The 63,054-nt window shown below is 48.7% G+C and overlaps 2 protein-coding genes and 1 long non-coding RNA gene across 4 annotated transcripts; 1 reads left to right on the top strand and 2 right to left on the bottom strand.

Moving 5' to 3' along the window:
* Nucleotides 1–15,793: 15,793 nt before the first annotated feature.
* On the top strand, nt 15,794–20,349 carry LOC135314939 (uncharacterized). The gene is made up of 3 exons (XR_010374358.1): nt 15,794–15,984; nt 18,575–18,896; nt 19,804–20,349. It is a non-coding gene; the product is annotated as an uncharacterized LOC135314939 (long non-coding RNA).
* An 11,300-nt stretch (nt 20,350–31,649) lies between these two features.
* On the bottom strand, nt 31,650–46,664 carry LOC104046550 (extracellular tyrosine-protein kinase PKDCC). The gene is made up of 7 exons (XM_064460746.1): nt 39,349–46,664; nt 39,058–39,180; nt 36,648–36,919; nt 35,739–35,818; nt 35,539–35,643; nt 33,864–34,040; nt 31,650–32,476 (listed from the first exon to the last, which is right to left on the bottom strand). The coding sequence occupies exons 1-7, from the start codon at nt 39,859–39,861 to the stop codon at nt 32,373–32,375; spliced, it is 1,374 nt and encodes a 457-aa protein (XP_064316816.1). The 5' UTR covers nt 39,862–46,664; the 3' UTR covers nt 31,650–32,372.
* Nucleotides 46,665–46,763: 99 nt separating this feature from the next.
* Nucleotides 46,764–62,319, bottom strand: LOC104040180 (cholesterol 24-hydroxylase). Of its 2 annotated transcripts, XM_064460744.1 has the most exons (15): nt 62,078–62,319; nt 57,914–57,991; nt 57,549–57,630; nt 56,920–56,993; nt 56,150–56,236; nt 55,335–55,473; nt 54,639–54,749; nt 53,675–53,831; nt 53,287–53,349; nt 52,112–52,184; nt 51,580–51,664; nt 49,603–49,713; nt 49,254–49,342; nt 48,279–48,345; nt 46,764–47,389 (listed from the first exon to the last, which is right to left on the bottom strand). In XM_064460744.1, the coding sequence occupies exons 1-15, from the start codon at nt 62,203–62,205 to the stop codon at nt 47,228–47,230; spliced, it is 1,506 nt and encodes a 501-aa protein (XP_064316814.1). In that variant the 5' UTR covers nt 62,206–62,319; the 3' UTR covers nt 46,764–47,227. The 2 variants fall into 2 exon arrangements, with proteins under 2 accessions (XP_064316814.1, XP_064316815.1); XM_064460745.1 differs by lacking the exons at nt 57,549–57,630; nt 62,078–62,319.
* Nucleotides 62,320–63,054: the final 735 nt, after the last annotated feature.

The raw sequence follows: 63,054 nt of genomic DNA, 5'->3' as shown, positions 1-63,054 counted from the left end.
TAGAGAATGGTTGAAATGCACTTCTCCCTTCTAATTTATGCAAATACCCTTGGGTTTTTTCCTGCCATGTGAGGAGATTTCTGCCTGTTGGGTAAGGGAGGATTCACAGCCTGGGCAGGGGGGGGGAGGGATCAGGCTAGAGGAGAAACTGCAGGCTGATATAAGCAGGTTGGCATCAGGACATGGGTGTCCTTCCCTCAGAGAACTGAAGAGCCCAAAACACAGTCCTGCAGGCGGGGATGGTCCCGGGCACTGGGGTGGTTCTGGAGCACAACCCCCACTCAGACAAGCTGAACGTTCCTGCCAGCACAGACAGATGAGCTGAATAAATTCAGCACGTGCTTTAAGTCTTTTGCTCCTAGTTCTGTTTCCCCTGGGAGTCATGGTTAGGAATTTGTTAGCGAAGACTGGTTTTCCCCCCTTGAAAAGCCCTGTGGCTGGTGGGGAGATCATGGGCCTTTCTGTCCTCTAGTGTAAGGGGTAAAATTAACCACAGCTTTTGAATTGCACCCAGATAAAGTGCAGAGAAGCAAGAGGGGACTATGCTGGACAGCCACCACCCGCCCCACTGAGAGCCCCACATCTCCCTAGTCACTGGCAGGGCCTCAGTGCAGTCCCAGCTGCACCTATGGGACTAGCGGGCCAAATCCAGGGTCCGTGGGGCGCTGTGCCATGTGCACATGTGACACAGAAACGACTCCATAGCTGCTGGTCAGGCAGGCCTGAACCTCTGCTTGGCAATCAGCAGAAGCCTGCCCTGAGCAACCAGGCTCGGACTAGAAGTCAAGCGCCCAGCAAATCCCCATAAGTGGGATTTTATTTCATTATTGTTTTCTGAAATATTCTGTTCACATTTCAACTTGATGGACAGGGAGCATATTAATGCAATCACAAGAGAAGCTGATGCACCAACAGGATCCCATGCGGGTGCATCCAGTGAAGGGAAAGTGAAGGGAAAGTGATTGAAAAAAGGCAAGACCCAGCTGAGAGCTAAAACAGTCCTCTAGGAAACAACAAATACAAAAGTAATAGCAGCCCCACAAGATAACTAGGTATATCATCATTTTGCATTAATCTGTATTTTATTTAATTTTATTGACAAGATTTTCACTAGTCACAATTGAATCTGAGCTTTGCATTCAAGAAAGGAAACATCTCCATCATCTCCTCTGATCTCACCCTAGAGGGGAGATTAGAAGATTAACTGTCAGGTGACACCAATCCAATGGCAGGGAGAATTATTTTGCACATCCAAAGAGAAAATGGGGGAGAAATTCTGGCTATCTCCAAGAAATGTAAACCTTACCAGTGATAATTGCTGGCTCGCAGAGAAAATATTTTATGCAAATGTGCAGATATAGAGTAAATAAAATAAGAAGATCAAAGACTTGGAAGAGGATTTATCTTAAAGAAGAAACAAGTGGATAGTCTGAATCTCAGTGGCAATTTAGTCTCATCTAATTTATAAGCAGTTGCATTCTCTGGGGAGGAGTTATGGAAGGCCATTGAAATTATGTGAGGAAATAAAAAAACTACATCCGAAAGACGAAATTGGCTTCAGAGCTGCAGCAGTTGTTGCTGGCAATGTCTCCTGACACATCGGGTACCAAAATGAGCCTGCCCTAGTGTTCAAGTGAAATGCATTTGCACAGGATGGAGAGAAGGTGAGCACGACAGCGTGAGCCCAGCTTTCAGCATCTGCTGATAAATGCAAGTGTCTCTTTGCTGGCAGGCTCTGCAGGAGTCACCCAGCACAGGAGGACTGAGGCTGAAGCTGTTTGCCCATCAATACATGGCAGATTTTCATGCACAGCTGCAATTAGTGTTAATGGGAGTTTCCTCTGCAAATGTTCCAGGTGTTACTGAATAGTCTCCTTGTGAACATAAAAAGGCAAGAAAAATTATACGATTCAATCTGATCTTGATGCTTCTTGTTTTAACGGCACTGTTGCTGTTTATTTCAGTGAGATTAAGATTGATTCTTGCACTGCTGAGTGTAGCTGCATTTGCTTTGCACAGATCTGGTGGAAAAAATAGTGTAAGCCCTGAATGTAAATATTACGCTATCAAGTGGTGGGTTTGAGGAGAAGGTGAGAGTCTTGAAAACCTGATTTGGCAGCTGCAAAAATAACACTCAGGCAAACAGATGGTCTCTGCAATGAGGGAAGTCTTTAAAAGATTCACAAATTAATGAGTTCTGCCAGGTTTTTAGTGGTTCCTACCAAAATTCCTATAAATCAGCCTAACTGGGCAGGGAGGTGGAGAAGAGAGGAATCAATAACTTCCCTAGACAGCTTGTATGTCCAAGATTAGCTGACAAAGACTTCAGAGCTGAAAAATCCCAGGAGGAATTACAGAGGCACAGTATTGTCCTTCTGGAAGGCAAAAGCCACAGTGTTTGTCATGTACTATCAGTGCTCTGGGGACTAATTGCAGCTGTCCGTGATCAAGGATATCGGTTTGGTGATAAAGGAAGGTGAGGTGTCAGACACACTGAATTATTGGCTCGTCCTGGGAACACTGAAATGTCTTTTGAGGGAGTGAAAGCCTCCACCTTCCACCACAGGTCAAAGACCACAGCTTCACCTACCTTCCAAGGTTGGTAAAACGCAGAATTTTTACAACAGCCAAACACAGTCCTACCTTCAAATAAGTGACATCTCATTTCCATTCTCATCTCCAAGACTTTCTCCCTGCTCATTGCTATGTTAAGCACAACAAGATGCTTTCACCAAGCTGAAAATATGACATTAAAATTGTCACTGGCCAAGGTTAGCCACAACAGGTAACAGAAAGATCAGGGTTTCATCCCAAACTTGGAACAGGAGCACACTATGCTTTGGGGAATGACCAGCAGCAGAAAGAGAGGACCAGAGATATCTGATAATCCTGCAGCTGATCATCTGTCCAGCTGATCTTCTCTACCAAAGCAACTGCTGTCTCCACAACACTGAGTGAAGGTCTGCCATGCTGGGAGACAGAATTAATTAAGGAATTGCTGATGGAATTGGAGTTGAACAGCGGGAGAGATTATTCATTAGAGTATCTATGAAGTTTGTAATATGGTGCACTTCACAACCCACTTTCATTTGCTTCTTTGCAAACATTCGTCACTAGTGTTTGACCATGGGAGCGGTCTGGGAGGAGTTTTCTTTCTTAGTTGTTTGGAGCTGCTTCCATTTCACAATAAGCACAGTCACAATTCACGGAAGCGGTGACCTTGTTGGCAATTTCTGCAAAGAGGACAAGACTCCTTGGGAATAGTGAATAAAGCAGATTATTACCACATAAGTGACCTCTGTAAATCACATTGGGGGTGAGGCATGTTGCTGAGGAAAAAGGAAAGCTCACTTATGACTGCTTTAATAGCATATAAATAGTCTTTCCAAGCAGTTTTCATTGAAAACAGGATTGGATTTGGTTTAGGTTCTCTGATATTGATGATTTTCTCTACACTCACCTCCAGCTGCCTCAAGGAGAAATTCTAGACCACCTCAGTGTGGTTAGACTCTCAGCTCCAGAGGTGGGGAGCCTGGGCTAAGACGCACAGTGGGGACTGCAGCACCTTGGTGCTGAGCCAGGTAGAGTAGGGTGACAGGCACTCAGAGGCCTGGAAAAATCAAAGTACCCCCCCTGCCAGCATGGAGAGAAGGAAATTCTGGAAGGGGGTGAAGTGACTTTCCTAGGGTCACCCCAGGAGGCCATGGCATGATGGTGGGGGAGCCTGGTCCCTGCTCCACAGTGGGCAAGGGGCAAACAGGGGAATGCACTAAATCAGTCAAATCGGAGTAGTGCTTGCAAACAGGAAAGTCTCAATAAAGCTGATTTTCTTCTTTATTGTTATGAAATAAAAGAAAGACAGAAAAAAATTGTGTTTCCACTCAATGCTCATGAAAAATATGAGAACCTTTATTTAACTGAACTCTCCTCCTCAGTGACTAAAGTGATGCAGCTGGTCCAGGACACCCCTTTGTAACTGCACACTCACCAGCCTGGCTGCACCTGGCTGCATTGCCACAGAGCTGGGCAGCTTTGTGGCTTGCTTGGTGTCCACCTGGCTGGGGTTGCTCTCTGATAAGCTGTAGTCATTTCTGAGACTGAAATATCTTATGACTTGTTCTCAAGATACTCAATAGTCCTGCAGCAAGTGCCTCTTTCAATATATGAGCAAATGCCGCCACCTGCTCTGGGAGCCAGAGGCATTCAGGAAGCGCAGTTCAAATGTTTTATGCTTTAAAATTGTAGGGACAAGCTTCCTTGCAATTTCATAATTGGATGCATGAGGCTTTTTCTTCCTTCTCACTCTCCTGTCTCATCCAGGGCTAATCTGGGGACTCAACTTCTCTGCTGCCATTTCTGCCCACAGGCATTGTACCCCACTGCATTGGAGCATTAGAGGAATTCCATCAGTTTCACATACAATTAAATGAACCCAAAAGCTTCCATCTCCGGGCAGTGCCAGGGTTGCTGCTGCCTGTTAATATCCCCTGCCACTGCTCTTGCACTTCTCAGTGATGCCTTGTTCATATTATCACAGAATCACACAGAATCATGGGTTGGAAGGGACCTCAGGGATCATCTAGTCCAACCTTTCTAGGAAGAGCACAGTCTAGACAAGATGGCCCAGCACCCTGTCCAGCCGAGTCTTAGAAGTTGTACCTTTACTCCCCTTCAGCACAAACTCAAGACAGTATTGCAGTATCCTGCATCCATTCCTCACCTATCCCATTATTAATCCACAGAAATGACAGGAGTTAGTAGAAGCAGGTGAACTTGCCTCTGAAACCCTGGGATTCAGCTAAACAACAGGTCTGCACATGAAACCATTCTTATGTTGTGCAGAGCAGAGTCAGATGTGCTGAAATGCCATCCCCAGGCCGTCACTGCAGCAGCTGAAGTGGGCTACTCGGGGATCCTGGCATTCTTGAAGTACAGTGTCAGTGTAACTAGTTGCATTTTATCACAAAATTATAGTTAAAGGTTACAAAACCTTATTAATGATGAGATGTTAAACTTGCATGGAATAGACAAGAAAAACCCAAAGGCTGCAGAGCTGAAAATTAAACCATGATTGATATTATTTTTCTTTTAATTTCGAAAACAGCAGAAGCCTAAGAGAGATCTGTCTCATAGCAGAGCCTACATCTAAGGAAATTCCACGTATGGTCAAATGTCAAGTTGTTTCTTCTGCAAAGGGCAATGTGGCAATCGTATTTCCATTTGGAGAGAAGTTTTTTCCTTCGAGCTGAGTTTTTCAGTGGGGGAGGGGGAGGGAGAGAAAGCAAAGTACGCTTTTCCTTTCAGCACACGTGCATTCAGAAACCCGACTGCTCATTTTTAAAAGGTTACGGCTCCCTTCCCCACTCCTCCCCATGGGCACAGCCTGACCAGCCACACCTTCACCACCGGTCCTCCCTTCGTAAGGTCTGTCTTCTTCTTCTGGGAGGTTGCTGAGATTAAAGTGAGCCCTTGGAAAGGCACACACTGCTGGCACTGAAATAACTAAGACTCACATCCACCCATCTAAAAGCAGAGTTTAGTCCAGTGCTTTCTTGCCAATTTAATGTTCATTTTCATCACCATTTCCTCAAGAAACAAGATTTGCACAGTCCCTTTGGTAATAAATCCTCAACCCACTGGCTAGTTCCAAGCAACGACGAGGTCCAAAAGGCACTGAAGTTCCTGCAGATTCCAGAAAGTATCTGGGACACTGTTAAAGGGGAGAGATTGGACTAGTTTAAGTCTGCCTGATTTGAGACAGGTTGGCAACATGAACCACAGTCAGTGTGCGTGGCCAGGCTGGCCATGCTGCACACACAGAGCCCCGAAGCTGGTGTGCATGTGTCACCTCCGTCCCTGCCAGCGGCACAGAAGGGGTTACAGGAGGCAAGAATCCAAAAGGAGAGGCTGGGGTGTGAGGCAGTACTGCAGTGAGGGCTGCTGGAGAGGTGGTGGGGGATTGCAGTGATGTGGTGGGGACGCTACAGATAACCAAAGGAGAAAATGGGCATCACTGCAGCTAGAAAAATAAGGTGTATAGGAATGGCAAAAAATTCATAGCAAGCCAGCATTCGTTAGCACCACAGGGGTGCAGGGGCCAGCCCCATCCCCACAGCCAGCCTGCCCAGGGCCTGCTGCCCACCTGCTCCTTGCACGTAGCAGGGCTGTGCTTGGCCTCAAACCCTGTAGGGGTTTGTGGGGGGTTTTTTGTCCCTGTAAGGCTCAGCCCTTTCAGGAGGAAGCTGAGAACTCATCTGTTTGTTTCTGGAAGTCACCTTCATCTTCCTCCCTGACCTTCCTGCCTCCACTGCCCACCCTGCCGCCGTGCTGCTCAGAGGTGGGAAGTGCAGCTTTCCCAGCTGCAAACCCTTCTCCCGGCTGTTTCACTGCTTCACCAGGTCATCACCAACCTCAGTCGAGAGCCCCCAGCTCTCCTTTCCATTTCCCCCACTTGCTGCTATTTATTGCTCGGCGGTATTCAGGGGAGGAATGCAGCCTGTCCTGGGGAAAGGGCTGCTGCCGCTGACGGGCTAAGTTTAGTTCCTGGCTTTGCCAGGGATCACCTCTGTGACACTAATCCAAAGATTAAATTTCTCCCTGCCTCAGTTTCCCTCTGTAGATAGCAAAGTTTCCCTTTGTAACCTGTCTGGGGCAGGAGCTGGTTTATACTGCTTGTTTACACTGTGCCTATCACTGGAGCTCCTGCCCTGGCTGTGGCCTTGGTGTGCTTCTATAATTAGTACATTCGTGCTGTGTTTTCATTAAAGGTCTTGTTACACTTTTGCTATGAAAGACAAAAATACTAACTAGAGCTGAATTATAATTCTTCATGCTATGCTTTTTTATTTTGTATGGAGTTCCATTTAAATTGTAATTCTCTAACAAAATTACTCTGGGACTGCCTTCACGATTCTAGATATTGATGTGAGAACTGATGTGGCCACAGACAGTCTGTCAGTCTTAAAGCCCTTCCCACAGGTTCCCCAGGAAGAAGTCAGCCTTCAGAGATGTAACCAGAGCTACCATCAGTGTTTTGGGAATGAAATGACAAGAGTCTATGAGCAACAAGAAAACAAAACCCACTATTTATGGACTGAAGCCTTAGCTTGATTGTGTCTCTTTAAAAAATCACTGGAACTATACATTAAAAAGCAAACCTCATCTATCACATACATATTTCATCTGTACCTTAGAACTGTAATTAATGGCACAGGAAGCTTCATTTGACAAGCTGTCCTCAGGGCAGACTTTTTACTTCTATCTACATCAACAGGACTCGCTGCTACTCTTTCCTCCCCTTCATCACGCTACTTAGCAAAGAGAGCAGATGTGGGGCTAATCCACATTTCTCTCTTCATTGATGAATACTTCCCTTAGATATAGTAAGACTAAAGAGAATAATTTTTTCAGAGGTGGAAGAAGATGCACTGGGACACACACAGCAGGAGGTGAAGAGAAAACTCCTGTTTGTAAAGCCTGCCTGCTGTGTGAAACAGCCAATGCTAATTCAAACTGAATACGATTGAAATTAAGCACCATGGGCCAATTTAGTCCCTGGTGCAGCACCAGTAACCCAAAGGCAGATGACTCGATCTCACTGAACTTACGCCAGGAGTGAACTTGACCCACAGTGTTATGTGGCATCTAACAGTACAGCCAGGAAACCTGAAATACATCACACGGGTGTTCTGGTTGTGGCTGGTACTCTAATGCATGCAGCTAGTTGTTAGCTCTTGAGCCCTTGTCATCTCCAATAAATATTTCTGGTGGTCATTTACCTCTGTCCTTTTCATAACGACGGTCATCATTTACCTTCATCTTTATGAAAAGGTTGCAGAGCCTCTCCGAAAGCATGAGGGACAATAAAGCAGTTGGGTTTATGTACCTACTAAATAGTGGATGATGCGTGTTTTTCCAACCAATTCAAATGGAAAAACAAAAAGGAAAAAAAGTTATAACCTTTATGCAAGACCTGCCCGATGTAACACATGCTCATACGATGTGTACTGAATCAATCACAAAGCAAATCAGCTTGCAGCAGGATGAAGATGCACAGGCATTAACGCCAGGAAGAACCGAGGTGGTATGAACCACAGGATCCCAAAGGCTTCCAGACACCGAGTTACAGATCTTAGGCTATGAGCAGGAAAGAATTTAGGTTTCAGTCCTTCCTTGGGCTTTGTAGCATGTAAAAGATGAGGCTGCTGAGCCCGGTTTTGCTGTTTGAGGGGAAATGCAGTGCTGCAGTGTTACCCAGCACCCCTCTGCAGGGACACGTGCCATCTTGGCAGGGATCTTTTCCAGGCTCGGCGTAGACTGTTTGCACAGCCTCTGCTCCTGCTCGCTCGGGGGCTGGGCAGCCACACAGTGCCTGCTTTGGCAGCACTGAAGTCAATGGGAGCTTTGCCATCAGCTCTCAGGGTACCAGGCCAACACCCAATAGTAATACTTACAGCTTGGTGATAGACCTTGTACTTTCCCCTGTGCACTGTTAATACCCAAAAGTAGAATTTCATGGTTAGTGTTCTGCCTCTAAGGTTTACTGCCGATCATCTGCATTTGCCCTATATTGAATTATTTCATCTGGAATCTAGCAATAACTAACACTGCTAGCTCTTCCTATCAGGTGGGATGGCTTTGCAAACTCAATCTATCGGATGAGGTTTTTGTAAAACCACAGCCAAAACTTGACTTTGTGTCTGGCTGTGTTTCTAGATTGCATCTGGGTTTAATTTGGCTTTTATGTCTTCCAAACAAGGATTTCATTTTTTGGGCAATTTATCTACAGCTCGTTATCCACTACCTACATCTCTCTTGCTATGTAATATAATACTGCAAAATACTGCTTTTTGTTTATATCTACAGACCTGGAAATAGTCCTTTTATAAATACCATCACTGAGTTTATCAGTATTAAATGTTACAAGATTGGCAATACACAAGAATGAGGGAAACTATCAAACCTTGAAATTCTGAGACTCCTATAGATACTTGATGTTTCTAAAATTACTCCCAAAACATGGGCACTAATACAACCAGTGAGGTGGCACAGGTTATTAAATCAGTGATGAAGAACACATAAAGGAGTGTTGTGGTTTAGCCCCAGTCAACAACTAAACACCACGCGGCCACTCGCTCACTCCCCCCACTCCTGTGGGACGGGGGAGAGAATCGGGAGGGTAAAAGTGAGAAAACTTGTGAATTGATATAAGAACAGTTTAATAATTAAAATAAAACAGTAATAATAATAATAATAATAATAATAATAATAATAATAATAATGTAATGAAAAGGAAAATAATGAGAGAGAGAGATATGAAACCTTGAGAGGAGAGAAAAATCCCAAACAAGTGATGCAACCGCTCACCACCTGCTGACCAACGCTGCTGGTCCCCAAGCCGTGATTGCTGCCTCCCCCGCCAGCCAGCCCCTCCCAGGTAACATACTGGGCATGACGTCACATGATATGGAATATCCCTTCGGCCAGTTTGGATCCACTCTCTTGTCTGTGCCCCCTCCCCTCCCGGCTTCTTGTGCACCCGGCAGAGCATGGGAAGTCAGAAAAGTCCTGGACTAGCACAAGCACTGCCCAGCAACAACCAAAACATCGGTGTGTTATCAACCTTGTTTTCATACTAAGTCCAAAGCACAGCACTGTGCCAGCCGCAGTGAGGAAAATGAACTGTATCCCAGCTAAAACCACGACAAGGAGACAGACACATCAGTATTGGACATGGGGGTTTTATGAAGCAGTCAGAGAAGCAAGACAACAGAAAACCATGACTTCAAGGTAGAAAAGGCTTTTTGGGCTCAGTATCCAAAAGTTACAAGAACTAACAGGGTTGTTCTTCCTCTCTTTAGCCACCTCCTGCTGACAAGAAAAGAAGATGTGGGAAAATAATGAACTGGATGCAGTCGCCAGCTATAAATATTTTCTTAAGGATTCAAAATCTTACATTTTTGTAGATAAGTGGGTGCGGGTTCTGGTCAGCCCAGGGATGCTGGCTGTGCACCTGGAGAAGCACGGAGGGCCCTTGCATGGCACGCAGAGGGAAAGAGGCCCCTTGGACTGGGCTAGAGTCTCAAGAGAGCCCCAGTGCTGCCATCGCCTCCCCAGAGTTAGCGCTGTAGAGGGATTTAGGTGCTGGGTCTGCTTCTGGGCAGACCAGAGGTGCTCATGTCCAGGAGCGTGCTGCCTGCTGCAGGCCTGGAGGGAGCTGGCAAGGAGACCCAGCCAAACCAGGTCCTTTTGCCTTGACTGGCCCTTCAGAAGGCAAGTTACCATTTTGCAACCATGCATTAGGATCTGAGCACCTCTGAGTGCAGTGTCACCTATAAAGTTGCCAAAGCCTTGCGAGGATGAAGTGGATGAGGGAGGGCCAGGACCCACCTTCCTGGTGGCAGCACAGGCCCACACAGCCTCCTGGAGCACGTTCACTGTTCAGTCCAACACCATTGCAGCACAGGCTGCTGAAATGGCAGGATCTGCCACAGCTGGATCTGCTCATCTTGTGGGTGCCAGTGATGGTGCCTTTGGGTCTGGTGACAGGCCTCAGCTTTCTCCACATGGACACCAGATTTCTGTCCCCTCTCACCCTCGCCTTGCTGCGCTCACCCCACCTGCAGCACTCGCCACCGCACACTCCTGCTCCATCTGTCTATCAGAGCACTGGAAAAGAAGAACAGCAGTGCCGGTGTGATTAAAGATAATGAGCGGCTGATTAGCTCTGGAGAACACAACTGAAAACATTTCATTTCAATTGCCTTTCTTGTTGAGTTAATTGAAATAAAACACAAAGCTTCTCATATGAATTACGATGCCTGCTTGGCTCAAAGCACTTCGACTGAACAGGTTTGCAATTAATATTTGTGTTGACTTCCACCTGGCATTAGCATAACAAAAGAGACTAATAGCACCTTTCAGATGATTCCCAGTGATGTTGCTGCTATTTGGACTGTTACCAACATGCTGCCAGGAGGCTTGGGCTGCAGGGAAGGTGCAACACAGTCCTTCTTCCACAAGCACACGCGCAGACTTTCCAAAGAAGCATGGTAATGGGAAATGTCCACTGACCACCTGCTCTACGGTATTTATATTGAGCTTTATACAGCACTTTAATATCTGTCAGCTGCTTAATGAGACTGTTCAGGAGGTCTCTGCCTGTGAAAACTTTGGCTGTAGCGTTAGGGAGAGTATTTTTGACCTCAGACTGGCGGTTCAGAATGTCTGGGGACATGTTTTAGTCTGAAAGCAGCGCTGCAATCAGTAAGGCCATGAAAGCAGAAACAAATATTCAGATTTTTAAGATGGCCCGTTTCTCTATGTATGCTGACTTTTCACACCGCTTATAAACCCTGTGGACATATGTGACTGCCCTCTCCTGGAAAGTGATGGAGTTGCTAGTGCATGTATTGTTCCACCAGCTGAAATTTAGACCTATGGAAATTACACTTTTTGCTATTTTAGAGTCATATAATGTATATTATATGTATATAACACACATATATAATCTATATGCTGTGTATATAACACACAACTATAATCTGTATGCTATGTATGTTGTATACACACATATACATATATGTTAGACAAAGGCACATATACCTGACATTTCTGCAATTCTAAGCGCATGATTATAATTGATTTACCTCTTCTTCATGCAGAAGTTTATAAATATACCTGCTCTTTTTTCAGCCACCAATATTATCATCTTACTAGATTTGCTGAAAAGCATTTTAGTAACCAGTGTAGGTATACGCCCCTCTAAGCTACGTTCCTTCTCTCACCTATATATACATTAATCATAGTGATGACTGTACTGAGTTTAAGTGAAGGATGCACATAGATTTCTTGTACTTTTGAAAATTGCCACCTTATTTTTTTAGCAGTTTAATCACAAAGCATATATAGAATTTGACTGTCTGTAAAGAATTAGGTAATTAATATAGGGGGTTTTAACAAAAAAAATTTAGTGTTTTTATAAATGCTAATTGAGTGGAGAAAATCTTATTAGCTTCTGTCTAAATTCATATTTAAAGAGTTCCTTATAGCCAGGTGGTAAGATATTACCAAGAGCAGCAAAGTCTTGTACTGGTATTACTAAGCACTATTACTAAGTTTTGCACAGACATGAGCTTTTCTTCTGGGCAGCTCAGAAAGTTCCCATCTGCAAATTTCATTTACCAAGGCAGATTTCAGATGCAACCCATAGCACAAAGCTCCATCCTTGCTGAAGTGGCTGCCTGGGCTGCACGAACCTCTCCCAGCAGAGACTCCGTGGGGCTGCTGCAGCTGGGGCGGGCCGGCTGCAGGCACAGGCTCCCACTCGCCCGTGGCTGATGCTGCACTGACCAACACTGCTGCCGCTGTGAAGTGCGTTACAGTGCTGCAGGGCCGAGCTGCCATGCCGCCATCGCGCATTCCCCGTTGGGGAGGTGGGGATGGGAGAGCGAATGCAGCCCTTGCCCTGCTTCCACCCACACTGTGGCTGTGCCGGGCAACCCCCTTGGTGGCGGTTGATGGTGTGAACATTGCTGAGTTGGGAAGGGGCAGGAAATCATGGTCATGCTCTGAAAGCCTGATGGCTGTGTTACACAGGACTTCTCCCTATGCTAGTCATCTTCACAGGAAAAAAAAGCCAACTTTCAACTGTGTGGAAATGTTTTAAGTAGAATATTTTAAGAAAAAAGACAGTGTAATGGTGCCAGCTCATGGGGTCACATCAGGGATGGTTGGTTAAGGTAACAGGAGAGCAACTGCCACAGTCACCTGTGCTGATGTCCAGCTTTTCCCTCTGCAGGCCCAGAAAGACTGGAAAATATCCTATGCCCTACCAAAGTGGTGAAAAAACTCAGTGGTGAGTCTCTTGCCAAATCAGGCTAATCTTTAATGTAGATGCAGATGGCCACCAAAAACCAGCATTCTGCTGTAGGTGTGAAGACTACTCTGCAAAGAGTCACTGGAGTGCGATGGAAATGGGGCAGTTGCCTCTTCTGGGAAATATCACTGGCATCAGTGGGGAAAAAAGGGAACAACAGGTAGAAAAGCACAGCAAGAGCAAAATGGGAGAGCAGACAGATGTAAGCTCCATGAGCTCATTAAGGGTGGAGAGGTTGGCCTGCTGGGAAATTATTGTCCACTTTATGTCTTAATATTGGAAAGAAATTAACTAAAAGAGCCAAGGCAGTTTTAGCACTTGAGCTACTTAATTATGCCTTTTAAAGTTGTCTTCAAAGCCATGGAGTGAAGGATGAATGAAATGAAGGTCCTTATTAGTCATTCCCTTCTCTGATGACAATAATAATTACATCGTCCTACATCGGAAGGAGTGTTCCTGAAGAATCCCTGTACTCTGTGATAAGACTTCCAGCAGGGTGGGCTGAGATACTGATGTGGGTAATTAGGGCTCCAGCTGCAGGGTACAAGAGCCACAGAGGTCAGCGTGAACATCCCTCCTGGGCAGAGCATCCCACCCTCATCTCCAGAGGCTTAGGCCAGATGTGAAAGTCCTTGAAGTAAGGGGAAGTCCAGCCCAAATGATCTGACTCCTGCTCCTCTGTGTGTGGACTCCAAGGGAATGTCCTGACTATTGCTGGCTGCAGACAGAATGGTAGACCTTTGCTAGATATTAACCACTAGAACACATCATTATTATCCTTCAGGCTGTCCTCCTGCATAGCATGCTGCGTGGCCTCCAACACAAGCTGCTCATACTGAATATCCTGATTCTGTTTAACCTTGATACCTGTCCAGTAATTGTCCATGGCAAAAAAGACCCATAAAAAGGCAGTGTGTCTCAGCAGCACTTTTGTGCCACTGATGTTTCATCTGGCATTTGGCAAAGCAAAACTGCACAGAAAGCACATCCCGTGAGCATTTGCACATGTGGCAGCAGCAGCAGCTCTGGCGAGGCAGCACGCAAGCAATGGTGGGTTGCAGTGGGACTCCCCCTGGCAGCACCTGACACAGGCATGAATAATGAAGGGACTCATCAATCATTTACAGAATTGCTATTCCTGTGGATTCACTGGTGTTAGAGACTCATGCAGATGTCTTTCTCTTTTGATCCCACTGAGCACTTGCTTTTTGTGCTTGGCAAGGTCACGCTGCCCCTAGGATGGGGAAACTCTCATCAGGGAGAGGGAGGAGGTTTTGCAGCCCACAGATCAGCCACTTCAGCATCCAGGCCTTAGCCCACAAATCACAGCACTGGTCCAAGTACAGACTGGCCACGAACCCAAAGGGATGTGCACTCTTCAAATGACAGAAGGGATTGGGAAAGGAGGTAAAAAAAGAAAAGTCATGTTTAAAAATGTAACTGTCCCTCCATCCATCACTTCTCAGTGCCCTGTCTCCTCAGCACGTCCCTCTGTACTGCCCTCCCAGCACTTCATCTCCCTTCCCACCATCCCTCACCCCTCCTCTCCTTGCCCAGGGCAGGACACAACATCCCAGGACCTACAGGACCCCCCAGCTCCACCTCAGCCATCCTTCACAATACAGCCCCTGCACTGCCCTGGGGCCCAGACCGGCTGCCTGTGCTATTCTCAGCCACCCCGCCTGCCCTGCTCAGAGCCGCCCTGCCTGTGCTGCCCTGCCTGCACTCCCTGCCTGCCCTGCTCAGAGCCACCCTGCCTGTGCTGCCCTGCCTGCACTCCCTGCCTGCCCTGCTCAGAGCCGCCCTGCCTGTGCTGCCCTGCCTGCACTCCCTGCCTGCCCTGCTCAGAGCCGCCCTGCCTGTGCTCCCTGCCCGCCTCGCTCAGAGCCGCGCTGCCTGTGCTGCCCTGCCTGCACTCCCTGCTTGCACTGCTCAGAGATGCCCTGCCCGCCCTGCCCTGCCTGCCTGCCCTCCCTGCCCGCCCTGCCTGCCTGCCCTCCCTGCCCACCCTGCCTGCGCTCCCTGCCCGCCCCGCCCTGCCTGCGCTCCCTGCCCTCCCTGCCCGCCCTGCCTGCGCTCCCTGCCCGCCCCGCCCTGCCTGCGCTCCCTGCCCGCCCCGCCCTGCCCGCCCCGCCCTGCCTGCGCTCCCTGCCCGCCCCGCCCTGCCCGCCCCGCCCTGCCTGCGCTCCCTGCCCGCTCAGAGCCGCCCTGCCTGCGCTCCCTGCCCGCCCTGCCTGCGCTCCCTGCCCGCCCTGCCCGCCCTGCCTGCGCTCCCTGCCCGCCCTGCCTGCGCTCCCTGCCCGCCCTGCCCGCCCTCCCTGCCCTCCCTGCCCGCTCAGAGCCGCCCTGCCTGCGCTCCCTGCCCGCCCTGCCTGCGCTCCCTGCCCGCCCTGCCCGCCCTGCCTGCGCTCCCTGCCCGCTCAGAGCCGCCCTGCCTGCGCTCCCTGCCCGCCCTGCCTGCGCTCCCTGCCCGCCCTGCCCGCCCTGCCTGCGCTCCCTGCCCGCCCCGCCCTGCCTGCCCGCCCTGCCTGCGCTCCCTGCCCGCTCAGAGCCGCCCTGCCTGCGCTCCCTGCCCGCCCTGCCTGCGCTCCCTGCCCGCCCTGCCCGCCCTGCCTGCGCTCCCTGCCCGCCCCGCCCTGCCTGCCCGCCCTGCCCGCCCTGCCTGCGCTCCCTGCCCGCTCAGAGCCGCCCTGCCTGCGCTCCCTGCCCTCCCTGCCCGCCCTGCCTGCGCTCCCTGCCCGCCCCGCCCTGCCTGCCCGCCCTGCCCGCCCTGCCTGCGCTCCCTGCCCGCTCAGAGCCGCCCTGCCTGCGCTCCCTGCCCGCCCTGCCTGCGCTCCCTGCCCGCCCTGCCCGCCCTGCCTGCGCTCCCTGCCCGCCCTGCCTGCCCTCCCTGCCCGCCCTGCCCGCCCTGCCCGCGCTCCCTGCCCGCCCCGCTCGCTCAGAGCTGCACCGCCCGGTCCCGGCCACAGGAGGGGAACGCTGCCGCACGCAGCAGGCGAGTGTCCCCGGCTCCTCCTTACGGCAAGCAGAGGCGGCGCCCCCAGGCCCTTCGCGGCGGTGGGGCACGGCAGGAGGCCGCGCACCCCCCGATCCCGGATAGCACACAGGTAAAGATCCTACCAGCTTAATCGTGTGTAAATGATTTGAATAAATGCAGGCAACCCGCCACTGTTCTTCCGAGCAGGAGAAGTGTGTGTCATCAGACCAGCAGTGTGTCATACATAGCATGGGACTACCAGGGAGTTAAATGTTTCAGATGCCCAAACATGCAGGAAAGTCAATCACGGCGTCTAGATCTTGCTGTGTTCGAGATAACACATGCAGGACTGGGAAAGGGAAAATGTGCTGCGATTTCATGCTCCCAGAGCATTTGTCCGGCTAAGACTCTTCTCCATAGTATCTAAAAAAATGTCCTTGTTAATGTAAATAAAGATGTTTGTCTTTTTTCGTCAGCAGTTCTATTCTAGTTCAAAGATGCTTGGTTTCCATCTACAGTTTTCCATCTACAGTTCAAGGACAGACATAGTGTGTCTGCTCCGATTACTGCCTGGTTATATGCACATATCTTTCAGTAGCCTAAACAAAAGTTGGGAACCACTGCTTGAAGGCAAATATTGGGCTGGATCCGAAGCTTGCCGGAGTCAATAGAACTCCCACTGGGGTTTTTATCAGGCCTATCATTAATTCCTTAATGAAGTTAGCCATTTGTCTTTATTAGATGGACTCTTCAATGAATTGATTTAATCTAGAAGGGTTCTCCTCCATGATAGATTTTCAGAGCCCTGTGCACTCCTGCCTCTGCGAGGAGCTCAGCCTGCCCTCCCCCAAGCGTGCTCCGCTTCCCAAGGAGCTAATCAGCCGGTCCATCTCCTCTCAATCAATAAGCGTTTATTCTAATTGAAACCAACATTGACTGGATACCAACCAGGAATGTGAAATGCCTTATAAATAATGTGCATGAGCTGGAGCCTGAGAGCAGGCGGTGGCGGGACTGTCAATGGGAGCGCTAACGGGGGGGACATGCCACCCAGCACTCTGTCACTCTCCCAATGCCCTATTTACAGCTCTCACCAGGGAGCTCCCTGTCTCACTTTGATGATGAATTAATTTCCTCTGACGGATCAACCTCCCCGTCCCCCATTGCAACACCTTGCAGAATGCATTGCCTAACGAGACTTGCTCATTAACATATAAATCATGATGTATTTCTTTTTGGCACTCCAGGCAAAACAATGGGCTTAGCGCTCCCCCTTCATCCAGCTTTTCCCTGGAGGGAGAACTTTCATTGATTGCTAAATAGAAGGAGGAAAGAGTGAAATCATTTAATTGTATGGCTCCTCTGACGTGCTACTGCTTAGACTTTAAGTAAGCATATGACTTCCCCAGCCTGTATGCTGTCTTTGTATTTTATTGCAGAATAAGGTATGAGTCTTCTCTATCATAACCAGTTATGACAATAGATATTCAAGTGTTAGTTTGCCGACAATGCCAGGCTCTTCTGAATACCCCGCCTGCAATGGGGATAAAGCCTAAATTAACAGATAAGGTGCAAGACCAGAAATCTGTCCTATCTGTCCAATCTTTTGTAGACGGATCTGTTTCTTCCGTGCCACAGGGGATATACCCAAACTGCACGGATACAAGTCAGCTCCAAGTCAGGAACTGAGCAGCCACCACTAGCATTGCTCTGTGCTGAAGTTAATACACCCTTTTCATAGTCAGCCTGGGAAACACCAGGGAAAATACCTTCACGCATTTAGTGTTTTATATCTAGCTCGGCTACAAATTCGGTGGGTGATGGTAGGTGGCTGCCTCAGTTTTTCGGCCTGGCTAGACAAGTTAGGATCATCTGAACTAGTAAATTTTCAGTCCGTAGTATTTCACTCACTCTAGCAATTAAAAAGGCCTCAAACTCCCCCCTTTTCTCCTTGGTTGGAATATGCAGCAACTCATTTCTGATTCTGGATTTTCATATGGGTATGTCATGGGCTGATACCAATGTGGCAGCTGTATCTGCCAAATCTGACTTGAAAATAAGGACAGGAAGCACCACTGAGCATCACTGAATCAGGTGAGGCTTATCTTGGCGAGAGACACACATTGTAGTTCCACTTCAGGCCATAATAACATGGCCAGGCAATGGACCATGCCAACACTGCCCTCAGCAGCAGAAGGAAGGAGCTGTTGAGCGCTGGGACCGTGCAGTGCAGCCCCGTTGGAGCATCCCCTTCCTCCTCTGGAGCTGCACCAAAGGAGCAGGCAGGAGCCGGTAAACCCAACGACAAACCCAACGACAGAACTGCTTCAGTACCTGAATAAATAATGAGTACTATGAGTTAGCTCACTTTGATGAGTGGCAAGGAAATCTGTTGGCCACACAGACTCAACCCATCCTGCATGCTCCTCTGACCTCCACATCAGTGGCACAGCCCATGTGATCTGTCCTTCCCAGCACTCACAGGGGAACCTGTCCTGCGGCATCTCCCATTCCCCGGCACGTCTGGTCAATGAATCAAACTTCCCATACGGTGCATTTGGCATGAGGAGCCTGTCTGGAGAGCACAGCAGATGCTCTTTGAGGAACAAGATGTGTTGCTTCCTACAATACCTCATCCCAGACAGTGCAGTAGAAAGTCTGTGAGTGTCCACTTTCCATTTCTGTGTACACACTTTTTAATCGAGTCTCCATGGTTTCAGGGAAGCAGCAGAGAGGACCTCATATATCTGAAATATTGACCTAGCCCAGGACCTGACGCCAAGATGAGAAGCATTTCTGAGAGTCTGACCAGCCCCGGGGTGGATCTATGACAGCAATTCCCACCACATCCTTCCAGCTGGCAATACACGACCCCCTGAGCTCAGGCAGCCCAGCCTCTCCCCAAAGCATCGCCAGTGCTGCCCATCCCTGCCTCTCCTGCCTCCTCCCAGACCCAGCTCCTGCTCCACATCAGGGCTTCCTCCACACGCCACCCTACCTGTGCTCCTCTGGTGAAGGATAAGTGCAGTTAAATCAGCACAGGTACCTCCATCTTTTCTTCTACCTTTTCCACGTAACTTTCTAATTTCACACTAAAATCGATTGAGAATTTAATTTTTGCCAGTTTTAACAGAAATAATAAGAACAGTTTCACTGTTGCAAATTTGTCTTTTTGCTGTCCTACCTTCTGCCAATGCTGGGCAGAAGCTTACTTTGCCTAACTGCAAATCAAACACTAAATGCAGCCTCCCAAGTTAAACATGCACAAGCCAGCTCTCCCTCCCTTCAACCTTCTGTTTACCACCCATTTGCAACGTTATGCAGGAGTTAAAGCAGGGATACATATTTTTCTTGTTTTGTATTTACATTAGCGAGATTGGTATCAGTTTAATTAAATCAGCTTTAAATCAGTTCATAGCAGGCGCTATTTTCCTTGTGTAGGCAGCAGCAGAGCACGGAGCCAGCGTGGCTCCACCCAGCTCCGCCGAGGTGGGGCTGCGCCAGCCGGGCAAGGAGGGGACCCCACAGTGATGCAGCTCAGGGTGATCACCTCTGCCAGCGGTGACAGAAGGAGAGCTTGGAAATTCCAGCAAGGATTCTTGGAAGTTGTCCTAAAAGGTGTCCTTTGTTAACACAATGGAAATATTAAAATTCTTCATTGCCACTGAAAGGAAGCCTGGTGCCATTACTGCAAGGCGGGCGATAAAATAGGAATAGTTTGTTTGCTGAGGCACACAAGGCAAGTTTTTCCTTAACCCCGGTGCCTTTTTGCAGTGTATGCATCACCAACACCCATTTCTCTCACCTGCATGGGGCACTATTTCAGTTTTACAGCTTTTTCTGAGGTGCTGTTCACTTACCAGCCAGGCCTTAGCTGGTGCACCAGCATTCGTCCACGGCTGTCCTGGCACCACCTGGCGATCTAGTCCTTTTTTCTCTTGTTTTTCAGAAAATACTAGAAGGACCTGGAGTTCTGCCTGTTTAAACTGCTGAATATTTCCTTCACAATTTTCAGCTGTGGGCTTGGGTCATGGCTGCAGATTTTCTTCTACTGACTCAGATGAAGGGAATAATTTGTCTCTGGTAGAAGGCTGCAACATCAAAATGATTTACACCTGTCATGCATTTATCCTTTTAAGATTTACTGTGCATCACACAGACCCAAATTGTAAATGTCTTGCCAGGAAATTAAATCCACTGTGAGTGACTCTGAACATGCCAATTCTCTGGGGAGCCTTAGCCACTCTCAGCCCTGGGACCAGCCTTCAGAAGGAGGCTCATGGTGACAGAGCTGCACACCAGCTTCCACCAGCTGAGGTGACCAAGGAGTGGAAAACGTCCAAAGGAGGCCTATGACTGGGGAAGCGGGATACCTGGCTCTTTCCGCCAAGCACAAGGACTCGTGGAGAACATAGCCCTTGCTCAGAAGAAAGCTTTCGGTAATTAATAGCAATGTAACAGCCGGTGCATGAAGCATCCAAGGGCACAGGGGATCTCCTCCTCACGGAGGACAGTGCCTCACGGAGGACAGTGCCCCTCTGCAGCAGTCATCACCTCAGCCTGGCAGAGCCCCTGCACAGCTGGGGAAGATGAGGAAAAGCACCTCTGCCTTTCCTGTTGTGGGAGAGCAGATTGTTGCCATCAGTAACAAGGACATGAGTGATTACAGAAAAGCTGCATGCATCCCCTTATAGATGGGATCATGCAAAATATTTAGCACTTCCATCATCCTGGCCTTCCTTATGAGGCTTTCAAAATGCAAGTTAATGGGTCTGCAGAATTCCTTTGTGCAGTATTAATATCTAGTGATTTTAAGTTTTCTGTGGCTGAGAGTTTTACTAGTACTCCCCTGAACAGCACAAGCTGTGGTTGCACAATAGCTAAGCATCTCTAACCAGGTGTTTCATCTGGTGTGCTTTCCCAGTCCCTCTTGCGTGCCTGGTTGCTGGCACTGATGCTTATCTGACCATGGGGTAAGTCAGCTCAGGAAACTGAACTGGCAGAAAACTGACCTGGCAGAGAAAGATAATTGCTTTCTGCCAGGTAAGCTCCTGTGCTGGCTCATTGCAGGGTCAGGGAGAGGGGAGTACCCCTCAGGGCGTGGAGGAGGTATCTTCATTCAGGCAGACGGTGACTGTACCAGCACTTACTGAGGTCATTTTAAAGTGGTGTGGCAGAGCAGGCTCTGCTGCCTTACTGTATAAAAGGACAACTAGACACCAGAGTCCATGCATTGTGATGAAATGGAGTATCCCACATGCTAAAGTTTGAGATCTTCCTTAAAATTCCTTGTACAAGAGAGCTTGCGTGTGCACTTGTGTCATTCATATTATGTTTGTGAATAGGTTTCCCAGGGAGGTTGTGAAGCCTCCCTCCTTGGATATATTCATCCTGTGCAACTGGCTGTAGGCGGTCCTGACTGAGCAGGGAGGTTGGACAAGGTGACCTCCAGAGGCCCCTTGCAACCTCAACCGTTCTGTGATTCGTTGTTCAAGTTCCATTAAATATAGTTCAGAAGCAGCTGTAAGCACAGGAATCTCAGGACAGAAGGCCCCAGCCGCCAGGGTGGAGAGCCAGGGTGCAGTTTCTTAATTAACCTGAGTCAGCCTCAGTCTGCACTGGCGATTGACGGAAAAGCGGGTTTTGTGGAGCTCCCTGGTTCTCAGCCATGTTCTCGCTGCCTCCCTGGTGTCCTCACCACACTCATGCACTCACATGCTCCACATCAGGGAACTGACTTAAAACTAATGTATTTTTCAGGTTGGTTTCTGGCTGTCTAATGCCTGTTGACCTGTCTGGCTGTGAAGCAGCCCCGTGGTAGGTGATGGTGCAAGGGAAGTGGTGGGAAGGCTTTTGCAGAAACACAGATTAGCATTTGCTTAAGTAGAGCATGAAACCATGCGGGCAATGGTGCTGTACCATGGTGCCCTGAGCCACCCCTGACGCAGCTCTGCCCATCCTCCTGTCCTTTCCATGTCCTCCTGCCTCTCCTCCAGCCTTTCTTTGCTAATATATGCTAACTCCTCAGCAACCTCCTTCCTCTCTGGCATTAATCCAACCAGCTTTTCCTCACTAACCTCGCTTACTTATTTTCATTTCTTTGCTGTGAAAGTTTTCTGCCATTTTAGTGGGTGAAATTGGTTTTCCAGGTAGCAGGAGCTCAAGGTACCTGGTAGAAGTACAGAGGCAGGGGCAGGGAAGGAGATAGTGAGACCCTTTTGGCAGTGGTGAGATGCTCCTTTGGCATGGCAGAGCCGGAGTCAGACACTCCTGTTTGTTCTCACTCTCCGATTTAATTATTTGAGTTCTTTCCTGCACTTTACTGATAAAAATGGAGGTTTTTAAACGGGTATGTGAACGGTGCTTGTAAATGTAATCACATATATTCTTTTTTCCCAGCCACTGAGCCAATCCATTTAACAGCTCACTAGCCCAAAAGGAAAGCTATTATATGGCTGGAGCGTGGATAAATAGTGAGTTGATAGCAGGGCTGAGATGCAAATCTACAGATAACATTTGACTTCAGGGGAGCTGTTTACGGGGAAGAAGGTCTCAGAAGCCCTAACACCCTGCTGTACTGTACCTCAGGAGCAACCCTGGAGGAGGAGAGAGAAAAGCCAGCAGGCTGACAGGCAGCCCCTTCCCATCCCTGTCCTCGTGTTTAAATGCAAACAAATGCCGAGAACAGAAAACAGAGAATTATTAAAATATATATATTCCTGCCGCTCCCTCCATGTGATTAATCCTCTTTTCCTCTACCAGAGAATATATTAGTGAGAGCAGGCTCATAATACAGAGGCATCTGGCTGAGACTAGAAAGAGCAGCATGCCTATGCATTATTAATGCTTTAGAAAAAAAACAGGCTTCCGTGGCCTGACTGTATATATTGCATCAGTACGGAATGGCCTTTATAGGATAATTAGCACTGATAACTGGCCCATTTTGCTTATCTTTTGCAATAGAATGATCTCCAGGATGAGGCATGTTTATTTTGTCCAAGAGCAAAAGAGATTATGATTTGAAATAGCTTTTAACAAGCAGTTAGTGCCCAGCACTACTTTATTCTTAAAAGAGAGAACGTGATCTGGGAAGCAGCGCAGCAGGGCAAGCATAATAGGGAAAATGCAAATCTCCACCTTTGCAAACCCGTAATGATAAACCAGGTCTTTAGGGATCCTTGGTTATCCGGGAACAGCAGCCGTGCTGCAGTCTCATCAGTGAAACAGGAAACATTTGAAGGGAACACAAAATTATACTGGGGCTTTCCTAAGGCATAACTCTGGCACAGAGGAGCTGCATTGCTTTAACTGGTTTATATCTTGACAACTACAATATGACACAAGTAGGCTAAAAACCCAAAGCCGGTGCAGTAGGGCAGCAGGCCGTGGGGGCTGCCCAGGCAGGAGATGTAATAATCAGGTTTATCTTCCAGCTTTGTCTCCCATTGATTTATCTATTGGAAGGTGGTTAAATCAGCAAGAAACTGGAGGAGGACCTAATCTTGGGAAGATAGAGCTACATTCATTTGTGCACTGTTCCTTTTCAAAGGATGAAGTGACTCTGAGTATCTAGCTCATAAATCAGGGGGGCAAGGAGACAGCCTGGCTCCCCTCTCCCTAGCCTCTGACATGAAGACCTCATCTCAGCAGAAGGATAGAGTCACATTTCCAGCAGCACAGGGAGTGCATCAGCCATACCTCTTCGCTTACACGGCTGAGTATTAGCACCAGGCTCCTTGAGTAGGATTCATTTCACATGTCTGTGTCTGAACTGATCACCCTGGGCTGCTTCTATAATCAATAGGTGATTTGAGGATGTAATTCATCCCATGCAGGAGTAGATATCTAACAGAGGTCAAATGCATTGCCCCAGAAAGGGCCTGTTTCTGTCTGTTGATTACAAAGAGAGCCGAGATGGCTGCCTCCTCTGTAGCTGCCCATGAAATGCTGGATGGGACCTCACCCCCGTGGCAGAGGTGGCTGGGCACAGCATCCTGGGTGCTGAGGCAATAGGAGAACATGCATGAGATAGGATTTCTTGACTAGACTGCATCAAGATGCTCCCTTCCAGCACAAATTGCTACGTGGCCAACTTAAGAAACAGCCTCCTCCAGAGATGACTAATGCAGGGGCACCAATCTGCCATGTACAGCCACAGCAAGTCAAGGTGGCAGGGAGCTGCTGTGTTCATCCAAGGGATGTGCAAATGTGCAGTGACTCCAGCTGGGCTGGGGACGGGCTGGGGTGGCTGCGCGGACATCGACTTGCTCCCAGGACCATGTGGGGCAGCTGTGCCACACTCCATGGTGGAGTTAAATCTGACCAAATCTTTGTCTTTTGGAAAGACATGTCTTTCTGGAAAGCCATGAAACAACAGTAAAATAAGTTAGTCAGAAGCCTGCCATTTTTCAAACCCCTGAGCATGGTGCAGCTTGACAGTGGCTCCCAGGCAGAACCAGTCACATCCACCGTGCTGACCCTCCTGAGGAAGGCACAAGACCCCGCTGTAGCTGTGGGAAGTATTGCGGCAAAAATTCACAGTGCGAGGTTCACACCCAACGTGTGAGACTTGACGGGTCTGTCACTTTGCAGAGCCAGGCTCCATCCCCCAGCGAATATGGATGACAAAAGGGTAGATGCTGCCAGACTGTTTGGCCTTGATGTTGCTGCAATGGCAATGACGCTCGGCTCGAAACCTGGCAGCTCTGGAAGAAGAGTCCCAGTTCTTTGTCCCACCCACAGGACTGCAGCTCTCCCCCAAATGCATGAGACCATCTGGGTTTCTTGATGATAATTCCTGTCCCAAGGGAAAGGAGAAGCTCCAGAAATCCTGTTTTCACAACACGTTTGAGACAAGTTAGCACCTCTGATTGGGAGAGTCCGAATATTCAGGCCATGCTTCTGAAGTGTTTTGAACCCCCCTCTCAGCTGGCATGGTCCTACCTGCCTCCTTCCCACCCCTTCAGAGCCCTCTTTTTGTCAGAGCAGGGGAGGAGAGCAGTTTGCCTTGGCAAATAACTTGCTATGAAAATGATGAATTCAAGAGCATGTGGAGCTTGTGGTTGAAAAGAAACCGGCTGATCAGCAGAACTCTTCTCCCTCAGCTTGTAAGGGCATATTCAGTCTCAAGGCCAAGCTGCCATGTGGTTATAAAATAGAAGCAGGCCTTGTAAGAACCGATCTAACTTTCTTCAATTGTCTGTGCATCTTTAATCATGTTCACCACTTAAAAAGCAGTGGAGCTGGCAGCTGATAATTAGGCTGAGCCTGCAGCAGCATGGCCAGCGGCCAGATCACATGGCTCCTTTCATCTGCATATTTATGCATTTAAAGGCGAGGAAAACTTTCATAACATTTTAATAACTAGGTTCTCCTGAATCCATAAATCCAGTCCTCCAGGCTTAGCCTACACTCTCTTTCTGATCTTACATAAGTGGAAGAGGGTGGGGTGTTTTGTTTGTTCTCCCCATTCTTTTCCTGTGCATGAATGTGCAAAGCCCATCTTGTCAAGTTCAGGGTCCTCCGGAGGATGGGAGGGTCAGGCAAGGTAAAACTGCACTTCTAAGGATGAAGGTACAACTTTGATTTGGTTCCTGGCATGGGAACAATTCACGTTTCCCAAGACAGCTCATCTACAAAGGACTGGAGCTCCTTTGCTAAACAATGGCTCCAAACAAAGAACCCATGATACCTGTATTCAAAACAGAAGTTACAGTGCACGTTGGCCATTGCACCTCTTAGGAAATCACCATGAGATCCAGCCCTAGGGCGGCAATGCTTCAGACCATGGGCTGAAAGATGTCAAAACACGGGGAGCTGGTCACAGTTTGGGTCTGTAGGTGCTGGAGCTCTGCCTCCGCTCACGCTGCCAGAGACAGAGGGCAGCCTCCCTCCACGCAGTGCCTCCAACCTCCTCCCACAGGCAGGCACAGTCCGTCAGTGCCTGACTGCTGCCAGCCTGCTGCACAGCTCTGCACCGGCCACCAGCCACTGGCCACTGCCCCAGCCACCGCCTTATCTCCTGGTGGGGCAGCGTCAGAGTGATGCTGCAAGGGGCTGTGACAAGGAGGATGCTGTCTCCATCTCCCTGTCTATGGGTGGCGTCTACCTTGACAGCCTTGGTGACATCCTGCAGGGTCCTTTGCTGTGAGGCTTTGCAGACCGTCCTGCCTCACCCTGGCAGCACCACCGGCATGTGCACGTGGGCTTTTCCATTAGCGCGGAATGACAGCTGCTATCAGCGGGAAAACAGAGAAGGTGAGAATGAGAGCCTAATCCGTATGCTCCCATGTTATCTTAGTAAGATGGAGGAAGCACTGTTAAAATAACACATCACTGATTTCTTTCAAAGATTAAGCACTTGCTTAAAATAAAATAAATACTATTTAATGAAATGCAGTCCTTAAACACTACTACCTTTTTTTTCAAAGGAAAAGTTAGTTATTCTGTGCTGGAAGTGGCTTCTACCTAAGATTCCCTAGGTGGAGCAAAGAATATTTTGCTGATTTATAAGGGTCTCAGAGGAGGCTTTAATTGTTGTTACCATACAGCAAGCAAACAAACAAGCCAATTGCAATGATTAGGCCATTTCCAGAGTACGTCTTGAACCAGCCTTTAGCTGTGCCAGTAAAACTTTGGGGTTTGACACTGCTCTAGAGGATGAGTGAGTTCAGGCTGGTAAAGCTGCTTTGTTTCAGAGGTAATGGTAATGATCATAGTCATGTAACAATAGTTCTGCTAGACAAAGTAAAATAGTCAAGCCCTGAAAAATGCAAACTGTCGCCTTAACTTCACTGGGAGGGACAGTGAATTGTTTCTTCTGTATTTAAAGAATCAGAAGAAACAAACAAGGGCATGATTAATTAGGAGAGGGAGTTCACAACTCCTCTGAACAAACAAGAAAGAGCACTGGATGAGACACAGCAACAATGCTGAAATGTTTCTTGGCATTTTCCATCTGAGGTCTGAGAGAATTTCCTTTGCACTCAAGTGTTCCCAAGACATTCATACTGCCTCTATGGCTACCCAATGTGATGATTAACTTGTGTCCCCAGTTTTCATTATCAAGCTTTTAATCTAAGCCTGAACTCTCTGATCTGTCATCTGAAGCAATGAGGGAATTTGCAGCAGGGCTTTTCCCAGCAAAGAACAACAATTCACTTGCTAAAGACATTATGTGGGAAATATAACTTACAGATACAAGAGTTCGGAAATTTGGGTGTTTATTTTGTAGCTTTTGGGGGGGTGGGGTGGTCATTTTGAGGCTGGATCTTACGTTTCTAGTACTGTAAGTAGGGCAATAGATTTCAGTCAAAAAGTCCATGAGAGAGTCCCATTGATTTTGATGGGGTTTGAGGATAAATACTGGTAAACATAACATAATGTGGGAATTTGCATTTTCTTAAGCCTTGTCTAGACTTGGATTTGGAAGGTGTGATGTACCATGTGAATAACACAATGCAGTTAAGGCACTGTGGTTTTAACGCACAGCTTTAACCCTGGCTGTTTGCAGGAGGCTATTACTACACTGTATTTGGCACTTGCTAATCTAGAAATCATCGATGGTAAAGAAGAGAGAGGTTACAAATCAAAGGCAGGCTGATCCTGCGGTTACACCTTTCAGGCATGGCCTCCTGCTACAGGCAGGACTATTTCACCTCCGACAGTACGGAACTAAGGGTTCCCCAGCCGTACCACCACCTGGGTGTTGGCTGCGAGGGTAGGAGGCTGTGGGGCTGCGCGTGAATGTTGAGGGGGGTTCTGCAGGGGGTTAAGGAGTAGGTGGGCTGGGATAGCACATGGGGAGTGGGGGGGGTGAGTAAATGACAGGAGGGCAAGACACGAGCGTGCAGCCATCAGGTATAGATTTGGGGCTGGGGGAGGATAGTGGTTATGGTAGTTGGGCGTGGGTGAGGATAGGGCAGTTGCAGTAGTGGGTGCAGTGCAGGGACAAAAGTTGGTGTCCAGCAAGGCCAAGCATATATTTCTTAAAAAGCCATCAGCATCTCAATCTCCTCCAAAGCTGCGTTGAGAAGTCTTCCCTACCAATATACCCAGCACTTTTGTCATCTGAGCAGGACAGTCAGGATGGCTGAGGGTCCAAAGGCTCCAAAGCACAAGCCATTGCCTGGTGCTCTCACACGGAGCCAGGAGCTGAATTTCAAGCAGAGGGGTTCGGCAGCCACTCCCTCTGGCTATCGCCCCTCCTTGCTGCACCCAGACCTGTTCGATGTAATCTGACACATTTTCTCATTAACCAAGAACTATCATCCAGGGCAAATCTACCACCCTGGACTAAGTACACACGGCAGAGGGGCTCATGGTTGCCCCCACATAAAATTATCTTCTGCAAATTTTCCTTCACTACCACTGTCTCCACATTGCTATTGGTGAAACTTTGGTACACTGGGACAATGGAAGCAGGGAGAAAGACTGCTGCAAGTGCAATAGTTAGGGGGCAAGATTCACTCCGAAGTCCTACCAAGCCATTGTGATGGGCTATTCTGGGCACTGGAGTTACACTTCACTAATTCCTCAAACTAGACCCCAAACCAGCTCTTTCAACCCAAGAGGACCAAAGTGCTCTGACTTCTAGCCACGAACATCAGTGCTTGGTACATGATGTATAGGATACTATACAGAAATTAATATTAATCCAGATGTGTGATCTGGGCCTACAGCCGCCTGTGATAAGTGCCTGTTTTTATCAAATGCTCCAAACCAACCTGAAAGTTCATCTGTTTGAATGCTGCCTAGATCATCACCGAAGTTTGCAAAATATGTCATGTAAGAACACAGGTATGACTGTCATTGTTATTTGAACCTTGCCTGATGCACCAGGAGTTGCTTTTTCTTTATTGGACTCTGTCCCCCTTGCTCTGCTCCTCAATCCGTCATGAAGTGACCAGTCATGTAAAAGCCTGTGCAAACGTACGGAACATGAGTCATGCGGCATATGTTGCTATTTATTAAACTGTGGTTTATATCTTTGGAATACGGTATTGTCCTCTATGGATGTGGCTTTATCTCTGTTATTACAATAAGGAATTAAGAATATTAGTGTTTAAAAAAGATATATTCCTAACTTTTATCTGTGGAGGCAACATTTTCATATCCATTCTCCCCTAATGGCAGCATCCTTTGGAAAGAAGTGATAGACACATTTAGGTAAATATTATTCCTCCAGCACACATGGTTTCCATTGCAATCAATCCCCTGCTGTTTCCTTCCAAGCACTTTCCTCTGTTACATATTCCACAATGGTGGCTGAAATACTGATCAGCGACAGCAGAGACAAATTGACTCCAGCAACTGGGAGTTTTAAGGGCAACAAATGTTTATAACTGAGTTTTGCATGTACCGTAGTTACTGAAATACAGTTTTTAGGCGTGCACTGAAATTCTCTCTGGCACTGAAAGTCTAAAGCTGCTTGAAGCAGTTATCATCTAATAAAAGGTCAGAATTATTAAAGATTGAGCTGGGACATAAACATAATGCACTACAAAACAGCCACATGCGCCCGAAAGCTGTAGCGAAGACGCTTGCTCCCGTAGCCTGCCCTTCAGGTTGTGAGCAGCCTGGGTGCTCCACGCAGACCTGGCACAGAAGCGGCGCCCGAGCCGCTCGCAAGCTGCCAGAAGCTTAGGGGCCACAACTGCCTACTGCAGGCTAGCAGAGAATTAATTCTACATGCTTTTAAAGTGGCACAACCACTGTAAAAGGTTTCTTAGCAGATGATAACAGCAAGAATCTGGGTAAAAGCAGGGTGGGAAGCGCTTTTTGCAGTGACTGTTTCCTCAAAGGCATGTTGAGCTATAGCTCTAGATGTAGCAGCATGATAAAACATTTTCCCTCCCTGTCCCTCATCCAGCGTTCGGTGGGTACCACCGGGCCGCAGTGGGATGTCACCCCAGATCAGACTGAAGCCGGCATGCCCAGCAGGTGTTACATGCCATGGGCAGCTGCACAGAGGTAGGAGGAGAATGGGTACATACACTTTTTACCAGCATATTTGCTGCATCTTCTAAGTCTCTACCACATGAACAGAATTGGACTTGAACGTATTCCTGTGCCCTAGCTGTTTGCCTGTGCTAGTGTGATGAATGTGCTCATGGCGATCCAGGCTCTAAGAATGCACCTCCTCATTTGCAGAGGGTGGACTAAATGTCCTACAAAAGCCACTCGCTGTGGCAACAGCAGATTGAGCATTAGGACTCTTTGAAGCCTGACTTCCCTTTTTATTGATCTTTTTGTTATTATTTGTCAAGCACCATGTGCTTAAAACTTTCAAGGCAGGATGATATGGTCTCTGCTCCCAGGCTCTAACTGCAGGTTTGATGCTGGGAGCTGCATTTATACAAGTGACGCTGCCGTACCCTGCACCGTCTGCCGAGGGGCTTGACCTGACTGCCTGGCAGGCAACCGTGCAATGAAAGCTTCACGAAAAAATCTGCAATGTGAAAGGAGCATCACATGACTAAAATACACAATATTTTTTTACCAGGAGAGATTTTTAGGATGGGAAGAACTGTCTAACGCAAACTGGAATCGCTTCAACTTCTGCATTGTCTCTGTTTCTTCCTCTCTGAAACGACCCGGGGATGACCCTTGCCCTTGCTTTGGGGAATGTACTTCTGATTTGTATCTCAGAAGGCTGACAGATATGGAATAAACTCTCATTACCTCTTGCTAATGTAAAGCACGACACAGCAGATGCCTGAAGCCCTGATCAGTGAGGTTGATGTAAAACAATAGTGGACCCCTGGCAGGACCTTTCCTTCAACTTCCACAGAACACACTGTAATGGAGAGAGTGGTCTGTGGCTGTCCATTTAAAAAGCCTTGCCTTCACAAAGCCTGCAGGAACGGGGCTGTCACTAGGAAGAGCCACCTTCTTGTGCTAACTAGGAGTTCTCATTAATTGGTATCACTATGAGAGCCCCCGAGCCTCAGTGTAAGGCAGCAGGGGTTATAGTGCATGAGAAAGCCCCCATGTAATGGCATCGCTGTGGGTTAATAGAGAACTAACGAGCTGAAAGGTGAGATCCTGCACTAGGAAACATAGGACAAGATCATGAAAAACACAGCACCACCCCAGGCAAGGGCTCAGGCATCTTTAGTCGGGGTTACCCCAGCTGCTGCAGGTCCTTGCACAGAAATAGTCACCCCGTCGCAGACTAAAGGGAGTCAACGTCAGTGTCCCGAGAGCCATTTCCACGCAGCAGTGTGGGCCAAGAGGAAAACAACGCAGCATCGCAGAGGCTGCAGCGTGGCTCTCCTGCACAAGGCCGAGGACATTCCCTTGTGGGGAGTGAGGTCAGCAGTGATTTGGGCTTTTGAAGTGCTTTGTAGCTTTTTGTGCTACAGAAGAGGTACCGTATGATCGCTGCTTCCAGGCACCCCCGGCAGTGGCACATTATGTTGCCAGCTCTAACAGCCTGAAATTATACTAACTCTCACCTATTTTTCAGAGGCCACGTCTACATTTTTAGTGAAAGGCAGATGCAGGAGTCTCTTGGGACCACACTGCCTCTTCAACACCTGTGAGCCCGCAAGCGCAGCCACGGAGCGTCCCCCAGGACCTAAGTGTCCAAGGGACCTGGGCACATTCGTACACTGCCAAGACCACTCACAGGCTGTCCTCAGGAGCAGCTGATGACACTAGGTGAGCTGAAGGTGGGGAACACTTGCATTTGTTCATTTGGTTGCAGTAAAGACATAAGACAGTAAAAAAGAAAACCATTTCACAGCATGCTTAGAATAAGCATAGTCATTCTTTATCATACAGAGTAATGCCTTACACATAAATAATTTTAATGTCTTGCTCTTTCACGGAAAGTAACACAGAAAAACCTTCAAGGTTGATACATGGGAGGTGGTATTACAAATCACTTAGGGTCAAACCTAAATCCTGCAACCAAACATCCTGGCATTTGGTTCCAGAGTTGATCTATAAACTGCCTCCCTCCCCTGCCCTGGAAGGAACTGAATCAGGACCCTCCTTGGAAGACCATCCCCATCATCAACCTCTGGTTAAGGATCCCAACCCTGCAACCTTGGCCCCATCACTGAAATCCAGTCCTTTACACTTGCAGTGGTATGAAATCCTGGTTGGCAGCTGCACAAGGAGCTGTTGCCTTCTCCAAGGTGCGTATTCATAGGTTTTTGGAGGTGACTGAACTAACTAAGCCTACCCAAGCCAGATCCCTTGCAGCTATTTCTATTTCTTGGCTGACAAGCTGGTTACGAAAGCAGCAAGGCTAGGTATTGCACAGTCTAGCGACACTTGACTAAAACTGGGAGTGCTTATGCAGAACAGCAGTGTGGGAACAGATAAAGAAGCTAGCAGGGCTGCAATGAGAAATCTGAGCTTTGATCAAGGAGACAGCAGCATTTGACCCTGAGCTGGCAAGGAGATCCCATCCGAAAGCAGAATAAAATGTGTCATTCTCTTCAGCAGATGAAATTCTTCCCAGTGGTTTTTTTCCTCCCAGGATCATATTATGTGATCTCATTGTCTTTAAAGTCTTTCCCCTGAGGAAGCTGATCGTTTAATATAGACTACAGCGTTAGCATCCGGTATTAAATCAGTCCGTCTACTCTGAAACAAGGCGAGTGGGCGCCCTGGAAAGGAAGTAAAAATGCAAGTTTAATAGAGGAGATGGGTTCACCTTGATCCATGCTATTTATTGCAAGAGACACACGAACACACTGCTTGCTCAAGCATCACTCCATCCTGCCATAGATGTGTCTTACACTCCCAGTAAACTCCAGATGCTCACTAAGTGTGCACAAGGAATGCAAAATTGGGCCCCAGAGGCTTTTGCATCTTGCTTTGCTTTACAGAGTTGCCTTAAGAGAGGGACTAGCACGTTCCCACAGCTCTCATTAATCCGAACAGCAAAGTTAGGCACCCTGCATTTCAGCCACAGGCTTTTGGCATCTTCGTTTGCAAAGATGCACTTTAAAAGTGTGAGAAATAAAAATTTCAGCAAGGGACATGCTAACAGACTGCAGGCACAGTGTGGGATGGCAGGGATCAGCAGCTGAGCCAGGCGCTGCAGAAAGAGTCTTCTGTCCTGTGTGCTGCTGCTTCTGCATCCCCACCGCTGTTTGGAGCGGGGTTCCTTCCAGTCAGGCACCAAAGACACCAACAGCCACCCCGTGAGGAAGCCAGATGTGATGCATTAGGCACAACTCACACAGTCCACTGCTGGTGTGAAACCGGCTCAGACAGATTTATGTTGCATCAGTGTAAGCACTCATAGGTCACTAGTTTGCCACATGCCAATAGCACACAAACCCACGGAAGAGCTGCATTTTTGGTAGTCTTGGGATTTTTTTTTAATATGTCATGTGAGCCGAGAAGATGCAATTGCTGCAACACCATTGCTGAAAAGACTCATTTACCTCATTTGGTGTTTCATTTTTAATTAACAATTTAGCCCATGATTTAAATGTCAGCTAAATAAGGTAATTTATAATAATTCTGAAAGCATGCTAACCATAAGAGGCTATAATCAGAGCTAATTACAGGGACATTTTTGAAATCCATTGGTTTGGGGCTTTAGTTTTGATAAAGGGGATAACAACTTGTAAGCTATGATTCTTTTAATTATAACAATAGTAACCACCTTCTTTTACATAGCTTCTTTCATCTCTAAAAACCCCACAGCTTTTTGCAAACTACACCTACCACAGGAATTGTCTAGCCTAACACCAAAGTGAAGCCATCTCTGCATGAAATAAGTAACTGTTTAACAATATCTAGCAGTCCTGTGCAAAATTTATAGAGGAAAGAATCTGCCAAAGGAGAATATAATTTCCCTTCTGTGTCCTAACAAATCCTCAGGCGATCCTTGGATGCCCACCGCAGCAACTATCTGATCTTGAGAATAAGAAAGGCAGCTTTTATATGCCCCCATAGACGCAAGGCACTACAGAGGAGAGCAGCAGCAGCATCCCCACTCGCACCATGTGGCAGCATCCTGTCACACCTGCCCAAGCTCACCTGTCCATGTCCTCTGCTGGGTGACAATAAAACTTTGACACTGCGACTGGGAGTTACAGATCGCAGCGGCTTCCTCGGCACTGTGAACAGAGAGCAGGCACCCCAGGTGGCTGTAGGAGGGCCAGCACTTGTAGTCTTCTCCTTCCACCATTCGGAAGCCCTTTAAGGAAATGTAGTCTAGGGGAACAGAAAGAGGGTATTTAGGGAAACTCTTTAAGTGCACTTTCAGAGACTAGTTACAACTTAGTATTTCACACTTCAGCGAAACTCTTAAAGAACTCTTAAAGAAAAGATAGTGGTAGATTGGACTGACCTGCTTAGGTGGAGTAGGTGGACCTGCAAAGTTAAAAGAAACCCAAATCCTGGCGTTTAGCTTTGCATAACAGCAATTCCTCCATGGATATAAGAGAGGGGGCAGAGCTCTCAAAGGTGAAGGGTCAGGGGAGCGACTGCAGGGGTGGGTGAGAGGAGGAGGCTGCTGTGCAGACCCACCCTTCTAGAAGGGCTCCAGAAAAGCCAGCCTCACAACGGCCTCTCCTACAGCTGAGCCCCAACAGCAGAACCAGTTCATCACAGATCCAGCACCGAGCTATGCGGGGCACACACTGATCCACCCCACATGGTGCCACCCACAGGTACAGGAGATTTAGGAACCCCGCTGCAGGAAAGGGAGGCAGATCCTGCTCCAGAGCAATATAAAAGACCTGACAAGCCTGAGCAGGTGATGTTCACAGACTGCTCAGAGCCTCTCGCCACCTTCCCACACCTCTAGGATGGTGATCGTTTTGGCACATTGCTACTGGGCCAGTTGTGAAGCCAACGGGTAGGTCTTGTTGGAAAATACTGCCAATTCCTGTTAAAGCTGCTGGTCCTTCAGTGCAAATGATTGGATATATTTGTTCATAACCACAAATTCCAGTTCTTTCACACATAAAGACATTTCCTTCCACAAGCCACCATCATCACCCCACCATCGCCAGTGAACGCTCAGGAAAACGTAAGCCAAAGAAAGACAAAGAAGTCGCTGGACTTCTGAAGCCTTCTTTTTGATTAGCCTCATCTCTACCACTGAATGAGTCCTTTTCAGAGGAATGGACCTCACAGAGGCCCATTTATCCATCCACAAGTCCAACAGGATGGTCTTCAGAAAAAAAGACATTTAGAGCGTACCAAGGCCCTAGCTACTTTGCCACACTCGTCTCGGTGTTGAGACCTCCCCACTGTACGTTCCCATAACAACATGTGTCAGCAGTCAAAAGCCACCAAGTAAATCGGGAGGTTTCAATATAAGCCTGGAAAACTCACCTACTGGTCCAGAGGATAAGGTAACCCCAAAGAGGGACATGAGAGACTCGGTTCGCTGCTCTGGTCTAGTTGCTTAAGCTGTCCCAAATATATTCACTTGGAACACTGATGCACATTATGAGAGGAGTATTTAGAAGCAGTCCAAACCTATGTCCACGTGTAGGCCAGGTTGTCTGCACTGCATTTACTTTGCAAAACAATGCAATCTTGCAGAGCTCCCATGAAGAAACAACAACATGCTGCTCAAGAAAAGACACTTGTCCTAGTGACTAAGTACTGCCCGAATGTATGGCAGATCAGAATTTGACCAGTTACCAAGTTCCTTGCTCCCTCAGTAGTTACATTACTTAAAGCATTCAAAATCATTTACCTTTTAAATGAAGAGGTCGTTTCTGCAGATAGAGCCCAGACTTGTACAGATGTAAAACCTTTTCAAAAGCTTTCAGGGTTTCATTTATTCCATATCGTAAATCACCTACATTTAAAGAAAGAGATGACAAAGACGAGTAATTCAATGAAATACCATTCACAGACCTCTAATAAAGAGTTTTTATTAATATTAGCTGGTACCTGTTGCGTTCAAAATATCACTCAAAAAAGGCCGCAAAGCCAGTGGTGCAGAGTGTGGCAAAAGATAGGTGAAAAAATACCTGCAAAAAATCCCACAAACTGATCAGAATACAGTGGCTTAATTTCCCTAGTGACTAAGTTGTCTACATTTTCCCATGACGCAATTATCCATGTGAAATTAGTAAGTCCGCTCTGGTTATGAAGTTGTGTTTGGGCACTTCACGGGCATCTCACAGACCGTTCCTGTGAGTTGGGCTGAAACACTGGTCCTTGCAGCCCAGCGTGCAGCCAAGCACCGCGTGGAATCTACCTTGCAAAGGCTCATGCAGTGGAGCTTTCCCTCATTCTGCAGGGCCATTTCTGGGCTCTAAGCAATGGATTTCCCATGAAAAAAAGACCTGTATAGAAGACGACTCATGCAAGACCTTGCCCTTGCCCTGGAAAGGTTTGGCATTCTTATTAAGCCTGGAAAGGCTGGACACTCCCCTATTCATTCCCTGAACCTTCTAGAAAACTCCTGTTCTACCAGGGATGAGATCGTTGCAGCAAGGCAGTAATAAGCTGGTGGGCTTTGGCAGGTAGCCTGCGCTGCCACTGTTTTCAGCAAACATAGCCCATGGATGTCAAATGCCAGGGCTTGTTTGGCAAACAATAAATTCACAGGTGCAACCTTTGGGGCAAGTTTCTAGAGGGCACTGGGGAAAAGGAGCAGCAGAGGAAAGCTGCCTGCATTCTCACCAGACAACAACTACACTATTCTCCTGCCTTATAAGGAAAATAAACCTGCTTCAAAGCGATCCTCAACCAGGGGGAAACACTGCATGGGAGAAATGCGAGATGCTAGAGGCTACATGGCAGAGTGTGAGCTCAACCACACCAGATTTTTCCCCCCCAACATCCTGGACATACCGATATGCATTGAAAAGATTCTTCTTTTCATTTATTCCTTCACATTTCCCAACCACAGAGCATTTGAGAGGAAAGCTTTTTGCAGGGAAGTCGAGTGTGCAGTCATTATCTTCCTTGCATGACAGCTCCTCAGTGCTGGCATCATCCAAGTCTGTCACTTTTAGGTTTCCATCCACCATAACGAACTGCCTCGGCTGGAAATCCAAGAGGACTATTGAACCCAGGGGGGAATGTGCCAAGTAAAACAGCAGTCTCACAAGACTCAGGCAAATCTGAGAAAGAGAAGATGAATATGCATGGGAAAAACAGATGAAAACCAGCCATTAAATTGGAAGTAGAACAAAGGGGAGGGCATTCATTGAAATTAAAGGCAAAAAAAAAAAAGCGTATAGTACTTAAAAGATAATTATATGTGTGCTACAAAATTTATTATCAACATTGCCACAGGATTTGACTGCGGTAAGTAGTTTAGCAACATTTTTTAAAAATGGGCATATACAAAAAAAGACATTTGCAGTTAGAGGAACTAGAGGAGAAAGCTGTGAGGAAAACAATAGCAGCCTTCATGTTTCAGGAGCTATATTTATTTGCTAGCTGAAATCAGAAGGGTTTTTTCCCACTCTGGCATAGAATTAATACATTCCCCTCCCTTCCCCCATGCTGCTCCATACAGACTGAGGCTCCATGGTCATTAATACCAGATTCATGCCTTGCTACATCACTCAGCAGTATGAATTTGGGCACACAATCGTGCTTCTGAAGAATTAGCCAAAGCATGCAATGTATTTATTGCCAGCTTTTCTGCTTTTATGTCAACTTTCTGGCAGCAGGGAAAGGTCAGACTATACCTGATCCAGCAGACAACTCAGTAAACAATTTTTGAACAAACTAGAGCTAGAAGAGCGCATTTATACTGCACCAGCACTTTGTTCAAGTAGCTTTTTGCAACAGTTTTCAATTAGCATCGGGAGCCCTGGCATCAGACTGCATCGTCAGCTAGGTGTGCCACCCCGCAGCAGACCCACACCACCCCTCGCTGCCTCCAACAGCGATCTGTGCAGGCACGAGGGTTTGTCCTTTTGGAACAGCTCGCAGAATCGCTGGTATCTGATATGGCTCATCAGAGGGCAATCCCATCTGTTTAGACACCCTAATTAGGAAACAGGACTAGAGAGTACCAGTATAAATTCTGAATTAGCGTCTTCATCAGTCAAAAGACTGTTAAAATCTTAATGCCACTGTACAAGACCTTACCGTGATGCTAATCCAGCATCATGGATTACATGATGAAACACGGGTTTCTAGCTCCACAGACTTTGGCACATTTGAGAAGATGAGGTGCTGGGAAAGCTATGTAGAAGCCAGTCTGAAATAGTCTGTAAGTGGAAGTGAAACTCCACAGGCCAAGAGAAATTACTCTGGAAGCTCTGACGCTATTTTATCTTCATTAGTGAAGCCATCACAAGAATCCCAGCTTCTCATCCCACGGCTGAGCGAGCACAGTTGCCACGCTCCCCCTCTGGCTCGGACTGCAAGGCTCCTCTTCAACACTGAGGACCACATGCAGGCAGGGATTTTATTTCGGGACTTTTGTCACGTTTTTATTTTGCCCAAAGCATTTCTCATCGACATTAAGGTACCCACGCTTCTACTTGATACTCTCTTTCCTCCTGGGAACCGAACAAGTAGTAGTGAACCCCCAACGGAGACTTCGAGGCAAACTGTAATACAAGCTATAACCAAAACAAGTGCCATGTCGTAAGTCATTTATGTTCCTGGGGAGCTTAAGAGCCCCTTTGCGGGATGCTTAGGAGACAAAGCAGATCTCACTAACAGGGATGTCATTCTAGCACCTACAACAGGAGGAAAGCAGTTTAGTAGTGTTCCTACTACAGTAATACCTGAAGGGCTAAGATCAGAAACATCATACAAACACGTGGGGAGAGACAGGCTGCTCAGCTTGCTGCCTAGAATAGGTAGTACGCAGCGAACAACAGCCCCACAGCGCGGCGAGGTGGCTGGCCAAGTCAGACCCAGCCCGCTGAGGGGCCCTGCTAAGAAAGCCCCTCTGTGGGGTGGAACAATATATAGAGATACAGTGTAATGCTGGGCATTACACGACCCCAGCCCTGAGCACGATTTTGTGGCCCCTTCCTCCCAGATGTATCTCTCTCAAGAGATATCTATCCCTTTAGACGGAAGGGATATAAGAGCGAGACACCAGACTAGGGCTATTTTAATGTGATTTAAAAGGAGCGAAAGCAAAACGACTTAAGGACAATTTGCGGGAGCAAACAGAGCGTCAGCAGGAGAATCCCGTTCGCCCCAGCAGCCACCACGGGCTCTTCGCGTGTACCCAGTTTGCGGTCTAAAAGCGACTGATAAAAGTCCCTTTGCACCGTTTTCTTACTTTAAATCTCTCCTCCCAGGGGGTCTGCAGAAGCTGAATCATCTCCAGGGGGGATCCCAGCTCCAGCATCGCTGTGACCCGTATTTCAGGATCGCCGCTAGTATCGTAGCATTGCCCGTGCAGCTGCCGGGACAGAAGGAGCGAGTGTCAGGTCGCAGCCAGCGGCTCCGGGGCGCCCGGGGACACCGAGGGGCAACACGGGGCACCGAGCCGCAGCCGCCCCCCCGCCCCCCGCCCGATTCCCGTACCGGGGGGGCGCAGCCCGCGCGCCCCCCCCCCCCCCCGCCGTACCTGGACGATGCCGGGGTGCTGCAGGCGCTGCAGCAGCGTCACCTCCTTCAGCAGCTTGTAGGCGGCCAGGCGGCGGCAGCCGGCCGGCGCCCCGTAGCGCTGCAGGCACTGCCGCACCTCCCGGCCCGCCCCGTGCACCGACTTGAGGGCGACGGCGCCGCCGCCCGCCAGCGCCGCCCGCGCCACCACCTTGGTGAAGCCCCAGCCCAGGACGCTGACGCCCGTCGCCAGGCTCAGGTCGCCGCAGCCCAGCCCGCCGCCCGCCGCCGGCTCCCCGCCGCCCGCCGCAGCCGCCGCCAGGCGCCGCAGGTCGCGCCGCCGCTGCCGCAGCTCCTCCCGCAAGCCCGGCGGCAGCGGGAGCGGCGGCGGCGGCGGCGGGGAGCCCGGCCGCCCCTCACCGCCGCCACCGGCCGTCAGCGCCAGCAGCGCCAGGGCCGGCAGCGCCAGCAGCGCCGCCGCGCTCAGCCGGGCGCCGCGCCGCGCCCGGGCCGCCGCCGCCGCCGCCGCCGCCATGGGGAGCGGGGCTGCGCGCAGCGGGTCCGGCCGCTCTGCCGCCCGCGCTCCGCCGCCGCGGGGAGGCGAGCGCCGCCGAGGGGAGGGGCCGCGCCGGGGCGGGCGGGCGGGCGGGCGGCCTCCCCCGGCGCCGGGAGCCCCCACCCCCGCGGCACGGCCCGGGCAGCGGCGGCACCGACACCCCCCACCCCCTCCCGGGGAGGGGGAGGTCGCGGCGGCGGCGGAGCCGAAGCGGTTCTGGGGCAGAGGCGGGCCCGGGGCGGGAGTCGGAGGTGCCGGGAGTGAGCGGTGCGGCCCCGCGGGCGCCCGCCCCAGCCCCCCCGCCGAGGTGCTCAGGGCAAAACACGCCGACTCCGCCGGCGCCGGTGTCGTCAGTCCTGCGAAAGTCACCGCAGAATGCAGCCGAGGGGCGCGAAACGGATTAAAGGTAGTGAGAACTGAGACACCGCGCTCCCCTGCCGTCGACAAGTCTCAGGTTAGGCTTCTGAGAAAAGCAAACACTGGCAGCCCCTCTTCTTAGAAGGATAAAACCCGCTAGCTTGAACCAGCAACACACTGCCTAAAGCACGGAACTGTAATTTTTTCCAGAACAAAAAAACCCCCACAGAATCCCCCCTCCATCAAAACCAGCAACCCAGGCAAAAAAAAAAAATGCAACTTTATCACTTATTTGCGAGGAAATCGATCAGCCCGGCGAGGCGCGGCCAGCTCAGAGCTGCCCTGCGCGACACCGGCACCCGCGAAGGCGAGGGAAGCGCTGCCGAGGCGGCTGCGAGGGCGCGGGACCGGGTGCGGGCCTCGGCTCCCGCACCCGCTTTACACGCGCGTCTGCACCGCGCGCCGCTGGGCCGACAGGCGCGTTAGCTTAGGGCAAAGGCAGACGCGGTTTATCTGCTTCGAGTTTACTCTCGTGAGTAAACTCAGCGAACTCTGCTCACCGAGTGGCCTGAAACACCAGCCCAATGGGTCGATTCACTTTTCTATTTACCATTATGCTGCTGGGTTAGAAATTAAATAACACTCTGTCTCTCCACCTGATTTGCTTCAGTTTCTGCTGTAATTTCTTCAGGGGCATAAACTAGTCTGAGAGACCCTCCCCAGAAAAGGAGGAGGCTGCTGGGACACGGTGGGTGAGATGGCACAGGGTTTGTCCTGGCCACGACCAAGTGATGCGACCACTTGGTCCTGGGGTGCTGCCGCTGCCCTTGGACACGACTGCTCTGCCTTGCCTCCCTCCACGCACAGCTCTCCTGACTCGCTCGTAACAGGCAACATGCGCTGCTCAGGTCGCTTTCTCAAGCCACCCCTGCAAAGGAACCTTTGTGAAACCTCTCTGAGAAACCCGACTTTAATATCATGGCCCGCGGGATGGAGATTTTCAGAGATTACAGCAAGGCACCTATCACGACCAGTGATCCCCAAGATTATTTTAATAATCAATATAACTGATCGATTATAAATAGCTTCCTTCCCTACAAAATGTTTCCCCTCCACTTCTCGTCAGTTTAACATCACAGGAGCAGCATGTGAGCAGGTACGAGCCAGAGAATAAGAGAGCTGGAAGAATGAACTCTGAATGCATCAGGACATTTCCAGATGACAGAGCTTGGGAGGGAGGGCAGACCCCACAGTCCCACAATATGTAAAATAACGTAGAAGAGCTCAGGCCGCCTGTGCTTATCCATGCACGTATAGGTTAGGGGCTGATCCCAGAACAGCTCTTTCGGTAGATGAATTTCCTTTGTTGCTTTTTAACCTTAATAGCTCTTTAATTACTGCCCTTATTTTCAAATCAAGTGTACGTCTGTGGCATATTAATGAATATTCATTGTCACTGGAGAGCAATTAAATGCATTTTTACCTGTGTTTCCAAGGGAATAGATGCAGCTGAGTGTAGTATTATCTAATTTCAGCCTGTCTTCAGCACCATAATAATATCAAGACCTATTAGAGAAGACTCACAGATACACAAAAATAATAATGATTAATTATTTATTTCCGTAGTAGTAGCACTTAAGGGTTCCTGCCAAAATCGTGGCTATGCTGTGCAACGGCACAAGGGGTGGCCTCGCTTGATGGAGCTGACACCTCGAATGGGTAACACAGCAAAGTGCTGCAGCAAGGACGGAATAGAAGAGTACGTGGTCATTTGAGTGTCCTTTAGTTCTGCGCAAACGGGAGAAGGGAGAGGAGGTAAAGAGGGAAGAGACGGAAGGTGAGGGTGAGCGAGACAAGGATCAACACATACCAGAAGAGCTGAGAAGACCTCGCAGACTTGGACTCGTCCCTGGTGCTTGGTGCCAGTGTCCCCTGCTAGGATCCCCAGGGTAGATACAGCACAATCACCTACTGGACACTGCGCTGGTGCCTCAGGCACTGGAGATGCTCCAGGGTCTGACTGTAACTTACAGTGCTGTGATTTCATAAGGAAATGGGGCACGAGCGAGACTTAGTTAAATAAAGTCCATTTGAAAAGACGGAAGCAGTTCTTTAATATTTTTACAGTGGGTTTGCACTGGAGGAACAACTTCTCCTCCACCGGTCCAGTAAGGATGCTGGCATGGGGTAAAGAGTCCAAGACCTCCAGCTGGACCTCAGCATGGGGGTACTATAGACAGGAAGCAAATTCTATAGACTACCAAAGAGGAGAAGGACAGCTGGAGCACGAGACATCACTGTGGTGATGCGAAGGAGAAGAGGTGTGTGGAAAAGAGCATTGCTGAGAGAAGGAGGGCATGGAGCTAAAGAGGAAGAAGATCAGTACTGGAACTAAATGGCCTGCTAGCAGGATTAGCATACTGGTGCAGACTGGCTCCAAAGAGAGTCTTCAGATAAGTACAGACTAGAAGAGTTGAAGGGTCAGGTACGTCCCTAGGCACTGGTACTTGAGCTTCGCCACATTGTTAGAGCAGGCCCTGGCCAGCAGCACTCTCCTGACAATTGCTGGTATGATCTGGGAGTCAAGATGTGCCAGAGACCATTCCTGATAGGCAGGTTGCACATGGTCACCTATTTTGAAGGATAAGAGAGCTCAATAGGCATGGCTGTTCTGTGCCAGTCCACCTCAGTGCCAGGAAAACATCTGGGGCATATTCCCTCTGTTAACAGAGATGTCATCTGAGTGTTTTGAAGAGAGAGGGGGAGACAGTACCAGCCCTTGAGAAGAGGTAGAGGTCCTGCTTCTGAGCACTGTCTCGCTCCCAGGAGCTCTGGGGGCCTTTGCTGCCTGAACCAGGAGGAGGATCAGAAGGTGGTTTGTTCTGGGGGTACAAAACCATTGGAGAAGTTCAGAGCAGAGCTCATGTGTGTCATAGGCCCTGGGAGGGAGCAAAGAAGTGCTGAGCATAGAGCAAACTGCCATCAGGGAGGAGTCTAGATGCTCACCGCAGCAGGTGGCAAACAGCTTTGACCATGCCCACCCCAGAGCCCGCTGAGATGGTGTAGCAGAGCAGGACAAGGCCAGGAGACGGGTCAGGGCATGAATGGGAAATACCCAAGTCAGTAGTTCCTGTTTCATTAAACACCCATCACTACCGGCTCAGAGACCGGCAAAAAATACTCGCTACCTTGCATGGAGCTGTGCACGTGCACACGTGGGCGTGGTGAGCAGGGCAGGCCTTGCCATCAAACATTTCACATGGAGGCCTTACGTGAGAAGGGAAGGCATTGTAAAAAGTTTTCTGAGCCTGCTAGCTGTGACCTCTTCATGTCATTTTATTTTCTGTTTCCTGAGCCTCCCTGACACTCAGTATCTGCAGCTGCGGGGCTGTGAGTCTACAGCAAGAAACTGAAGTCACAGGGAGTAACAGTAAAGGGCCCCCCTTCAGCTTCAGTGTCACCTGGGTGCAGCCTCCAAACCTCACCACAACACATACGGATAGTGATTAATTACAAATAATGTCATCAAGTGCCCTGCAGAGCAGACCAAAGCACTGGCATGGGCAACAAGATGGAGAAACCTTAAAATGATCCTACTGAGATGCTGGCAGGACTGCAGTGCCCCATTGCGGGCAGTTCCCCCACCCTGCTGGTGCCTCCCTTGTCCCTGATATCACTGAAGGAGTGAAGAGCAGATCCACTGCCTCAGTGAGGAAATGTTATTCCTCCTCTAAAAGTGCTTATTTTGTCCCTGAGTCCAGAAGAACACACGATGTTGCAATATAGGGCAAAATTGAGAGGATGTGCAACAGTCCTGCTGGACCCAGTACATCCCATCCCATCCCTCTCTTGTAATGCAAGAGAAGGAAGTTTCTGCCTGACTTTGTTGCCTTTGCTGGCGTGCGAGCACTTTGTGGAGAAGATGGGTTGGGTACGTGTTGTGGACTCCTGCTTTGTGATTGTCTTGTCTCAATAGCAGATGTTGCCTAGATCCAGGGAAGGCCTCCTATTGCAGCTCTCACCGTATAACCACACCAAGTACAAATGCATGTATAGTTATCCTGTGCAGGCACTAGGCCCACCACATCCTAGGGGCACCACGTTTTCTGAAGATACAGTGAAGATGTGCTGCACACCCCTAGCACAGCACTCTAAAGCTGCTGTGGTAAAGAAAGCAGCTAGAAGCTGGCCATGACTGGATAGATGAGCTTGAAAGGGAACAAAATATCCCAGTTCCTCCTCTGCTTACCTCACTCCAGCAACAGAAGACAGTTATGGTGCTGCATCCAGCTCTAGAGCTCTCAGCACAGGAAGGACATGGACCTGTTGGAGCAGGTCCAGAGGAGGGATACAAAGATGATCTGAGGCTGGAGCACCTCTCCTATGAAGAAAGGCTGAAAGTTGGGGTTGTTCAGCTGGAGAAGAGAAGGCTGTGGGGAGACCTTATTGTAGCCTTCCAGTACTTAAAGGGGGACTATAGGAAAGATGGGGGCAACCTCTTTAGCAGGGCCTGTTGTGACAGGACAAGGGGCAATGGTTTTAGACTAAAGGAGGGTAGATTAGACTAGATATAAGGAAAAAATTTTTTACCATGAGGGTGGTGAAACACTGGCACAGGTTGCCCAGAGAGGTGGTAGATGCTCCACCCCTGGAAACTCCCATGCCAGTGGTGAAGGGATTTGCAGAGGCTTCTCTCAGTGCATGTCCCCTAACTGGTTCCCTCCTGTCCCAAGCAGTCTAGGCAGCAGTGTTTTCCCTGTTTCTTGTCTATGACACGGATCTAAAAGGGATAAGATCAAGCTCTTAGGTTAGCATAAAAAACCTGGGGAGAAATCCAAGGGAGAAGTCCTCACTCCGAGCACATACATGAAAGTCCTGGGCATCAATCCAGAAGAGGGAGGCAAAGCGTTTATAGGCCTGGAAGCAGGATCAAAGTAAGCTCCAGCAGCCATCCCCCAGAACAGGAGGAAGACTTAGACACCTCTGACATTCTTGGGAGTGAGTGTTACCACTGGTGCCCTCACCTTCGGGGGCAGCGGCTTACCTTGACTCCTGCCAGCTGAGCTTCTGGCTGCCTCCAAAGAGTTCCTGTCCACCTGCAAGCATACACATCTGGGGCAGGGTAAAAGCAAGAGGAGCTGCTGGAGGGCAGGCTCCTACCTGCAGGGTGCAGGGGCAGGAGCTGGAGCCATCCTGAGCAGCTGGGCTTTGCAGTTCTGTGTCAAGTGAGAAACCTGTTTGCGTCCAGCCTTCAGGCACACCACACAGGGCTGCGCTGGGCCCTGCCTGAGCGGCACCCAGGGAAAAATCACCCCACCAGCCATTTCCAGATCTTTGCTTTGCCCAGGAAAGACAGGAAAAGGTTAAGAAAAAAATGAGCTGCAGGTGTGAGTTTCCTACAAGCAGCTGGTAAGAGCGCAGGGGAGACAGACCATGCTCTGCTTTTTTGCCTTATCACCCATGATCCCTAGCAGAGTGCTTGGTGCAGCCAATGACTGCTTGCCCCAGAAGTGAAATAACATATTTCTCCTCCCCAGAATGAGGAGAAACTGTCCTTTTCTGTGATGTCCAAAAAAGCTGCAGCCCCCTAGTCTTTTTATAGCCCATGGCTAGCACAGCTGTGTTTCTCTAGGCACTTCTGGCCTAAAGTTTCTCAAGAGGGTTTGGCAGAGCCTGTGCCGGCACCCAGTTGGCATACAGGGCCCCAGGGAGCAGCTTTCCTGAACCTGCTCTGTTTTTTGTTTTTGGTGTACGAGGGATCACCTCCTGGCTGGGGATGAAGGATGAAATGTGAGAACACGGCAGGGTGTTTGCACAACATCACAGGGCACCATCCACTCCTGTTGTAAGATGCCCTGCAGGAGCCAGGACAGCTTGTCTCCTAAGAGAAGGAGCTGTCAAGGCTGAGGAACGCTGCTCCTGTTGGGTGCATCGACAAGGAGAGCTTGCCATCTGCTGGAAAGCGATCAGCATTGACAGGCGACAGTCTGGCAAGAGCTCTTGGGTGTAAGAGGCCTGTGCCAGCAGTCCCTGGACAGCGGGATGGCACTTGGGCTTGCAGAGACAGCAGAAAGAGCATCCTCTGAGGAGGGTAAGCACAGAGCAGGCTAGAAGCTCCAGTCTCGGGCCCAGGTCTGACAAAACTTGCTGCGGGGTTTCGACATGCCACCACTCCCCTTGAGCCCTCCTTGGAAGCGTCTGTCCCCATTGCACAGGTAGCAGAAAGGAACATGTGTTTGTGCAACTAATGTACCTCAACTCCTTCATCAGTAGGGCAGAGCGGAGAGCTGGCATGGTGGTGTCTCACATCTCCACAGCACAATTTGCCAGCATTTGTCAAGCTCTGTGTGCTGCTCACAGCTTTCCCCACCACTCCCTACACTGCTGAGATACTTCCCTCCCTTTGACATGTTCTCAGGATTCAGCCTTTTGCTATGCCACCAGCACATCTAGCCCAACTGGCATCGAGCATCCTGCTCCTGACCACATCAGCTCCCAGGAACACACGTGCAACTGGAGAGTCCTCAGTTTTCCCAATGAGATTTTATTAATGTCTAGGGGGATATTAGCAGATCTCCAGCACAAGGGATTGAAGAGCTTATCTACAAATAGATGGACTAAACCTTCCCTAGCAATACCAGTATTGGTACCTCTGGATATAAGTCATATTAATACATTGTATAACATTGCTTACGTTATCAAAAGCTCCATCAGCCTTATTGGCCTGCTATTGCACTGTTGCACTGATTGAGACTGTGCACAACAGCAGCAGAGCCAGGGAAAGCTCTGGGACGTTACCCTCCTGGTGTGGAAACCACCACGGGAACTTGATAGCATACAGACTGCGTTCTTGCCCTTTTCATTCAGAAAGGTAAGAAGTAACAGTGGCAGCACCAAATGCCTTGATTCTAACTTTTGATTAGTGTGAAGATCTTCAAAATCAGAAGAAAACTCTATCACTACCACGTCATGCTCCCTCCCTGAGTAGTCACGCCTGGCAGCCTCCTGTCAGGACCCTTGGCTTCAGTTTACACATTACTCCATCTAGCGGCCTAAAGGTTCCAGCATCCAAGAGCTTAAAACTCTGACCTGGTACCAGCTGGAATTCAAACCTCTGCAGCAATTTTGCCATCACCACTTTTGCCTCCATCTGTTAAGAAGAAAAGCAAAGTCATTGTCAGTGAGAGCAAATACAGCTTGGACTGCAGCTACTTACAAGTCAGTGTATTATGTCATGCTGCTTTGTCAATACAGAGATTTAAACGTTAAAACATTAAATGTTACTCTGTTAACGCAGCTGGCTGAGTTTGGGCAGGAAGAGAGTTGCCTGGGTCTTCCTGGATTTAAAAACAACTGACATGCACTAAGAACTGTCCCTGTGTTCATCTGTTAACCCCATTTTGGAAATCAAAGGTAAAACCAAGCACTTTAACCTGCAGATGTTGAGCACTGGTGCTTAGATGAACTCAAAGCACAGACCCGAAGAGCTGGCCTCCTACTGTCCTTCTGAAATGCTCTCTGCCATGCTCAGGTACTCACATGCTTCATCCAGTTGTTCCTCCCATCCACGCAGTCCCCTCCTCGCCTTCTCAGGGCCAGTCCTGGCTTGTGCCCTTCTGCCAGCTGATGTTTTCCCTGCCTTGACTCTGCCAGCTGCAGCCACGGGATGGTCCCCAACATCCCCTGCACATCCCCCATGTGCCTAATCTCAGCTGGCAAAGGGATGTTGACTGTTTGGATTCAAGCTGGCTGACCCAGGACAGTTCAGAGGGAGAGCAGCCTGCTGCCCCCTGCTCTGCAGGCACCTTGGCTGCATGTGGGCATGGGTGACATGGGACCAGTCCGGTACATGCATGCCTGCTCACGGACAGTGTTTGAGACATGCCCTGACGTGGGCATGATGGGGATCTTCCCTCTAGAGGGAAGAGGGTCAGTGCACCATCAGTGCAGCTGTTGGTCCCCCACCACCATCCACCGCCAGCACACCCTGAGCTGGCCCAGTGCTCACTAATGAAGCATCGTTCCGGGCCTCTGCTTACCTGTGCAAACACCTGCCCAATGCAAGATCGGGGTCCCAGAGAGAATGGAAAATAGCAGTAATATGGCCTACAAGGAAAATGTTCAAAACTGTCACTCTGACAGCTTGGTTATAAAGAAGCAAGCAAACATTTCATCGTAGCAGCAAGGAAATAGTCTAACTACCACCTTACCTAGCTGACTTGCTAAGGCAACTTCCAAATTAACATATTTTTGGTTCAGAGCAGCAGTGCAGGTCTGAAGCAAGACTCATCATCATCTCCACATACTGTATGGCTTAGCTCACAGAGCTGTTTTGTTGTATGCAAACCTTATTTCAAAGCTGAATGTCAAGCATACTGTAAATGCTCTCCAGCCTGCCATGGGGACCTAACAATCCACCCAGTTACTGCCCCTTTGGGCAGCTCTGAACCGCGTGAGTGAGGGGGCGTTTGTTTCAGAAAACTAGACTAACTCTAGGCTGAAGTAAAACCCCTGATTCACAAAGTAGTTAGATGCAGGGATCAGTACCAACTATTTAGCTCACTGATGCCTCCCACTGCACTCCAGCCTACTGATGCAGATATGAATTGGGCTGCCGGCCCATGCGGCTGAACAGCAACTTCTGTCTCTCGGGCCTTTGTCCCCTCTCCAATGTGGAGACACTTTCAGCTTCCTGCGGCCAGGGCTGCCACCCATTAGATGTTTGTATTGCACTAAGGCAAATATTCAACCTGGTTTTGGCCCAAATATTTGACCTTGATACAAACATTAAATAACATTAGTACTGGGGGGGATTTGTAAGGTATTATGTGGTATAAAGAACTTCTGGAAAAAAGCTGCACATTATTGCTCTCTATTTGCATTTGGGCAAGGATTTAGCGTTACTCATACTGGAACGGAAATATAGTTTTATTCTACTTTTTTTCCCCTTGAATTGTCTTCCTGTAATGGTTCTTATTAGATATTTAATAACCTAGGAGTAAAAAGAAACTTACTTAGGTGCATCTTTGCTAAATCGGTCTGGATTGAAAGTGAGTGGATCCTTGAAATACCTTTCCATCCTCCCCATTATATAAGTGCTGAACTGTCAAGGAAGAGTTTGTGTTAATCAGGAGCAGCACACTGAAAATGCCTCTTTGCTGTCACAGGTACAAAACCGTAACTGCCTTCCACTCCCCAGGCAAAACCAATCCAGAGTCCCAATTCATACCTCAGTTTTGCCCAAAATTTCAGAGAGGCCAGAATAAATATACCCAGGGAGTATTTTGGCCCTCTGATACACAGTCCCATTGTATTTGGATTGACTGCAGTAGCTAAAAGCTGCTGATGGTGGGTGGGACTCACAACAAGCACTGTGTTTGCAGGAATTCTGATGCCGTCAATGATGTGCTCCTTCTCCATCCAGCGTATTGTCCCTGGGACAGGCGGGTACAACCGCAGTGATTCCTTCAAAACCTGTGTCAGTGAAAAGCACAAAAGGTCAGTTAGTTAATACAGTGTAGGAAGCAGAAATAAAATTAATTACCTCCCTATGGCCTTTCACTTTGGCTAAATGGGAGCTTTTGACTTGTGGAACAGATGCTAGTGTATTTATCTTGGGCTCCTGCGGGCAAAATACATGGCTAAGTCAGCTCCTTCAGGCCTGGTTCTTTCTTGCAACTGGTAAAATACAGAGAAAAAGAAGCAAAACCCGCAAGAGAGAACATGCATGGAACAGATATAACACCTCAAGTCAGGTCAACAACTAAAAGAAAAAGTACTGGGAAGCAAATTCAGAGGAAATGTCTAAGAGTGAAGTTTCATGCCCCTGATGAGCCATTCTCAGTGCCAGCTGCCGCAGGGATGGGTGGCTGCTCCCTCCTCCTTCCCGTTCTCAGCACTGCACTCCTGCTCCTGCCTTTGTCCTGCTTCTGCTGCTTAGGGAGCTGAGCCAGGTCAGAGCACCAAAATGACAAAAAACAACCTGGCAAAGGAAAATGAATAGGGAACAGTGAGGAAAAACGGAATGACACCATTTCTTTTGGTGGCAGTGAGCTGTAAGAATGGCTTATTTCATCAAAGTGAAACCTAATTAACAGTGCACATTAGCACCACGCTGCAAATGCAATTAACGGTGTGTATGCACGAGTGGATTAATGAAAAAGAAGCGTGGACAAAAGGATTCAGAATTGCCTGAGCGACAGGAGAGGAGTCCCATGGTCTCCGATACTCCAGTGATGGACTGGCTCTGACCAAGGGTGACTGTGATTTTGGTTGTACAGACCCAAGCTTGTTCTGTTAAATAAACGGTCTGCTTTGAGAGGCTCTCATGTGATCTGTCCTAAAACTGAAAGGCTTAGATACCTCATGCTAATTAGAGTGGTATAATTGTGATGGTGTTTGGAGAAGCCTAAGGAAACCTGCTGATTTCTGTACTCACACAGAGATGCCTTTTCTTTATGAGAAATACACCTTTGAAATCTATCTGCTGTCAAAGCACATTGAACTGTGGGATGGGATATGGCAAATGGTAAAATGCCATCACCCACCTCAACGAGGCAATTTAAGAGAAAAGCAATCATGGCAGGCTACTAAAATCACAGTGAATTTAAGCACAGAGCATAGTTACCAGGGCTGTGATTCAGCCTCTCCTGAGGGCTACTGGTGCCCCCCATCTTGTAAAAAAGGATACTCAACACAAATGCTGGCGAGTAGCCAAGCCCTGGCTTTGCAGTTCATTACCAACCAGCATTTCTAAACACAAAACCACTTTTAGGACCAAACTCTTTTTTCCCGAGCGACTGAAGAGGATTTCACAACTGAATAATAAAAAATTGAAATTGCAAAATATATCCATTATTTTTGGATGTCCTCAAATCCTGCTGAGTTTATGGCACATGATGAGATCATAGCTGGAACTGCTTTAACAATAATCAGACAAAAATAGAGCTGTGAGTTTGGGAAGCAAGTGGGACTCAGGCATGGGCTGGGCTTGAAGTTGCAAACCCTTCTTAAAATACAGCTATGGTTTCAGCTTAAACAGGTGGGGATGAAGCAACTCTGCTCTAGCTCCCAGCTTGGTAATAATTAAAGAAAGCAGTGAAGGAATTGTGTGGCATTTTGGAAAGAATTTCAAGGAGCATCCTCCCCAGCAAGGCTGGGCTGCTGCAAACAGCTCACAGTATCCACCTGCTGACTCTCTGGGGACAAACACCATCAGGATCAAATACTGTCCTTGCTCTTAAAATTTTAAAAGTGTGGGGCTCCTCTTGGCAGTCCCATGAGATGGCAGGAGTACTATCAAACAGCTCTGACTGGTATTTTACCTCACTCCTACAGTACCTGTGATAAATAGGTGAGTTTGCCAAGATCCTCATAGTCAACGTCTCTCTTGGCACCAAGGACTTCATCTACTTCAGCCTGAAGCCTGCGGTTAAAAATTAAAAAAAAATGTTAGTTGCAGACACCCATTTCTTGCTAGGCAAGCTGACAAGTTGTATTTTTTGCTTTCCAGACACTGAGTTGGACTTTGACTCCCATCCTTGGGCAAAATGCCTACTGATTCCCAGCCAGCCTGCCTGAACTTGTGCCTCATATCAGGCCGGAGCAATGTGTGTACAGCGCAGCTGAATCAGGCAGGAATCAGGACCAGCTTTGTATAAAGGCTTTGAAAAAACTCACTTAAGATGAATCATTCCAATTCCATCTCAGCTTTTTTTAAATTTTAGATATATTGGGACTATGAAACTGTTTATTCTGGAAGGGAAGCTAGAATTTATCATTAAGTGATCCTAGCTTTTTAATAATCCTTATAATTAAGTTCACCTTGAAATAATTAACAGCAAGCTGGGTTTGCAAATTGGAGTGTACATACCTTTCCAGTATTTCAGGATGCTGAGCCAGTGCCATTACTGTAAATGACAACTGATTGGCAGTGGTTTCATGACCTAACAACACCAAAAGTCAGGTAAAAGTTAGTATGAAGTAATAATATGATACAAAGATGGTCTAGTGTGATTGTGAACAGGAAACTTTAAACGTCAGGCCCCGAATGTTCCATTTCAAGTACGCTAGAAATTAAAGGAAACTTTAAAAAAGGTGTACATTCTATGTAAGGGGCTTTCAAGAATGACAAGAACAAGAGGTAGATGGTAAAGATACGAGAAGTCTGCTCAACTCAAAGCTGCAGTGGCTGCATACGGCACCTACAGGTTATGAGCTCCCTAACAGTGAGGTTCAATATTTGCCTTGTCATATTATGGGACACACGGTTCTGCCAAGAAGCAAGGATTTACTGGTTTTGAGGGAAAACAGAGTTTCTAACCATCTTTCTTTGAAATGTCTGCTTTATGTGGATAGTTGTCATTTTTTCATGGATAGGCATACGTATTATCTTAAAGCATTACAGAAAACACTTCTGCAAAGACGTATTTGTGGCAGTAACGTCTTTCTTGTGAAAGAACAGTGTTTTAACCTCACCTTCTTAGGGACCTAAATTCCACTGACTTGCAAGATCAATTTTTCTACATTGCTTACCTCACTTATCATCTCAGCCCTTGCTTTTTCTGATAGGCTTGACAGTAGCCTCTCTTACCAAGCACTGACTAATGCTTGAAAGGCAAGAATGGCACTTAATCGTGTGGGTGAGGTGACATGATGACACATGGGACGTGTTAAAGATGCTTTCAGTGGGGTTTAGCAGGATCTGGAGGAAGGGCCAGAACCCCACGAGGAATAGCCTTGCGCCACAGCAGGCAGTGCTGCCCTTTGCACTGCAGGATGGAAACCACTGCCTAGCATTATTTACTATGTTCATATGACTGAAGAAGAATAACATATCATCTTCCTATGAGAAAACTAAGACTTCTCTTTAGACCAGGCCCAGCTGGTCCTACGCCAGTGTAATACTGCTGTCTTCCAACCAGGTGACTCCTGGTTACAGCAGCATCACACAGAATGAACAAGGACATCAACCATGACCCTGTAGATGGCCCAAGAATGTGTACAGCTTCCCACACAACATATCCAAACGCTAAAATAGCTACCAACCTGCAACAAAGAAAGTGATAAAGTTATCCAGAATGTTTTCATCATCTCTGGTTTCCTCCAGAGCTGCCAAGAGAGAAAAGCAAACGAGATTAGATGTCGCCGTGCTGCAGCTGGAACAGCCAGAATGCTCTGCCCTGTTTTGCACATTTTGTCTGAGGTGGCATCAGGAGGGGCCGCTGAGCAGGCAGCTAAGCAGTGACTTGTGACCAATATTTCATCCGACACAAAGAAACCGGAAATTTTCAATGCAACTCTCACTACCTTCAGCACAAAAAAACCCACCCTCAAGACATCAAAGCATCAAAGTTCAGATCCCCAAAACAGGCCTCCCCAGATTTCATGGCAAAACATGCCACAGATGAATTAACTCCAACAACATGTCCCCTACCATCTCCTTTCAGTATCTGTGTAAGAATATCCAGTGTGGCTTCCTTCCCGTTCTGGATGGCCTCTCTCCTCTGGTCAATACACTCCTTCCCCACACGCCGCAGCAGCCTCACGCTCTCCTTGACCTCCTTTACCAGCTTCTGTTGCCCTGGCATGTACTGAATACAGAATTTCTTTAGTCATTTTATTCCTTTTGCTGGTAAAAAAAATACTGCCAGTGTTATTTTTCAAATGAGCACCTTGTTTTCTGTTAATTGACATTTGTCACAGAAGCGTCTGCTCTCCACAGAACAAAGTGAACGCCCCCACGGTGAAGGGTTTGGGCTGAAATAGGAAATATTCCAATCTGGGCATGCTGATGTCTGGCCTTGTCAGAGCTGATGTTCTGAGCACTGTTGAGCAAAATTCTTCACCTCTCCACAGAGAGAAACTGCAGCATGCAATACAGAATCTCACCTCTGGGCCCAAAAATGAAAACAGGAGCCCTAAAAGCCTGAACTACAGCTTTCATGAGAAACTGTGCAATGATTTTTAACATAAATATTTCAGATTACATCTGTAATTTCCTAGTATATGAATTTTGGTCAAAAAGATTTTTTTTTTAGGGTAAGAAAGTTCAAATTTCTTCCACCTTGAGTGAATGTTGCCATCCTTCTTGGACAAATGGCAAAAATTTCAATTTTTGCAGTGATGGGTGTGAAAGTGTAAAACCATATGAGAAGACAACACATGCATGGGGGAAGAGAAGGCAGAAAGACAGAAAGGAAGCATTAAAATGTTACGTTAATTTTGCAAGCGTTTTAAAGCACCAATGGATTTTATCTCAATGCACACTGGAGGGAAGGAGCTACTGATGAGCTTTTCCCTGTCATGCACGGACCTCACACAGCTCCAGCCCACTCGTGCACGAGCAGGGGCTCCAGCTGGACGCAAGGAGAGAGGACTGAAGCAAGGTGCAAACAGACCTGCACGAAAGGGATGCGTGCCTTGGTCATTCCCTCCAAAACCATGGTCACAGCATGCGGGAAAGGCGTCTGGTCATCGCTCAGTGCATTTAATTCCAAGCCAAAGGCTACCTGAGGAGCAGAAGAAAGAAAAAGCAGCTGCATCCTGGCTCCCTGGGGCTGGGGTGAAAGAGCAGGACAGCCTCACAGCACCGCCCTTTCCCCTAAAAGTACCTCAGGCTAGATCCTGCCTCACAGAAGGCTGCGAGGGAAGGGTACTATCTATGTTATGCTTCCTCCTTGTTTTGGGAGATTAAATATTTACTCTTACTCTCCATTCATCCCAAACTGTTTTGCATAGAGAAGGGAAAAGCCATCGAGAGGCAGGCTTCATGTTGACATAGAATGGTAATAATACAACATCCACACGTGAACAAGCACCGGTGTGTGTCCCTTTGGCATAGAGGGGTGGGAGGTATGAGGCTGTGAGGGCTCCTGCTGGCCTCACCTAGGCTGTGCAGACCCTTCCCTAACTGCCCCTTCCTACGGCTCAGCCTGAATGGAAGTGGCACAATTAGTCCTTCAGCTCTTCTGGCACTGCTGGGTAAAGGCCTTGTTCCCTGGCTCTGGCTCCTGAACCCGTTCTGCTGCCAGTAACCGTTACTTCCATTCCTTCCTGCCGATCTTAGAGGAAACAACAAAGCGGACAGCTGGTACCTTTGCAATGATATCCATAGTCACTCGGTTCATCATCGTCAGCATGCTAAACTCTTTTTTTCCATCTGCCTTTTCCTCTAGCTTCTCCATCAGTTCCTCTGCTTTTTCATTAAAAGTTTCCATCAGACCAATCAGGTAGCTGAACAATCAATAAAAATGAGTGATGGGGGCTCTGGAGAGGACATCTTTGCTCAGGAAAAATTACCTTAATTATTTTCCACAGAAAATTGTTAAGATTTTTTTTTTAATTTATAATAAATTTGCCTTAATACTTTAAAAATCAAAGAGAGAAGATGAGCTAAATTCTTCTTATAGCAGCCCTGCTCCATCCTGCCATGTAAACAATGGCTGTCATGGCGAACGGCCTGCCTGTGCATGCCAAAGCAAACGGGCTTTATCTTCAGACCCTAAACACAATGCATCGAGGCACACACAGGCAAAGCAGACCAACCCCCTGCTTATCAATCACACCGTATCTCCCAGAGGGAATCACTCAAGTGAATGATGAGGCTTGCCCACATCAAACCCCTGAGGTCTGTTTTCCGACAGGATAAGGCAGCCGTCAGCACACTCCTGGATATGCAACCCTGGGACCTTTCTGCTGTTGCTGAGCTCATATGGGTGCCGCTGCCCCATGGGAAGCCTGGTCAAATTATACTTGTCATGGAAATGGTGCCTTGGACCCCAAGAAAAATGTGATTTTGGCACTAAATTTTTTTTTCTTTCTAAATATCAAACAATCGATCAATGACAGGGAGAATAATGAAAATACAGCAGAAATAACAGATAAATCATCCCAGAGATATGTGCCTTACCTTCGGCTGAAAGCTGGATCCATTATCTTCCGCTGCTTGTGCCAATGATCATGGTCGCAAACGGTTACCAAGCCATTCCCGAGAAATCTAGCATTTAGGAAAACAAGGAAAGGAACAGTTTTCAGCAAGGGAGCCAGCCGAACCCCGTGTAGTCACAAAGATAACTCTTCCACATCTACTTTCTTGTATTTTTGCCATGTGCAGGGAGCACCGTACTGCTTTGAGTACACAGTTGTTGCACCACTGTGGACAACGACTGAACCCCAGATATATTTTGCCTGGTAGGCGTGGACTGCTGAGTCCAATAAGATACTACTTCATTACAGCTGTTATGCAAATAATTAATAAAATAACTGGATTATTATGTTTTTAAAAACTTCAGGCTATCAGAGGAAAAAAAAAGCCTTTTTTGTTACTGAGCTTAGGAGCTGGAAACTCCCAGGCATTAAGGAATAATTCAGTGCTCTAAAATCTAAGTGAGAAGTTTGATGATGGTCTTGACCAAACTATCCTAAGACCGACTGAGCAACCACGGCGGGGAAGAAATATAATCAAGGGAAAAAAATCCAACATAACCTCCTCCCTGGCTGGGATGACACTTGACTTGACACATAATTCAGTAGGTACATGTTGCTTACATATGTCTGGAACTAGTCACTAATCCCCACACTAGGGTAAATGGTCCAAGTCAAAATAAGTATCATGCCTGTGATGTTATTAATCTTTCACTTATTTTCAGATCACAGTGGCTTCAGATGGGTTTCACCTACCTCTCACCAAATAAACTGAAGATACGACCATACACCAGCCGATCCTTTGGGTACTGTGGTGACATCAAGAACTCCTAAAGTCAAATCTCAGGTCAGTGAATACTGAGTGTAATCCATTCCCCAGACAAAACATAAAAAGCCACTTACATGTTCACTCTTTTCTTCCTGCAGCAATAGTCGGAAGACTAGATGAATTATTTGGTGTGCCCTGATTTCCCAGTTCCTGTGCTACTAGCTTGTTTCACATGTCTCTAGCACTTTTTGCCCAATGACCTGAAATCTTGCTTTGTGGTTATTGCAAAGATTTAGAGGAAGAAATTCAGTCCCTTGTGCCTCACTCATTTGAGATATTAAGCTCTTGCAGAGAGTCTGCTTTTCAGAAATGGTGAATGCTTGCTCTATCTGCTGTTTAAATAAAGGTAGTAAAGTAAATCAACTGGATCAAGGAAAAAAAGTAAATCAGGACAGCCTGGAGAGCAGAACACCTTGCCCTCCTAACCTGGCCAGAGCCGCCCTCTCTGCAGGCACAGACTGGCTGCACAGCACTGTCCTGAACATCAGGCACCACCTCTCTCTTTCTGGATGGACGGGCCGATCCCCACTGTCAATTTGGCTTTATTTTGCAGTACCTTCACTCCTTCGGGACTCAGAATCATTACTGTGACTCTGTGAAAGGCATTAAGCCGTACAATAGGTCCATATTTCTCTGCCCTACATGAAGAGAAGGAAACGGAAAAAGAGAATTATGGTACAAACCACCAACATGTAACAGTTCAGACCTGACAACCTCAAAGGACCAAAGCAGCATGTACTTCGAACTACTGCAGTATTCAGTGAATAAAGCCATTAACAGAAGGATCAATGCTCTCTCTCCAGCTCCTCTACCGACCTTCTGAATGATGCTAAATATACAATTCCGGGCCTCTGCACCATGATTTCCCAATTTGTGCTACAGAGCTATCCCATTCGATGTTACTGATGTGTCTCAACTTACCACTGCAGGAAGAGATCATGCATAAACTCCTGTTTCCTCAGCATTCCCCACAAGATCGGCAGATGTCCAAATAAAAAGCTGCAGAAAATGAAGGTTAAGAGTGTCATGAGGATGCCAACATAGGGTTTTGTATGGATTGCAGTCCTTGTTGCTCAGCATACAACATGCGTGTTGTAAGGAAAGAAAAATAACACCCAGCTGTGCCAATGCCCAGCCCTCTCGTGTGTAAGCTGGGACTGGGGTCAGGCTGGTGCACTTGTGCAGCCAGGAAGACCAGCGCAGATATGCAGGACAAGGTCTTTTTTGCTGCCGTATTATAGGAGATGTTTGGGTCTGGGAGGGAGCTCCCAGCAAACTGCTTTGCTCTTTGGCTAGCTGACTGAATCTCCGCTGCAACTATTACGCTTCTGTACACACAACAGACATTTGCATTAAATGTTCTTTAGTACATGCTCATCCCTGATAAGGGTAACTTCGGTTCTGTCAATGGAGTTAAACTGAGTAAAATTAGGAACGGTCTCCTTCTGGCTAAAGCCATGTCACCTCAAACGCTGGAAAGAAGAGGACAACCTAGAAGGATAATCACTGGTTAATATGGAAATTGCAGAAACGAATAAGAAGGGTTAACTCTTCAAACACATCAGCTGTATTAAAAAGTTAGAGATCAATTCCTTCTGTGAGTGGTGAATTCCCGCCGGCTTTGTATACATCTGAAGGAAGATTTGGCCAAGCTCCTCTCTAAATGAAGCAAGCTGTGCTCAAGATCTGTTTTCCATTTAAGAGACGGACAGCAATACTATCATCCTTTTCAGTATTAACAAGCTATAGGGGAAAAACAGGCTCTTACTTTATTTCTGTTGGAACTGGGGGGCGCTTAAAATAACAAGCACTCAACAAAGTTGTCCAAAATCTACAGGAACCTTTAATCCTTCACTTGTTAGACTCCTCCATTGTAATGGGACTCCAAAATGATGTGAAAGCCCCAAATATGACAGATGAGTCTTTCATCAGCTAAAGCTCCAGAAACCTCTCTATCTGCAGCACATGAAGCATGGTCCCACTCATGGCTCCTCTTGTGTGTCTCACAAATCCTCAGAGATATTTTTCATCCCCAGTCCCATCGCTACCCAATTAATTCAGGTGTTAAAACAAGCCTAAAACATTCATCCCCTAATGAGAAGACCCAATGACTTAGTGCATGCCATGAAAAAAACTGAGCAAGGGCTTGGTTTGGGATATATAACCATATGATACTATCATCTGAAAACATGTATTTGCAAAGAAATCCCTTTTGCCCATTTCTTGCTATTAAATCTTTAATATGAAGCAAACCTTTGAAGAGATGACCTCCTCTCTTCACAGGTGAGCTATTCACGCAGTAAAAAATGACACAAAGCCACTAGGACTCACTTTTCCAGCCTGTCCTGCACAAGTCTCCTCTAGAGATGTGCTGTAAGTTCTGATAAAATAAATCAGCGCAGGAAATCTGGGGTGTTAACATAATCTTGCCATCATGCAGCCATAAGACCTTACACAAAGTGTGAGGTTTTGATAAGATCCTGTTGTACTTCATCCTAAAACAGGGCTTTCTTAAGCTTTTATCAACGGGAAAGAGCCAAGGGCAAAGGGAAAGTCATGCAACTGGACAGAATAACACCTTGAAGCGATACAGGCTGTGGGCTGGCTGGCTGGGGAGCCGATCTGCTGACCACTACCCGGGGGCTGGTCCCAGTGGGCAGCAAGCTGGACACAAGCCAGCCTTTGCTTCTGGTGCTCCTCTTCTCCAGTTTGCCAGATATTGTCTCAGCTGAGAAGCATTTACATTTAGATGAATCTCATTTCAGAGTAATTTGGGTTGGCAAGGACCTCTGGAGACCACCGGTCCAGTCCCCGGCTCCAGGCCAGTCAATGTCAGAGCTGTTTCATGGCTCAAGGCCTCACCCAGTCACTTGTGCCAGTGTTTGAGCACCCTCATGGTAAAAATGTTTTGCCTTACACCTAACTGGGATTTCCCTTTGGGCCACTGTCCTGGTTTCGGCTGGGATAGAGTTAATTTTCTTTGTAGTAGCTATTTTTTGGATTTGTGATGCAAACAGTGTTGATAATGCAGAGATGTTTTAGTTGTTGCTAATTAGTGCTTACACTAGTCAAGGACTTCTTCAGCTCCCATGCTCTGCCAGGTGCACAAGAAGCTGGGAGGGGACACGACCAGGACAGCTGGCCCAAACTGACCAAAGCGATATTCCATACCATATGATGTCATGCTCAGTATATAAAGCTGGGGGAAGAAGGTGGGGATGTTCAGAGTGATGGCGTTTGTCTTCCCAAGTAACCATTATGCTTGATGGAGCCCTGCTTTCCTGGAGACAGCGGAACACCTGCCTGCCCATGGGAAGCAGTGACTGAATTCCTTGTTTTACTTTGCTTGTGTGCGCGGCTTTTGCTTTACCTATTAAGCTGTCTTTATCTCAACCCACGAGTTTTCTCACTTTTACCCTTCCGATTCTCTCCCCTGTCCCACCAGGGAGGGTGAGCGAGCAGCTACACAGTACTTAGTGCTGACTGGGGCTAAACCATGACAGCAGCTTGTCTCTGTTGCCCTTTGTCCTTCATTTTGCAACTCCAAGGAGAGTCTGGCCCCATCTTCTCTTAACCGCTCATTAGGTAGCTGAAAACAGCCAGCAGATCCCCTCTGCCCCTCAGCAGCTGCTTCTCCACCCAAAGCAAGCCCAGTTCTCATCATCCCAAGCATCCTGGCTGCCCTCCACTGGGCCTACCCCAGTTTGTCAATGTCTTTCTTGTACAGGGGAGACTACCACCAACACAGGGCCTGGCCTTACCTTTTTTTTTTTAAATAAATGACTTTTCAGAGCTGAAGGTATTTCATTTTCCCTACCTTGGACATTTAGGAATGGAAGTGTTTGTCCAACAGGTACTGAAATGGGAGTTTTGGACTGTCCCTGACAATTTATACTTTTGAAAAGCTATCAAGTACTGTGGGCTTGCATGACATACAAACTTCTACCTAGACATACCACTACTAGAAACCTTCCTGGGAAGGATCCTAGGCTGATCACCAACATCAAGCTGCAAACCCTGAAGAAGGAACAGAAAAACAGCCACAGGGTTACTCAAGCTGCCATTACTCTAGAGTGTTACTTCACACCTCAAAATGAACATGAGGACAAGCAGTTACAGGTATGGCAAGATCCATCCTCTCTGTGATCTTACTTTCTGACCCTGGTTACACAGTAAAACTTAGAGCTAGGCAGCCAAGGTTGGTGTCCCTGTAGGGCTATGTAAGGGAGTGCCTGTGCAGCGCCTCTTCCCATGGTGTTTTAAGGAGGGCATATGTACCCAAAGGTGAGGTTGAACAGGAAGCACAGGCACTCCTGGAAGAACTGTGTCTCCCTGTGGCGGCGCTGCTGACGCCTTGCTGGTGGCCTCCTCACTGCCCTTTATCACTTACGGCATTTTGGGGGTTTTTTGGGCAGAAAGCAAACACCTAGCTCACGAGGGACAGCACGGAGAGTACCTGCTGGAGTTAATGTCAGCGTGGCTCTTGGAGCTGTGCGGGGCGGCAGGCTGTGCTGGTCCCGTGCAGAGAGCCCCTCCTGCGTGGCTGGTGCTGCCTGTCAAGTCCCTCTGGCAGCATAAGCAACCACGCAGTTCGGATGGGCAATGCTAAGCTCCTCGTTTCACGCTGCTGTGGCCACCTTGAGGCGAACAGCAGGGAGATGTAGGCCAGCAACCCCACGCCGCCTGCCCGAGCCAGCCACGCAGCGCTGCGGAGCAGGGCGGTGGGTCTCCGGCCACGCCGGCGGCGCCAGCCTTCCCCGGGGAGCGGGCCCACGGGTGCGCCGCTCCCAGCCGGCCTCGCCTCCTCGCCCTTGCGGTTGCCCTTGCCCGCATCAGCAAGGTCCCGGTCCCGGCCCGCCCCAGCAGGTCACCCCGCAGGGACACGGGCTGCAGTGTTTATCTTCTGCTCTGACACTGCCTCCCCCGGCGGCGAGGGCAGCCGCGGCGCAGGGTCCGCCGCTCGCAGCTTCCTCCTGGGCGCTCCTCCGGGAGCGGGCCTCGGGGCCAACGGCGGCGGTCGCTCCGCAGGGCCCCGACAGCCCACGCAGGTCCCCACCCCCGCACCCGGGCCTGCCTGCCCCTTACCTCTCCCGCGGGGCGCCGGGGATGTGGTCGTACTTCGCGTGGATGTACCGCACGTAGCAGCAGTACAGGCCGAAGGCCAGCAGGGAGAGGGCCAGCAGGAGCCCCGCCGCGGCCACCACCGCCTCCATCGCCCGCGGCCGGCCGGCAGCTGCCCTGGGGAGGGCGGCGGGGCGGAGCCGGCCGGGGGAGCCGCGGCCGCGGGAGGGCGGCGGAGCCGGGCCGGGCCGGGGGAGCCGCGGCCGAGGGAGGGCGGCGGGGCCGGGCCGGGGGAGCCGCGGCCGCGGGGAGGGCGGCGGGGCCGGGCCGGGGGAGCCGCGGCCGCGGGGAGGGCGGCGGGGCCGGGCCGGGGGAGCCGCGGCCGCGGGGAGGGCGGCGGGGCCGGGCCGGGGGAGCCGCGGCCGGGGGAGGGCGGCGGGGCCGGGCCGGGCCGGGCCGGGGGAGCCGCGGCCGCGGGAGGGCGGCGGAGCCGGGCCGGGCCGGGGGAGCCGCGGCCGCGGGGAGGGCGGCGGGGCCGGGCCGGGGGAGCCGCGGCCGCGGGGAGGGCGGCGGGCGGAGCCGGCCCCGGTTAAAGAGTCCGTCGGCAGCGAGGCGGGTGTCGGGGGGCTGAGCCCGGGCCCCCGCCGCAGGTCCAAATGCAGCCCCAGGGGGTAACTGCCTGGCAGGCGTCTGCCACCAGGCAAGGAAGGTGGGGGCTCTGTGTTGACTTTTAACTTTATAATGCGAGATACAAAGGGATGCCTGTAGGAATCAATAAATGACAATTTTTCAGAGCGATCTACTTTGGGTCCCGTGTTCTGCAATGTTCTCACTCATCATCCAGACATGGGAACGAGAGATGATATGGTTTTAGTCAAAATGGGCAATCTAAAGCTGACTGCCACCGACTGCATAAGGATCGCAGGACACAAGGGACCAAGCCATAAAATGGTGGAAATTCATTTCTGCTAAATGAAAAGTAATGCATGAGGAGAGATAAA

Source organism: Phalacrocorax carbo, chromosome 9, assembly GCF_963921805.1.
Source record: "Phalacrocorax carbo chromosome 9, bPhaCar2.1, whole genome shotgun sequence".
NCBI classification, from domain to species: Eukaryota; Metazoa; Chordata; class Aves; order Suliformes; family Phalacrocoracidae; genus Phalacrocorax; species Phalacrocorax carbo.
The sequence above is the reverse complement of the archived record's forward strand: the minus strand, read 5'-3'. Positions and strand labels throughout refer to the sequence as shown.

Excerpts from the sequence above, each read along its gene's own strand:
- LOC104040180 (XM_064460744.1), bottom strand. The coding sequence starts at position 62,205 with ATGGAGGCGGTGGTGGCCGCGGCGGGGCTCCTGCTGGCCCTCTCCCTG. Across the intron at positions 54,750-55,334 it reads CTATGGATATCATTGCAAAG|GTAGCCTTTGGCTTGGAATT; the intron begins GTACCAGCTGTC and ends TCTGCTCCTCAG. Across the intron at positions 49,343-49,602 it reads CTGCAAACACAGTGCTTGTT|TTCAGCACTTATATAATGGG; the intron begins GTGAGTCCCACC and ends CTTCCTTGACAG.
- LOC104046550 (XM_064460746.1), bottom strand. The coding sequence starts at position 39,861 with ATGGCGGCGGCGGCGGCGGCGGCGGCCCGGGCGCGGCGCGGCGCCCGG. Across the intron at positions 35,644-35,738 it reads TGATATTTTGAACGCAACAG|GTGATTTACGATATGGAATA; the intron begins GTACCAGCTAAT and ends CTTTAAATGTAG. Across the intron at positions 34,041-35,538 it reads ACGACCTCTTCATTTAAAAG|ACTACATTTCCTTAAAGGGC; the intron begins GTAAATGATTTT and ends CTGTTCCCCTAG.